This window comes from Protopterus annectens, chromosome 9.part0 (assembly GCF_019279795.1).
Source record: "Protopterus annectens isolate FY-2018-M chromosome 9.part0, PAN1.0, whole genome shotgun sequence".
NCBI lineage: Eukaryota > Metazoa > Chordata > Ceratodontiformes > Protopteridae > Protopterus > Protopterus annectens.
The window spans coordinates 618896961-618969049 of record NC_056743.1 but is presented as its reverse complement, the minus strand read 5'-3'; positions in this window follow the sequence as shown (position 1 = coordinate 618969049).

Sequence of the window (72089 nt, the reverse complement as noted above, 5' to 3'; positions counted from 1 at the left end):
ATGAACATGCTTCATGCGCCTTCTGTAGAGTCACAGTTTTGGCACAGGTTCCCATGCACAATCTGGTGTGTTTTGTTATATTTTCATAGGACAGATCATTGCTATGGTGACATGTGTAGATCTCAGGGCACAATGGCTGGCTAATGTTGGCACCTGTGCAAGGGCTGATGGTAGAAGTGGTGATGATGATGGTGCTACACAGACAGCCAAGTCACAGTCTGATGGCAAAATGGCACTGTCTGCCTCCATCATGGGTGAACATTTATCCTTCAATAAAGGCTAAAGTTGAGGCTTCGCCCACAGATGAACATGACACTGTACAGTATGAATGCTCATCTCTAGAGGAAGGGAGATTTGCTGTGGCTCAAATCATCAGCAATGCTTCCTCTGTGGCAGTGGTAACAGATTAGCACATCACATCTAAAGTGGGTAATACCCCCAATTTCACAGCCTTACAAGTGTGGCCAGTGTTGCCATATGTCACAGCTGGCTCCTGACATAAGTGCCACTTAAGCTTTATCAGCATATGTGCTGCAGTATCATCCAGTGCAGTATGGATCTCACTGCAGTGTTGCATGGCATGTAGCACATTAATGATTGCTCTTATAGGGTCTGTGGTGGTGCACACTGCTTCTGTGTCCAGCTCTCTGCAGATGATTGCCAGTGCGACCATCACCACTCACACCTGCAGTCTTGTCCATGTTCAGGAGGGAGTATATAGCAGGGTGGCCACTGAGGAGAGACATTGTTAGATACACAATACCCACCTGCATCTGAACATGTACAACAGTTTACCACCCCTTATGGTCTGTGGCCATGACACTTAGACTCCATTAGCAGGGCACCTAAGGAAAGAACAGATCCAGGTCACAGTCCAACAGTTGCACATCATCCTTGTGAGGGTGGACTCCAAGTTGTAGTGTAACAGGTTGCCATAGTGGCTGCAAATCTCTGTCATGCAATAGTACCATGACCACATTATAAGAGAAAATTGTCTAAGACACAGAGTACCCATCATCATATGACTCCAGTTTCTGCATTAGGCCACAGTCATGTAGTGAGACGTCCACCCCATCATAGGAGGAAATTGTCTATGGTTCGGTATTCATAACAACTTGAGACACCTGTCTTACAGTCGTCTGATATGTCCTCTCAGTGTGTTTGGACAGATACTCGTCATTGAGTTCATAGCCATGGGTACACACGATAATGGCTGTAACCTATATCACTGACCATGCACTGACCTGCATAGCCTGATACTAACACTGCATGCATCTGCATGACACTACTTTACCACTGAGTGCTTATCAAAGGCTATAGTTCTGATCTAGACTTTGCTGCTTCATCTGGGCTGCTGCATAAAGTGACTACTAAGGTGATGTTTGGGTGTCTGCCAGTTGGTACTGTTCCACAGCACTCTCTTTGGACAATGGTGTTGATGTGCCTTTCCTGACAGTCAAGTGTGTACAGTCTGACCAGCGTATGTAGTCATCACCATACTGTGGCACATTCAGTGTGCTAGAAACATCCTCCAAGCTGCGAAAAGGTCATAGTGCCCACCTGAGATATGTCAAGGCAGTGGAAGAGGGCTTTGAGCAAGCCAAAGACATGTTCTATGATGTTCTCAGTTTATTGTCCATGTGCAGCAGTGAGTTCTATGTGTATATCATAAGTAAAGGCTCTGTCAGGTATCCAGCACCATCTGCAATGCAGTATGAATGTGTGTGTGTGGGGGGGGGGTTGCTCATTTGGACACACTGTAAATGTAGTCATATACATTAACATTAGCCACAGTGTCTACAGTTGTCAGCCTGATTACTCTATGAAATTTAAAGGAAAAATCCACCTTAGAACTAAAAAAACATCTGTTTTTTTTTACTCTGTCTTTGTTTCCTGATCTATTATAACACCTCAAAATCACTCTAAATACTTTATTTGTAATTTTTGCCTGTTTTCCACAACATGGCTACCAATGGGGCTTGATGTATCAATGTGATTGTGTTCTTCCTCAACCCTTTCTCTTTCCCATAATGCTTTGTATAACTCATGCCATAAATAAGGAAGTAACTGAATTCCCATGCCATTGACATATAATAGGATTTGTGTAAGACACTGTCATCTTCTATACCTTCTGTAAAAGGACTGCTTCTTTTCTGTCCCTAATCACCCTTATTTATGTTTGGCTCAGAGCTTGTTTTACATTATACTTCAAAGTTATCCAGCTGCTGCCAGAAGAGTAGCTAAATTGCAGGCCTTTGTTCAGGGTTTCTTTTTGTAGTCCAAGAGGAATTGACAGTCCCCTCCCCCCACACTACTGCAGAGGTGTTAAAACTGTCACTGAACTGAGAGACCCTTGCAGAACCAAGTGCAATTAACAGCTCATAATGGAAAGGAACGGACTTCCAATATGAATCTGTTCCCCTCTGTCTGCAGTATGAAGATCAGCTTATTTAAATAGCTTCATTATTTTTTTCTTGGTGCAAGTAGCAGAAACTACTTGATTATGTTGGTTTGTTTTATTATTAGTAACAATTTAATTCTTACTGTATCCACAACACAATATTGCAATAGTGGAGGGGGGGGGGCTATCTATTTCTCTTGGACTACAAAAGAAAATCCTGAGCAAAGGCTGCAATTTAGCTACTTTTCTGGCTGTAGCTGGATAACTTTGAAGTATAATGTAAAACAAGCTCTGAGCCAAACATAAATGAGGATGATTAAAGACAGAAAATAAGCAGTCCTTTTTCAGAAGGTACAGAAGATGACAGCAACTCACACAAATCCCATTATATGTCAGTGGCATGGGAATTCAGTTACTTCCTTATATCTGGCATGAGTCATACAAAGCATTATGGGAAAGAGAAATGGTTGAGGATGAACAAGATCACATTGATACATCAAGCCCCATTGGTAACCATGTTGTGGAAAACATGCTTAGAGTGATTTTGAGGCATTAAAATAGGTCAGGAAACAAAGATAAAGTGAAAAAAAAGATTGTTTTAGTTCTAGGGTGTAGTTTTCCTTTAAGTATGCAAATAATGGTAATATAGTTGAGATGCATGTTTGATATGTTTATTGTGAATTAAACTACCTTGGTACTGTGAAGTCACATTGGTAATGATTAGATGCATGCCACTTGCTGCCTTTCAGTTATACAAGTGACACATGATAAAGGCCTCAGCCTTCAGATTTATTAGCATCGAAGGTAAGTGTGTTTCCTGTAAAGCCACTGCCACAGACTAATATCTACTGGAGAAAGCTAACTGGTTGAACTATACCTGACTGAGATACCTAACTAAATATAGACAGCAATGCAGGGTGAAGCCCGAGGAACATACTTTGTTTACACGGCACATATCCTGGACAGTTTAGTAAAGTAAGGTCTATTGACATAGTCTGTGTAGCATGTTTGTCAATAAAATATATAATTCACTCTAGAATACATATAAATGCTTGGTTTTGGCATGTGGATATACATATTGAATTCATGCACACAGGTGGAATATTTTGTCTGTAAATATGTACAAAAATGTAGAATGCAAATTTTAATATAATCAAGATTAACTTTGTCTGCCACCTTTCTTAGCTAATAAATATTCTGCAAAACCTGTTTCATCAAGACCTTACAACTTCTTAGGCTGTCTCTCCCTAACATTTCATTGTATCATCCCACTTTGCTCTTTACTATGTTCACAGGAGGAAAAATAACAAGGTGTCTGTACAAACTGACATTTCACAGTCAATGATACAAATTTTTGGAAGGTAATTAATGACTTAAAAAACAGAGAAAATGCAGGATGATCTGCAAATCATAGAGAACTGTTGGGAGCTTTTTCAGCTGGTATTCTACCCACATTAAAATGTTGTCTTCTCTGCACTCTAAGTAAAGTTTCCATTGTCATTAGAGTTGAATTTTCCCACAGGTTTTGAAGACATGACTTCTGTCCATATGGATCTACACTGCTCTGTTTAGAAAAATAATATCCTGCTGTTTTAGAATTATGCTGCACAGCCCCACGCACACCCTATCTACAGACTGACTCAGTTAATCTTGTATTTCACTTCTTTTACACTACATATGTTATGCTTCCCTTCTCTTTCCCATACTCATGGGCATGTAAAGTAAGTATTTTAAGTCTTTCTTCTTACATCTGTTGTGCAATATCCACCATTTCCTTACCATATGGGAGAAAGTCAGACGATTACTGCAATGTTCAGTGTCTATTGTTCTCAGTCCTTGCTTAATGAGTTGAAATTGACCTCTCTTCTTACAAATGCTACACCGTCCAACAAGAACAGTCTTCAAACCCCCAGGCTTATGATCCAAGCACACTGGTGAAGTTTCCTGGCTACCAAACAAGTGGAACATTGCTGCTTTGGCACAGAAGACAGCCGCGCCTCTCATGAGTCACTGGACATATTCTCTTTTGTGCCATTGCCCTGATTTAGAAGTTTCTATATAGCGTGGTTTAAAATGAGACATCATTTACATGCCAGAGTGAAACTCCATTCATTCTCAAACTAATGACCTATCTTCCCCTATTCAACAAGTTTATTTAGTTTTGTCTTAGGCCTGAGGTGGGCAAAGAAGTGAGTCTGTTACAGTTATTATGTACTACATTCATAAGGTTTTCTGACATGCAATTCTTGTACATTTTAAATAGTGTCTTAACACTTTCTCATAGTGTTGATTTGTTAAGCCTCTGACCTTTTCAGCTGGCTAATTTGCTGACTCATGGTAAAGATGTATAAGACCTTAAGAAAGACTAAAATACACCACAATGCTCTAGGATCTAGGTTCACCTGTACTTTAGTGACTAATGTGAAATATGCCAGCTACCTGACGTTCTGAACTTAAAAGGTGGCTTTGGCATTTTGAGGCATGGTAACATTCTATATGTAGCTATTAAGCTGCCTTTCAGTTTTTAATGCATTAATACTGTACTGTTTAATTTATTTCAGCCAGAACGCACACAAAAGTAAGTATTTTGACTACCATCAATAGACCATCTAGTATTGCAGTTTAGGTACAAACATTGCATTCAGTTGTTGTTATGGTCTTACATTGCTGAAGAATCTGTTTTGGTTCCAGGTTTATATTCTTGCCACAAGGTTAAATACAAACTCTGAATTGTATCAGCTTCATGTAATGCTAAAATATATGGTATGCCGTTTTAAATATACATATCTGAATACAGATGACTGATTACTATGTTTGACAATATTTTTCATGCTGTCTTCATTGTCACTTGAATTCACTCTCATCCCCTAGATCAACAAATGTACACTTGTCCCTTTCTAATTGCTGCTGAGAAAGCTCACTTGTGTAATTGTTCAAGCTAAAATATGGTTTTAATGTGGTGGATATTACCATATTTGTATTAAATTATTGGGTAATTTACACATGGCTTTTAAAGCAATAGCACATAGCCTTCAGCAGATGCCTTGAGGGGCCCACCTGCCCACAAATAGATCTTGTGCATCTTTAAAGAAAAGGTTTTTGTGCCCACATACCAGCTTTTTATATAAGATTTAGAGATGTTCTGCTGTGTTGACACAATAAGCAGTAGATGCAGTCAGTATTTTCTTTGAGTGACTTAAGAGCGATTTGCTTTCAGTAACATGAAATGACAAAGTATGCCATGTGTCTATGTCCACATTACTAACTGGTTTCACTATGCCTGGTTTGTTGCATCATCTGTTTGTAGCAAGATTGCTTGCATTCCTAGCAATGGAGTATACCCTGAAGCTTGCTCCTTTCAAAAACCTAATATATACTCAAATCATTATAAACAATAATGCATACTATACACCTGTTTTACTTAACAAAATCAATCCCACATACTCTCCATACTCCCCATTCTGTCCATCAGTGATGGCAGACACCCTGCATGTCTTTTGGAGCTGCAAAAATGTCTATAAACGGTGGTGTTCATTAAGAACCAAACTGGAGAAAATAGGATGCACTAAATCAACTCTTTCATGGGAAACTGCAATCCTTCATATGATTCCTGAGAACTTCACCTACTTGCATAAGCATATCTTAATTAGGATGTGCACATTTTTTAAATTTTACATTGCCAAAAACTGGTTCGACAGGTCTAAAGTTACATGGGGAAAGTTTTAAAAATATGGCTACTAAATAGATCTTATCACATAAATTAGTTACAAGAAATCAAAAGAAACTTTCATATTACCAAAAATATTGGAGGTCTCATCTGGATAGTATTACTTAAGAGATTATACAATACTCCAAAAACAAAACTGAAGGCCAAATCAAATAAAATAAAATAATAAAAAAAAAAATAATAATTTAAATGATATTTCTACTTTCTCTCCTCACTTTTACTTCTTCCCTTTCTACCATCTTAGTCAAATTAAACACTTAGGGTGACATCAAACTGTAAATATTGTAAATATTTTTGAGTACTTATTTTTGTTTTTGTAACTTTGATAGTTTGCTCCTTAAATGGGTGTATAATCTCCATAAATTTTATTGATACTATTTCAAACATAAATAATAATTGTTTACAGTGTTTGGCTTAAATGCTATTTTGCAACTGAATGTATACTCCAAACATGCTTAATTTCCATTGTAAGTACTGCTTTAACTGTTGTTCTGCAAACTTATGTTTTTTTTTTATTTCCCAAAAAGCGAATAAACATTATATTTGAGAAAAAGATTGCTTGCATACTAATTTACCCTAGCAAAATATAAAATGTCCGTCTAAATAATATGTTTCATTTATCTTCTGCTGTCAGGAGACACAAAAATTAACACAGGACCTCCATGCTACATTGTGGATAACCAGAAAATGGTAATGTTATTAATCCTAATAGTTTTATGTTCAGATTCAAAGAACTTAGGGCCTAGTGTTCCATTTATAAAGAAGATAAACTTGGCGTTCTTGAAATCCGGTGGAAGCCTACTGGCCAGTAGCAATTCATCTTTGTGACAGGTAGTGCTTTGATATTCTAGACTCTGAAAATGTGCTCCAGTCAGCAAAGATTTCTACAGGGGAAATGCACCTTTCCCCACAGTACAGCAATCTCAGAAATTATTATGGTGTGGAGGGTTTTACCTCAACAATTGTAAATGTATATTTCATATTCCAATGAGAAATATGGACTTCAAACATCTTATCACTTACTTTTATGTCAGAGAACCATGATGTTGCATCCTTACAATGAGCTAACTTTACAACATATTCCAAAAGGACAGACTCAGCAAGACTTTGAGAAGGTATGTTATTATCTATGTGCATCATTATATCATGCAAGTCAATAGCTGTGTCCCAGGCCTCACAGTTTCATCCTTAACAGTATGGTCTTGGAATCTTTCTTTTCAACCACTCATGCTAGTGCTCAGCTGACCATGATCTTCATCTCTTCCCAATATCTGATCTCCTTGTCACCTTAACTCTCCCAGACTAGAGGTCCCCAGCTTGCCCCAAAACTGTCTGACTGGATTATTATTTATTTATATTTATTATGGGTTGGAGGAGAGAAAGAGGAAATGGTGAAGGTCATATAATAAGTACCATCCTGCATAGGTGGAAGCTTTTCCCTTTAAGACACTAATGTGCTGGTTTGCATCAAGAGAGGGGGTGTGCAATGGCATCATAACGACAATCTTCTTACTTCCATGGTGATACTTTCCATAAATGCTTACCCACTACTTTGCAGAGCTGTTTTACTGGCATGGCAGTGTTATCACCACAGCTGCCTGTTTTTCACCATTTTGAGCTCAGCAGGCACTCACTCACACCTTCCCCCTGGTTGGGGGTCCTGTTATTTCTCTTATACCCACCCCAGCTCTTGCAGGTGCCCAAACCCCTAGTCAAACACAAATTACCTGAATCATAGTCAGGGTTTCCTCTGTCGATGCCAATGGATCTGATAATCTTATCTGTTAGAAATCTGAAAGAAAAGGTTTCATTTGCCCCATTCTTTCTTTAATTGTCATCCAGCCAGTCTCAAAAATTGTAATGCTAGTTTACATTGGAGTTAGATAAGTGTACATACAGTACACACTGTTGAAGTACTCTTCATTGCAAATTATTTCCTCACCAGACAAACAGAATCACTTCTGGGAGACATGATCTAATGAAATGGATGCATAATCTCCAGACCTTTGTTCCTACGAGAAGAACTTTACAGCCAATTCCCTGATGCCATTATCTTGTCTGCTCAAGTGCACCAAAATGTGAAGGTTACTATGATGTTTAGGCCTTTTATGTCAAACTTACAGCTTTCATTACCTATAAAGCTTTGCTCCCACAAAGTGACACGTTCTTGGTAACAATCAGTAGAATACTTCCCAGCCACAAATATGCCACGATAACAAAAGTATTTCTCTTGGTCTCAGAGTATGAGATCAAAGGCAGTGCTGTGGTTTGAGCCTGAAATGGCAAAGTGCATTAACAAGGCACAGATAAAGCATAGGCTGAAAACAGGAACACTTACAGTTTCACCATCTGCAACATATTTAAAAGTCTGAGAACTAAATGCAAAAAGGATGCTTTCTCTACTAAAGCATCCATTCTAAAAAAAGAAACAAAGAGCCTTCATGTGTAATGCTAAGGATATGTGGCATTAAATTCATAATGTCATAGGCACAGCTAAGCAGAACCATGCATTTTCTTTTGAATTAAATATGAAATAAATAAGGAATCCACATCTTCCCTTCAAGATTAGTAACTGTTTTTGCTAATATTTTTGAATGACAAAGTTCCCCTACTAAGACCATACTTCACAAGAATTTGGGTCCTCACATCATATTCATAAAGGGGTGTCTGCTAAGAATAGTAAACAATCTTCTGAACAAAATTCCAAACCACAAGAAATAAACCTTGCATCATAGTTCCCCCAGCATATTGTATGAATCCCTTATATGAACCAGGAAACTTCTGTGAATGATACAAGGTTGCTGCTACTTATCTATATAATCAGATCCAGCAAATTCAGTACATTATTGCAGATAAACTCTAGCCTACCACATCACTCTCAACATTGCTGGAGGAGTTAGTCACAAGTCTCTTAATAAACTGCTTGCAGCTTTATGACCTTCATGAAAGCAGAGGTCTGACTTTTAGAAGGAATGTAACACTATCCATGAACAACTTCCATTCTTTCTCTCTGTCACCAGCATAGAATATGTGAACTCATACAGTAGTATTTTTCTAGTAAAAAAAGCCAAAAAATAAAAAACTTTGACTCTTTCGCATGCAGTTTCTTATTTCAAGAGTTGAGTCAACCCCAAGGTGATGAAATAATGCAAAAACTATCCCACACATCATTGCTTTGTATACAGGCTCTGACTCCTGTAAGCCCCATGTCCCTACAGCAAGGGTGGTTAAGGGGTAGGTGGTCCACACATCTCCTACTTCCATGTGAGAGCAGAACATTCTCACTACTACTGTAGGGTGTATCTGATTCCACGTGAGAGCAGTTCATGCTAGTTACTCTTTTTTTTTTTTTTTTTTAATTTCTCCAAGTCTTGGGTTTCTAATGCCATGACTGGAATGGGCCCCATTCCTAAGTCAAAGTATGATTAAAGTTGATGAAATTAGTATTTTTTCAATCTTTGATGTCAACCAGTAGTGCTCTTCGCAGCACCTGCAATGTGCCCATTAATGACTCCTGCAATTCATATGGGGTTACATGTATTGGTACCATATCTAAATATGACTGTAAATTATTTTTTATAAGACCCGTTCCTCCTACTACTATTGGACCTCTTTAGGTATCTTTCTTCCACATTGCTCTCATTTCAATGATCAGTGCTACTTTTGTCTTCTTTAGTGGACCACTACATCCGGTTTTCTAGCATCTATCTTTTGAACTGTTGGTAATGGATGATCCCATGTGATGTAGACTTCTTCATTCTCTATGATGCTTTGTGGCTCATGTTTCCAGTGTTTTTCAGCCTCTTCAATACCATAATGTTTGCGCAATCCCCAGTGCAACAGTCTCGCCATATTATTATGTCTTTCAGTATACAGTCCTTTGCTATTAGTATGTCACAACCAGCAACGAGGTATGTAACTGTTTCCAATTCTGTTTTACAAAACCTACATTTGTCTAATTCTCCCACATGTTTAATGGACTTTATAAACCAACGTGTACACAGCCCACTGTCTTGGGCTGCCAATATTAACCTTTCATCTCTTGGTTTGAATCCGCCTCTCCTTAACCATTCCTGTGTTCGTTCCTGATCAACATGAGGTTCTTCCAGAAGTTTTCTATACTTGCAACTATATTTATGCTTTTTCCACATTTCTTGCCTTCTCATCTGATCCTTCACTATATATTCTTTCTTTGTTTTTTTTGGCACATTCAGTTGCTGCCTAATTTTTATCTACTTCTGGTTTGATTTCCATTCCTACTTGACACCATTAAGCCTCTGCTAGATTAAGCAGAGAAGTCATCTTAGATTTATTCTCCTCATGTTTCAAAACTTTCACTACGTTTGGGTCTTGTGAGGTCAGCAGATATGTGTGGAGTCCCACAATTGCAGATCTATACATATAATCAATTTCAAGGAGGCCCATCCCTCCTTCAGAACGTGGAATATATAATCTTGGTATGCACTGATTTTTATAAATCATTTGGTGAGCATGAAGTATCCTTCTTGTTTTCCTATCTAATCTATCCAACATGTTTTGGGGCCAGTCAATCACTCCAAAACTGTAAGTTAGGACAGGAAGAGCAAATTGGTTTATAGCTTGGATTTTGTTCCCAGATGTCAGTGCTGTTTTCAGGATTAATTTAAGTCTTCTAAAGTATTCCTTACTAAGTTTTATTCGCATATGTTCATGTTTTATTGTTGATCCTTTGTCAATTCCCAAGTATTTATACACTCCTTCTTGCTCAAGTTCTTTTATATCACATTCTTGTACCAAACTGCTTTCCTGGCATTGCAGTTTTCCTGCTTTAAAGGTTGCTTTTGCACATTTATCAGACCAAATGACATTCTTATATCATCTGAAAAAGTTTTGACAACTTGTAGTTGTGCTTTAAGTTCCTCATCTGATGAGCTATACAGTTTTAAATCATCGACAAAGAGAAAGTGAGAAGTCTTTACACTTTGTTGTTTTCTAAGAGCCAAATTATAGCCATGGCCTAAGCTGTTGAGTAAACAGCTTAATGGATTAAGGGCAAGGCAGAATAGTAACAGTGACAGAATGTCTCCCTGGAATATCCCACTTTGAATTTTTATCCCTGGGATAACAACTTGTCCTTTATCATAGCTTAATTGCAAAGTCGTTTGCCCCTGTTTCATGGTCACTGAAATATAATCAATCAGTGTGATTGTTGAAATGTGTGTGAAATGTATCTTATACATTTTTAAGCACTCTTTTCTCCATGAATGAGGGATGCTATCAAATGCTTTTTTATAGTCAATCCACGCCATACATAAATTCTTCCCTTTTTACAGTTCTCCACCATGACTTTATTTAACAACAAATGAGCCTTCGTTCCATATGACTTTCTTTTATCGCCCTTTTGTTCGACTGCCATAATTGAGTTTTCTTCTAAATGACTATAAACTCTGTCAGTATCAATTCCCATGTACAGTTTATACGTCATCGGAAGGCAACTTATTGGTCTATAATTTTTATGTTAGCTTGCAGGTTCACTCTTAAGTAGGAGCATTGTTTTTCCTGTTGTTAGTCAGGTTGGTGTCTGTTCTGGGTGTGCATATAAATAGTTCTTACTCATGGCTAAATCTTCGTGCAAAGATCTTAATACTTTTAACCAGAAGTTAAGTACTGCATCTGTGCCTGGCGTTTTCCAATTAGAGGCTTCTCTTAACTTTATTGCAATCTCTCTAGCTGCTACTTCATCCCATTACATATCCTGTACCTTATTCTTTCTTTTACTTCTTCTATCCATTTAGCATCTTTGTTCTACAGGATCTTCATAGATACTTCTCCAAAATGTGATTATTTCTTCTTTTTTTGGCGGTCTTAAAAATTCCTTTTATCTTTTTTTCCCAGTTCTCTATAAAACCTTCTTGGGTCCTCAATACATTGCTTATTTTGCACTTTTCCTTTATATTTATCTTCATATCTTCTAAGTTTTTCCACCTGTGCTGAAATTTTTAGTTTGTTATTTGCGATGCATGATAGATCCTGGTCTGTTCTAATATTCAGCATTGCTTTTATCACATCTATCTTTCTTAGTATTTTTCCTGATCTGTTCCCTCTTATATAGTCTTCTAATAGTAACACATCTTGTCTTAATTGCTTTATAATTTTCTCTTTTTGATAATTCCATGATGGTATTCACTTTATCCCCTTCCTTTCCCTCACTACCCTGTGTTCTTGCAGTAGAACTTTATCAGTTATTAGTTTAGCTGCACAGTAATATATTCTGTTTACTTCTGTTATATTGCATGGATCTCTATGAACAGTTGTAATTACTGTGTTCATTTGTTTTATCAGACTTTTGACTTTTGGGGTTTTATTAATCTTCTGCAGTCTATTTCTTTCATTGATCTTGATATATCTGTCCATGTCTATTAAATCAAGCAATTCTTCTCGTAGCTCATTTGCTTCCAAATTGAGGGCACATCCCTTGTTTTCCACTTGCTGCAGGCATGCTGTAGAAGGTTATACAGTTTTTTCCTGTGACACAGTCTCATCAATTTCATCCTGTGCCATCTGTTGCTCTATCATATGGGAACTCACTGGCCTATCGCTCCTCAACATTGACTGCATCACAATTTCCTGTTCCTTCCCTTGCTGTCTAGCTTCAAGTGAACAATTATACTGGTTTCCTGTGGAAGGCTCCAAATTATCTTCATATGGCACCTGACCAATTGCTTTCTATTCCACTGATTTCCTTTTAATTTGGATATCCATTGCTCTATCCTGCTGTGGTGTTTTTTGAATTAGATTTTCTACACTGAATCCTTCACTTCGTAGGTACTCCATAACCTCAGTTTCTATTACTTTAACTTCTCCATTACTAATCTCCTTTTCTACTTTTCCTCTTTGTCTTCTTATTTTTGGTATTGTAAAGTTTTCTGTGTCCGAATTCCTTTGTCTGTATTTCTCTTCAAATATATTTAGTGCTGCTCCTTTTGTATTGGTTAGTTCTGCTTTCTCCTTTGCATAGATATTACACCTTATTAAATCTCTTTTTCTTTCCCATGTCCATATGTCTTCTTCTGATGTCTCCTGATCTTCTTGTTTCACCTTACTTTGGGGACTCACTCCATCATGCTGTGATGTAACCTGTGTTAGACCTTCTACATCAAATCCTTCACTTCACAGTCACTCCATAACTTCAACTTCTATTTTTTTTTACTTCAACTTTACTAATCTTCTTTTCTACGTTCCATCTTTGTGACATTATTTTTTTATTGTGAAATTTTCCATATCTGGATGCCTTTGCTTGTATTTCTCTTCAAATATCTTTGGGGCTGCCTTCTTTACATTGTTTAATTTGACTTTCTCCTTTGCATAAATATTGCACTGTATCAAATCTCTCTTTCTTTCCTATGTCCATATTTCTTTGTATTTCTATTTTATTACTCCTGTAGGGTGTATCTGATTCCATGTGAGAGCAGTACATGCTTACTATTCCTGTAGGGTGTATCTGAATCCATGTAACAGCAGTACATGCTTGCTACTCCTGTAGGGTGTATCTGTGTTACATGGCAGTGGTTGATGATGTCCCAGTTACTGTGGTGATGGCATGTTAACTGCTGTTGAACCCATCTGCAACATTGCCAGTGATGATGAGTAATGTCATGGAAACTGGCTCTAATGGAAAGCACTAATACATGCTGTTTCATTAATGTTTATGCTGCTCCTGACATCAACACATATGTAGAGGAACTCACAAGTAACTTACCAAAACCTCAGAGGTCTCCCTCAGAAACCACATGCAAACAAAACCAAGTCAACACCAACTACTACACATAAAATTACACGTCACACTGTCTCCATAAGCAAGCCCCTAAGGAGAAACCCTACACATTCAAACATTGTATTTATTTATTTATTTATAGTTTGTTTGCCAGGATAGTCCATTGGGCCACGAGGAGCCCATTTTCAATAAAGTCCTGGGGAGAAAAGCTCCAGAAAATTACAAATTGCAGATTTAACATAAGATTAAGTTATTAGAGAAATGTAATGTGCACAAATGAAGTAAAATTAAACAAATAGAAAAACACATATCAGTAAAGTGCACATATTAGTGCAATGCAATAAGAGTAATATTTACAAACAGTAAGATTTTAACAGTTTAACATATTAGCACAATGCAATAACAGAAACAGTCTAACTTTTTTAACAGTTATGCTAATTCATGCAGTTAACTTCTAGGCTACTGAATTGTACCATTCTAGGAGTTATGCTAATTCCTAGAGTTTATTAGGGGTACAATACAATGGGAGGCTATTATGAATTATAGCTTATAGAGAGTAGCTATAGTGTAGGGAGATTATGTGGAGTGGGAGCAAGAGCATTCCCATAGTGAAGTTAGGTGTGTGTTAAATAAGTTTTTGAATGAAGAGAGGCTGCTGGTGGTGCGAATGAGAGGTGGGAAGGAATTCCAATGGCATGCTAGAGAGAAGGACATTAGATGTTTGCTTGGTGGACGGGCAGGTTTATGCAGTTCAATTAGATTTTGGGAATTTGATCTCAAAAGTCTATTTGGCTGATGCATTTTAAAGGTGGTGACAAGAGAGGGACAGAGGGGGGATGAAAATAAGTTTGTGTGCTTGGACAAGTTGAATATAGATGAGGTAATTGGACGGCTCAAGCCAATTCAGTTGGTGTAGGGCAGTGCAGTGATGGGAAATGGATCTATGGCCTGTTGCAAATTTTATTATTTTATTATAACAGGAGGAGAGTTTAGTCTTGAGGGAGGATTGCAGGTTAGTAAGGATAGAGGCACCATATAGGAGGGATGTGATAAGGTAAGTGTTGGCGATGGTGATCCTAGTGTAGGAAGAGATGTAATGGTTGTGGCGGTAAAGCATGCCTATTTTATGTGTTTTTTTTATATTTACTTGTAGATGATTATCAAACTTTAGCTGGTCATCGATCAGGACTCCTAGTAGTTTAGCATTAGAGACTATTTCGAGAGGAGTATTATTTTGACTGGTGACTGAGAATGAGGTTTTATCTAGGGTGGTGGTTTTGGAAGCAGTAAATATGAGTTTAGTTTTAATAGCATTGAGTGCTAGATGGTTGTCCATCATCATTGCTCAGTGGAGGAGAAGGCATCTTGGGTTAATTTAACTAGGGTGGATATAGAAGAGGCAGAGCAGATTATTGTTGAATCATCGGCATATTGGACAAGGTTGGCATTTGGGATGGCTTGGTAGAAATCGTTTATGAATATATTGAATAGAAGGGGCCCTAAAATTGAACCCTGGGGGACACCTGTGGGAGTATTGAGAAAAGGGGAGGTGGCTTTTTTCCATCTGACTGCTTGTTGCCTGTTTGAGAGGTAACTGGTAAACCAGTTAATAGAGGAATGGAATAGATTTAGTTTGGAGAGTTTAGTGAAAAGAAGGTTATGAGAGATAGTGTTGAATGCCTTAGAGAGGTCAAGGAGGAGAGTGGACATGATGTGGCCAGTGTCACGGGCCTTATTAACTGCTTCTAGGAAAGAGAGGAGAGCTGTGCTAGTGCTCTGGCCAGGTCTGAAACCATGTTGAGTAGGGGTTAGAAGTTGGTTGTTTATGAGGTAAGGTAAAAGTTGTAGATGGATGCATTTTTCGAGAAGTTTAGAAATGGGGAATAAGATAGCGATAGGTCGAAAGTCTGTGATATTATAGTTATTACCACCTTTATGGAGTGGAATAATAAAGGCCTTTTTCCAGAGCTGGGGAACTTGACATTCAGCAATAGATCAATTTATAAAAATGCAGATGGGAAGAGCTATGCCTTCTGTGGCAACTTTTAAGAAATATGAGGGTATATCATTAGGGGCATTGGAGCCAGGTTTCAATGTTAGTAGAAGCTTTTTTTTTTATAGTGGCTGTAGGGATGGGGTTGAAGGAGAAAGGAGGAGGTTGGGAGCAGGAGATGCTAAGGGAGGGAGGGATAGGTGGAAATAAGGGTGGGGAATCCGAATGGGAGGTGAAGGATGATGTAAGTTTACTTATGGAATCGACAAAGAAAGTGTTAAATTGGGTGTCTAAGTCAAAGTCAGAGGCATCTGGATCAGGGCATGGGTTTTCTTTTTTGCCAGGGTTGAAAAGGGAGGAGATTCCATGCCAGAAATTTTTTGGGTTGGTGTTATGGTTGGTTTGGTGTGTAGATAAGTAGGCTTTGCGGTCTGAGATAATATTTTTTTTTTACTTTGTTACGAACTGTTTTAAATTAATTAAAGCTAGTGATAGTTTTATTTTTGGAGTAGCGTTTCCAGGCTTTATCCTGGAATTGCATGGCTAGTATGGTATTTTTGGTTACCCGAGGTACAGGATTGCTTCTTATGTGTTTTGTTTTCAGAGAGGCAAAGGAGTCAAGCAAGTTGAGGAAAGTTGAGTTAAAGTAGGGAACAGTATTTTCTAAGGGAAGGGTTTTTAGTGGGTTCCAGTTCATTTTTTTATTGCATTTGAGAATGTGCTAGGATTAAAGTTTTTTAGACAGCGAGTGAAGGTGTAGGTATGAGTTAGTTGTATGGAGGAGGGAAGACAGTGGGCAAAAGTGGGGAAGTGGTCACCTAATGGATCGGGCAGAGTGCCACTATCAGAGATGTAATGTGGATAAGAAACTCAAATCCAGTCCAGGGTGCTTCCAGTAAGGAAGTTCTTGGAAGGCATAGTTGTTGAGTTAATAAGGTGAGTGAAGTTGTACAAGTTTATATTAAGTGAGTTTGTAGGAGACTGAATTGTTGACCAGTTAATATTAACATCACCTAGGATTATAGTTTCATTAGTGATGTTGTTAGAGAAACAGGAGAGAATATCTTCAAGGGTTAAGATATTGTCTCCAGGAGGGATATAAAGGTTGACTATGCATATAAGTTTATGTTTGTTTATATGAAGTAGGGCTGGAATTAGTTCTGCCTTGCCAAATTTGGGAATAGGTTTGGTATAGGGGTAACTGAGTGGGATGATGAGTAGAGGAGAGTGACTCCCCCTCCTTTTTTATATGTTCTATCTTTCCTAATTATGGAGTAGTTGGGTGGTGTTAGTTCAGAGTCTTTTATATAGGGTTTGAGCCAGGTTTCTGAGATGGCTAGAATATTGGGTTGGTTATGGAGAAGCCAGGCATGGAGGTTAGGAATTTTGTTGCATATGCTCTGAGCATTTAGAGCTGAGAAACGGAGGGGTTTACCAGTTGTGGGAGGAGGATGGGATTGGGAGGTTGAGATGTGTGGGGGAGAAGGACCAGGGTTTGGGTGAATGTCACCGGAGAGAAGGCTAGAGATGAAGTGGCAGAAGAGGTATTTGAGTTGCTTGGTATGTAATCAATGGGGTGTAAGTTTTATGGGGATGTGGCTGATATAGATGTGAGTAGAGTTTTTGGGGTTAGGTAAGAGTTTGTAGGTGAAGATCATACTATTATTGAAGGGGTAGAGACTGGGTGATATGCAGGTTGAGGGATATGTGTGCATCATGGAGACTGGGTTAGTTGTATGAAATGGGGGTGGGTGATTTGCACTGAGAGGTTGGGTGAGATAGGTTAGGAAAGATATAGTAATAAGTAGTAGTATTTTAGTTAGAAGTGAAATAGGTTTGGTAGACATGATGACTATTCAGGATATAATGGGGAGTGAGTTTGGGATTACGTAGATATTAATAAAAATTTAAAGTATGGGTTTTGGTTACCTGAGAAGGTAATACAGATAGTTTGTGTTAATGTGGTAGGAAGTTTTGGCGTAGGAGGGGTGGATTATCATGCACATATTCAGTGTTAGAAGTTATGTATGAGATGCTTGGGGTGTTTACTGGGTATATTTCTATTGGGCAGTTGCTACTATGTGTGAGTGAAAATGTATTGTAGATAGGTAGTAATTTGTAATGGGAGGGGTCGGTTATAATTACTTAAGCAGATTTGATGGTTTGAACTCTGGTGGGTGTTGCTTGGTCAAGTTTAAATTACAGGTATTGGCATGCGGGAGGGGAGTGGAGTGAGCCCGACCATAGTGAGGGGGAACGAAGCGGAATGAGCCAAGATCCAAGCAAAGGCAAGTTTGTGTTTACTGCATACAGGAAAATATGTCTTGAATCAACTACTAGTATATGCAGATACTGAGTCATTGAATAAACACATCAGTGAGAAGGGACCTCAGCTGACAGGTATGCAGTCACAGATAAAAATATAGTGAGTAGCACTCTGTCCTGGGTCTCTAATGTGATTCTATCCACCACTAACACCACAATTATATAGAAATAATTAGACACCAGCATGAGCTGTCTATGCACAACACATATACAAGAATAATATTAGGTAACAAGGTGCAACTATGGAGATAGTGCATACTATTATACTGAAAAAAACTTGGTGCAAACACAATGCTAGCGTGCCATAGTAACCTCCAGTAATAAAGCATAAATCATATTAGATGTCTGTGTAACACAATTCAACATAAATAAGCATATACAGTTGTAAAACACTTACTGGAGAGACACTGAGCATCTTGTATCATAAGCAACATCTTGGTCATAAGAGACTCCACTGTGAGACTCATGGATCTTCCCCTCACCAGGCTGGATAAAGAGAGGGTTACAGTCAGTTGCCTATCAGGGGCCAGGATTCACCAGATTACGCAGGCACTCAGGTCACTCAACCATGAGTACCAGTATGACTCAATCATAGTTCATGTGGGTGTGAATGACCTGAGACATTCCTCCTTGGACTATATGAAGAGAGACATGATAGACATCTCTGAATACTTGTTGGAGGTGGGTATGAACCTCGCACTGAGCAGCATTCTACCCTCACCAAGAAAGACACCATAATACAAACAGAAAACGATTGACTTCAATAATTGGATTAGCTACTGGTGTCATTCCAAGGGGATGCAGTATTTATCTGCCTGGGATGACATGATCAACTGATCATGCTGCTTTGCCTAAGATGGTCTGACATGGTCTCTGCTAGACTTTCAAATACTGGTCAAGGCATTAGCCACCTCCATAGTGACATTTTAGGCATTGTCAAACCAATAGACTTACCAACGTAACAAAGTCTTCCAGTGCCAAGCTGAAGATACTACTGCTCAATGGTAGCAGTTTTAGGAAACTGCACTCCTTGGAAGCTCTCCTTACCCTGAAGAATGTTGAAATCTGTGCAGTTACAGAGACATGATTCAAGGCTGTGAAAAGCAGTGCAAGGCTACAATGCCTATCACATATTCAGACCACCTTCTGAAAAGGAAAAACAATTAAAGGTGTGGGTGTTTCCATTTACATAAAAAAAAAAATATCTCAAGATTGGACATGCAGGATGATTCGGTTGAGCTACTCTACATCCAGCTGACCATAGGCAAAATTCACTACCATATCATCACTAGGTACTGGTCCCCAGTCATTAACATGAAACCCACTCTGCATACCTGAAGTTACTAGAATCACAAACCATTCAGCTCAATGCACTACTCGTGTGATTTTAACTATCCCTCCATCAACAGGAAAACATACATGACCACTAACATGCAGGCTCAGAGATTCTTAGACTTTGTCAGTGCAAATGCTCTGGATCAGCTGGTTTGCAGTCCCACTAGGGGTTCGAATATCCTTGACATAGTACTCACAGACATGGTGGCAGTGTTGCACCCCCCACACACACACACACAGAGTAATATCTTCATTGGTAAGATCAGATAATAAATCAGTCTCCTTTGAGATAAATGTAATGGTGGATCTCCCATCAAACCCTAAAACCCTAAAGAATTTTTCCAAGGAAAATTACCTTCTATTAAATTATAGCACGGGTAATTTTAATGCTCCCCCAACCTGAAAACATGGAGACCAATGCAGATGTATATACGAATGTTCCATACAATTACTTATAGAACTGCACAGAAATTGCAGTACCTGAACAAACTAAACCCAGGTCAAGCTGGATAAACAATTCACCCTGGTGGACCCCTGGCATAAACAGACTATACAACAAAAGGAAGAAATTCCTTTGTAAAAGTAAGAAGGGGGGTGCACAACAGAGAAAGAAATCCCTCATTAGTCTCAACAGTCAATCAAACAACTAGTCAAGCCTTCAAAAGCTAAATATAAGACTAAAATAGCCTCCCACACAAAGGATAACCACAAAGCATTTTTAGTTATCTCCAAAATCATAAGGAAAAAACACTTAACAATGTGCTGAGTTGACTGTAAATGGAACTACCGATATTCAGCCAGAAGAAATAGCAAACCTGCTGGCTGATAAATTCAGCTCAAATTTCACCCCCCTCATCACCTCTGATGACTCCCCATGAAATACTCACTACCATTCCTTCACCTGTTGTCACAAAGGAACAGGTGTTACTGCGCTCTCCAAAGCTAGAAACATGGTATCAGTGGGCTTTGAATCCCAAGGTGCGTATTAAATAGCTTAAAACATGACCTAGCAGAACCACTTGGATCAACTATTTAACCACAGTCTCAAGACAGGCTTTGTCCCAGTAAAGCAGAGGACAGAAACAGTCATCTCTTTGCACAAGGGGGGACGATCAGTGAACCCAGGAAACTACCAACCCATATGTCTGACTAGCCTCATATGCAAGGATAATCATGAACCTGATTAACAATGACATAGATAATTTCCAGACTCTAGAACCAACCCAGTTTGGCTTTGTCAAGAGCAGGTCCTGCCTGCTGAGTTTGGTGGACTTCATTGAGAAGGACACCAAGGCCATGGATGAGGGTAAGTCATTGCATACTACCTACTTTCACCTGGCCAAGGTATTTGACACAATACACCATTCAAGTGTTATAGATAAACTCACAAAATTGGGTATAAACCTCTATATCACCAGAAGAATAGTCAAGTGGCTCACAGATAGGACATTTTATTAGAGTGGGGGAATCAATTTCCAGAAAGTGGCCAGCCACGGGTGAAGTACCACGGGACTTAGTGCTGGGCCCCCTCCTGTTTGGGATATACTTCTCAGATGTCAAAACAAATGTAGATGGCCTTTGACTTACCAAGTTTGCTAATGACTGCAAGCTAGGTGCAATTTTTGACTCCCCAGATGATGTTGATATCCTACAGAAAGAACTGATGTAGACTAATGACTGGTGTCAGAGCCATGGCCTCAAACTAAATGCAAAGAAGCACATAATAATACCCTTCGGGAAATTGAATAGCCCAGCAAATTACAACATTGATAGCACCCCCCCCCAAGAGTGGTGAGAGATCTGGGTAGTCAGATAGATAGTAATATGAACTTTGACCACCATGTGTCCACAGTGTTGAGGAAATCTTTATATGTGGCTCAGCTTATAAGTAAGGGTATGGCATCCAAATCTAAGGATAACATAGTATCACTGTACTTGGCCCTCATCAAACCAATAATCGAATACAATGCACCCTCTGGCATGTACTTCAAATTGCACTTGCAACAGTTAGAGCATTCTCAGAGGTTTCTCAACAAAGAGATACAGGGTATAACCAACATGTCCTATGTGGACTGATTAACAGCCCTATGACTCTATTCAGTTTCCTAGCAATTACTGAGGGGTGATCTATGCCTGACCTACAAGTCAGTCTCTGGCTCAGCCCTGATGAAAATGTTGCAAATTTGCAAAACTAACTGCATACGGTTTACCTGCTCCAAGGCTCTAAACTTGATTCCTGACATAAATAGATCATGCCGGAGAGACAGATATGTATCCCAGAGATTGTTCTTCCTCAGGAATAGGTTTTCTATTCACGTGAAGCAGTGCCCTTCCCTGATGATCTTCAAGCACAATCTGGAACAATGGATGGAAAATTACAAATTCACTCCTGAGATGGTGCCCATGTTCCTTATGGACAGATGCAGTCTGTAAAAATTGTCAAAACCCTGCTTGCTGACCCTTGTTAGATTTCCATTAGGGATAGAAATTGAGTAAAATCTGGGTAAAACTGGCCAAGCTTGTAGGGGCTCTAGAGCTGTTAGCCTAGTAATCTCATATGAACCTATACTGTGCCTATGAGTGACGTTCCTGTATACCAGAAAATCCTGGTGTATATATACATATATGCATATATATATATATATATATATATATATATATATATATATATATATATATTTCTGAATTGCTCCGCCATGTTTGACTTCTACATTTGCAAACGCAATAGCTCTCATTAGCATGTTGACACTCATTTGCCTCCCATTATGCTATCATTAGCCTGAAATTCATATTGTGTTACCTGGTACAACATTATGCTATTTCCCTATCTGAATCACCCCTCCCTGCTCATTGCTGCTCACCACACTGACTTACTTAACATTATACACTATTTATTGTAAAATACCCACAATGCTTTTCTCCCCAATTATTGCATTTATAATTGAAAATTGATAAGCTGCATTTGCATGTATATTGTAGCAGAAGAAGGGAGGTTGCATGAATTCATTCATTTATTTTCTGTACCTGCTTATCCAGCTCATATATTTATTTTTAAACTCTAGCCAGGAGTTAGCTTACCCTAAGTCTCAAGCTGTATCAAGTGTAACTCAAGGCAAACTATCCATAATTTGTAATGCCCGCTTATCCAATTGAAGATAATGGAAAGCCCGAGCCTAACCGTGCAAACAGCTGACATGAGAAAGGAAGCATTTCTGGAGGGCATACTAGGTCATCAAAGTACATTAACAGGAAATGGCAATTTCAACACACTATGCTGTCTGTACATTTTTGTGGCTGTGAATTGTCTGACACAAAAAAATCACAGAAACACGAAGAGGATATATAAACTTCACAGGAGTGGTAGCCTCTCACACATAAAATCAACCAGAAAACCAAACATGGTCTTAAGGCACAGCTAGAAAGGCCTATTTTCTACTTAAAATGTAAGTGTTGTCCCCCACCCAACTCAACTGATATTTAAAAAAATACATTAATTTTTCAAATGTTGCTCCTAATGACATAAAAATATTTCCATTTTCAGATGTTTCCCCTAAAATAAAATAAAAAAAAAATACACACACCACACACACACACACACACACACACATATATATATATATATATATATATATATATATATATATATATGTATATATATATATATATATATATATATATATATATGGGTCCCCTTGACTTCATCGACATGTCAAAACACCGACGCTAAGAAGACCGACATGAGAAGACCGACGAGACAGATGATCGACAATGTGAAATCTCGACAGCCGAAACACCGACATGGGCAACGTGTGAGCGCGAGTCGGTAAGTGAGCGATAGTGAGGGATTTAGCGTTAGGGAGCGGACAGGTAAGTGTGTGCTAGTGAGGGATTTAGTGTTAGGTAGCGGACAGGTAAGTGTGTGCTAGTGAGGGATTTAGCGTTAGGGAGCGGACAGGTAAGTGTGCGATAGTGAGGGATTTAGCATTAGGGAGCGGACAGGTAAGTGTGAGATAGTCTGGGATTTAGGGTTAGGGTGCGGGAAAGGTGAGTGTGCAGTAGTGACAGACTTTAGGTGTAGTGGCGGGTTAAGTGAGTTAGGGTTAGGGTGCGGGTAGGGTAAGTGTGCGATAGTGACGGAATGTAGGTTTAGTGGCGGGTTAAGTGAGTTAGGGTTAGGGTGCGGGTAGGGTAAGTGTGCGGTAGTGTCGGACCTTAGGGTTAGGGTTTGGGTTAGGGCTAGTGCATGTATAGTTGTGTGTTATGTGTAGTTTACATTTTGTGTGTCGGTGTTTTGGGTGTAGGTGTTATGGTGTTCGGTTTTGTGCGTTTTCGGTGTTTTGGTGTCGTTGTTTTGAGTGTCGGGTTTGTGACGTGTCGGTGTTGTGATAGGGATCTATATATATATATATATATATACGGGTCTACTTTCATAGACCGAAGCGCCACTTTACCGACACCCGGAAGACCGAGACGGAACGACCGAACAGGTAGGTTACCGAAAACGCAATATCCCGACGGCTGAGAGACCGACAACGGCAGCGTGTGAGCGCGATACGGTAAGTGTGCGAAAGTGACAGATGTAGTATTGGGGAGCGGACAGGTAAGTGTACGATACTGAGGGATTTTAGGATAGTGTGTGGAAAATGTGAGTGTGCGGTGGTGTCGGACTAAGGGTTCCGGTGAGGTAAGTGTGTGGAAGTGACGTAGAGCTGTGTAGGGTAGTGTTAAGTGTGTTAGGGTTAGAATGCGGGTGGAGTGAGTGTGCGATAGTGATGGGCTGAATGTTTTAGGGTGTGTTAAGTGAGTTAGGGTTAGGGTGCAGGTAGGGTGAGTGTGCGATAGTGATGGTGTTGGGGTTTAGGGGTGTGTTAAGTGAGTTAGGGTTAGGGTGCAGGTAGGGTGAGTGTGCGATAGTGACGGTGTTGAGATTTAGGTTGTGTTAAGTGAGTTAGGGTTAGGGTGCGGGTTGGGTAAGTGTGCGGTAGTGTCGGACGTTAGGGTTAGGGTTTAGGTTAAGGTTAGTGGATATGTTGTTGTGTGCAATGTGTATTTGGCGTTTTTTGTGTCGGTGTTTTGGTGTTCGGTATGTTGAGTTGTCGGTGTGGTGTGTTGTCGGTTGTTTGGGGTGGGGAAAATGTGTGTCGGTGATTCGTACGTTCGGTCTATGAAAGTAGACCCATATATACATATTTCTAGAGAAGTATTATACTTTTAAATGAGTTTATAGCACTTAATCAAAATGCACTTAGTCCAAATGTTCTTCCTTAACAAAGATATCAAAGAAGGAATAACTGAATTAAGAGCATTCAGACATAACAAGTGTTTCCTGTGGGGGGAGCCACACCCTCCTGGCACCCCCATATATCACCACTAACTTAAATATACTAAGTCTGAGATAATACAACAATGGGGGAAAAGTGGAACAGTTCCTTCACCAAGTATTCGTCACCCTCACAAACACACTGCAACAACCACTCACCCAATTCAAAATGCATTTTTCCATCACCTTACTTTAACTAAAATACGTTCAAATATAATGAACTTCAACTACCTATATGGGTCCACTTTCAATATACCTCCAAAAGATTTGCATAGTCACAGCTGCAGGCATTTGTTTGTGCAGTTTTAGATGCTCTGTGTTCTTTGATCCAGAATAGCAGACAGATACAAAGAAAAAAATCTGCTGCAGATGAATAAATGGGGTTAAAATTATATGGTTATCACTCATCCATCTTTTTACAGGATAGTGTCCTGTAGAAAAAGAGTATTAAAAATGGGAAACATCCTAATATTTTAGGGGGGAAATATTTTCCAACTTTCCTATAAACATTGAAGAATGCTATTTACCATAGCTGAAACATATTAATATGACATACAATGGAAGCAACTGAAATTCAACAAGTACTTATTTAATTAATTGAGCTAAAGTTTTTTTGCACTTGGCTTAGAATTGTGTCTGTCACACAACATCTCATGTTTCAGAAGAAAAAATTGCCCTGCTTTATCCAACTTAATCATGACTGTGACTTCCTAAACCTCTGCTCAGAGTCAGCCAGGTAGCTGAGAATCCATTACTCAGTGTTGTTTATTGCTGCTTGCTTTCAAAGTACAGTCTGCTTTGCAATTCCTTGCATGGACCAAACAGGCAATGACCCTTGCACATTAAGCCTAATAGTGACTAAATACCCTCTATCTTACCAAACAGTCTTTCACTGATTGGAGTCACATGCAATTGACTGGAGTCTTCAGTCTATGTCCATCTAACCTACTACTGGCCAAAGTTTTGAACATGTACTCACACCCAGTCTATCAATAATCAAAGTCCCTCCTAGGTCCCACATCAAGCCTTGTGGCATTTAAGGTCTCTCTCAGAGTCTATGCCCACTATTGGCAAACCTGCCTTCACTATCATATGTTGGAGCAAAATCTCAACAGATGCCATTGCTGGGCCAATGATTGACTTATTTCAGGAGAAAAGTCTATTTCATACTGTAGCAGCCTGCCTAGTATTTCATGGTTGAAGTGGCCTCTCCTGCCTTGATCCATGTGCTCCTCTGCCCACCTCTTGCACAACAGAAAAGGAAAGCCTGATGAACTGATCTTGTCATATAGTCTAATTCAAAGTATATGTTGATCATGGACAAAAATGACTCTTTTAAAAAACTGCACTTTGGCATTGTTGTATCGGGCACCCAGTTTGGTGGACTGGGCTGACCATGCCATGCAATCCTGCCCCAGATGGGCTCTAACCTCATCTGATGATCTATTGAAATTTTAGAAAGCCTTTGCACAATGTGCCATAATTGTAACAGCCCAGAAACCAGAATTCCAGCTATAATTTGACTTTTCAAAAGTCTCACAGATATGAATTATTGTAATATAAAATACTCACTTTCTGTTACAAGATATCCTAAACATATGCAACATTAAATTCATAATGTATTACCTAAAAACATAATGTATAATATAAACCACTACAATATTACATCATTCTGTCAGGTTAATCGAGAGGTAAACAGCATTTATTACAAGTCCAAAATATCATTAATAACTAGATGCAAATACCTTTAAATTAAACCTTACTTTTCCCTGCATGCTGTAATATGGACATATCATTACTGCATATATAGTCAACAAATATTACCATTTTGGTTAGATATACAGTGGATAATTATCAATACCTCCTTCTCCTAGAATTGCTTTTAGCAATTTACAGTGCCTTAAACCTGAACATGCTAATTACTTTTCCTGAATATTTATATTTAATAAAGGAATTATTATTATTATTTGTTTTGATGAAATGAAAAGTACTCAGAATTGTGATTGTTAAATTTGCATTCTGATTTGCTGTGATTGATCCACACCAATAAATTCCCACCAAATTAATTTGTAATTTTTTGAAATAGTTTAAGAAACAGATAAAAATAGATTACAAATTATCAACTGTAGCTTACTTTTTGCAGCAACACAGGTTATACAAGGAAGGAAAACTGCTTTCACAAGTCAAGTCTGTGACTTATTAAAATAAAACTTGCTGCTCTTTTCAGAAATTAGACTGAGCTGTAATCACATTCCCCCGGATTTTCAAAAGCTTGCATGGAGTGCAAGATCGGTGCAGGAGCTCAAGCAGGCAATATGTCAGCCGTGTGATCCAGGAACAGCCTGCAAGGGCATGCACTAGTGCTCCTGCACTAATCCTGCACAGACTAAACCCTGGTATGCAAATCACCCCATTTGCAGGTGAAAGCCATGCAAATGAGGTGATTTTACAATCCAGTAAGCTTGCAACAGTCCGTGCAAGACTAGTGCAATCTGCAGAAATGTACTCGGTTAGTAATCAAGTACATTTCTGCAAAATCCAAAACGGAGCTATGACACTTCCAAATAACTGCTGCATATCATGTAATAAGCATGCCAATGGCCAAGTATAAGGCCATAGGCATTGCAAACAGTTTAAAAAATAAAAAAATCAACTTTTATTTTTTTTAGCCGATCTCGGCCATTTAAGCATAGTGCAGGGCGCGCAAACGGGATCGGGGGGGGGGGGGATAAAATAAACCTAAAATAAGCATTACAACTAAAATCGGTATTCTGCCATGCAAGTCAATGGCAGGCAGAAGACAATCTGGCCAGTGAGTAGTGGTTGCTAAGGGGGGAGGCTCAGTGTGAGACATGTAACTATGCATTAGCAGGCAATCCTATGCAAATGAGGGGAAGGATAGTGAATCCCAGTTTTCCCCAGCATGTGAGTCAGGTCCCAACAGTGTAAAAGTAGGAATAGCCTGGTGCAAGCCTAGGAGTTAGGTGAGATCATGGCGGGGGGTGTCAAGCATACTGTAAGCAGATTGGAGCCCTGTGGCTCGTGTTTGCTCCTAGTTTAGCATAGCTAAGCTAGGGGGTGTGTCTAAACCTGCTTAGCATTCTTCACAAAGCCTAAGTGGGTGCGTGTGCTGCACACCGGGCTTTACAGGAAGAAAAAATAGGTTAAACCTGGAAATAGCAGCAGTGTGCACATTTGAGCACTCTGTTTGGGTGACGCGCACATGGGCTTAAACAGGAGGGCAATGGGAAGGGAAAACAGCAGTAGGAAGTTAATCAAGGAGAACTAGCACAGCTGGCAGGTGAAATGTATCAGAATCAGACAATTACACAGGCAGCAGACCAGCCCAGCCCAGAACACTACTATAAACTAATCACCACCTTCCCCTCTGGTTTTTCCCACACTCTAGACCACTGATGTAAACAAGTGGGGAGTTTTTAATACTCACAACAGCAAAATGTTAGGGGCTGCACTAGCTATCATACAACTTGTGGAAGAGGCTGAGGATGGTGAGGATGTGAATGCTGCCAAGTAACCTACAGTGAAGAGATGGAGAAGAGTGTACAGACCCAGGGTAACCTACCAAGGGCTACATGAGCTGGAGATAGTGGAGTGCAATAGGGTGACAGGGACCTCCTACAGCAAATTGTTGAGCTGTGCCGGCCACGCCTGACACACAGAACTAACAGAGGAGAACCCATCCCAGTGGATACCAAAGTATGTGTAGGCCTAAGAATACTAGCTACAGGTACTGTCAAAAGGCCAGCTGGGGATATGATGGGGATTTCACAGGCATCAGCATCCTGGGCACTCCACCAGTTCCTGGATGCCATGTCGGTGAGCACGTATATTTCCCCAACACCCGTGAGGCATTGGCCAGCAATATGCATCTCTTTCACCAAATAGCAGAATACCCTGATGTAGTGGGTGCAATAGACTGCATGCACATATGCATCAAAGCACCACCCGGTGAGTGGGATAGGGTCTACATCAACCACAAGGGCTTCCCCTCCATCAACTGCCAGGTCATGTGCGATGCCCAGGGCATAATAATGAATGTGTGTACTCGCTGCCCTGGAAGCTATCATGATTCCCACATCTGGCATCTGACGCAGCTGTATCAGAGATTTGCCAGTGGGGACATCCCACACAGTCATCTAGTGGGGATGCCGGATATGCACTGGAGCCATGGCTGATGACACCCATCAGAAATGCACACATACCTGAACAAGAACTCCATAATGAGGCACATGCACAAACAAGAATCATAATAGAGTGTGTGTTTGGGATGCTCAAGTCACAGTTCCAGTGCCTGGACACATCCAGTGGAGCCTTGCAGTACTCATCAGTTACATGTACCCAAATTGTCCTTGTATGTGCCATGCTACACAATATGATCCTGCGGAAACAGCTGCAGCAGGAACAGCACGGGGCAGGGCCACACAGACCCCACCATTGCCAATGCCTGCACAGGCACAGAGTGACTCGGAGGAGGAACAACCTGAGCCTGCCCCAGTAGGCAGAAGGAGGCATGCTCAGTATGCCCTGCCCTTGGCAAAGAGGCAACACATAGGACATACACTGACCCGGGAGGGACCCAGGGAATAACACCTCTCTCCGACTCTCACATACAGTAAAAGGTATGCCAAACATTACACTACCTGTGCCTAACCATGTGTAGGGAGTGTACTATGTGCATCCAACATAGGCAGCCCTGCAACAGCACCCTCAATACTGGGACACCCACAAGGTAAGTGACTCACACATGCCAATCGGGGGGGAGGGGTCACATACCCAACAACAGTCGCAGCCAGCAGGACAGGTGTAGACAAACACAAACAAATGCTGTGCTATGGCCTCTGAATGAGGCCTATGGGTAACCTCCCCACCAGGCCTACACAGATAGACTACAGCAGGTCTGGCAGTGGGATGTCAGTTCTGAAGGCTAGGAAGTCAGAAACTAATATGTAGGTAATTAAAACCTAAGATCTGTAGTACACTGGTATGCCTCTAGCCAGCACAATAGGTAAGACTACAGACTGAAATGGAGTACACCACATACCAATACAGTCCTAACAAATGTATACAAGTGTCAGGTGTGCCCCGCCATCCTACGTAGAAATATAGTAACAGTCAGGTGTGCCCCACCAATCCTGTGTAGAAATGTAAAAATAGTCAGGTGTGCCCCCCCATCCGACTTAGAAATATAGTAACAGTCACGTGTGCCCCCAAAATCCTGTGTAGAAATAGTCAGGTGCCCCCCCCCAATCCTGTGTAGAAATGTAGAAATAGTCAGGTGTGCCCCCCCAACCGACATAGAAATATACTAACAGTCAGGTGTGCCCCCCAATCCTGTGTAGAAATGTAGAAATAGTCAGGTGTGCCCCCCTCATTCTACGTAAAAATATAGTAACAGTCAGGTGTGTCCCACCCCAATCCTGAGTAGAAATGTAGAAATAGTCAGGTGTGGTCCCCCCATCCTACATAAAAATATATAACAGTCAGGTGTGCCATCCCCCAAACCTGTGTAGAAATGCAGAAGCAGCCAGGTGTGCCCCCCCCCCACTATGCAGAAATGTAGTAACAGTCAATGCCAAATGTTCGCTGGATACCCTGCAGAGACAGCATGCTACCTGTCAGTGTACAACACAAAGGTCAACACTGTAGTACAAACTACCTGCACTTGATCCATACATGCATTACAGATGGCCACAATGGGCATGCTCACACACTTAGAGAAATGAAGGCAATGTCAGTCAACAACATACTGAAAGGTCATACTGGGCATGCTCACTCACTTAAACACATGAAGGTCATGTCTGTAAACACCAGTGGACCAGACATATCTGGCAGTTGCAGTTGTTAGTGCAGACACTCATCAGTATGCACCACTCATGCCTTGCACACACAGTGGATAGGAATACAGACATATATGTAAGGACAACACACTATAATAAGCCAAAGGTAGATGGACATAGATGTGTGGAAGAGGGTGACTGCGACAAGGAGACATACAGGCCTGTCCCTCCCAGCACACAGCCAAAGGGCCCCAAACACATGAGGTGCAGATGTCACTCACTGCAGATACTAGCCACCAGTATCTGTCAGCTTTACAGACTATGTGGCGCCCGTGCCAGCTGTGCAACATGACTGTACAAGGAAGTAGTTATCTAGCAGCTGTAAACATGTACCTGTGAAATATGACCCTTTGTGTGCCCGCATGTGGCATGTCAACCCCTAGATGAATGGGTTATGGCCCATGCACACACACTGCCCTCCCCATAGCCCTACCATGACAAGTCTGCTGAGGTCATCCAATGTGAAATACACCTTTGAGAGAGTTGTATCCCAGTAATCTTTGTGGTGCGTCCCATAACTGCGTACTGCTGTAGTCTGATAAACTAGTTAGATAAGAGTTCTAATCCCAGACTTGGCAAGTGTGTGTGTGTGTGTGTGTGTGTGTGTGTGTGTGTGTGTGTGTGTGTGTGTGTGTGTCTGTGTGTGCATGTCTGTCTGTCTGTGTAGAGAGCAACGCTTTTTAGGGTAGTCACACTCCCAACAATTCAAATGCTCAACTTTGGCAAGGCTGCTGATGTCATCCACCTAGAAATACACCTCTGGGAAGATTGTAGCCCAGTAATCTCTATAGCGCGTCCTGTAACTGCGTACTGCTGTAGTGTGATAAAGTAGTTAGTAGGTGTTCTAATCCCAGAGTGTGTGTGTGTGTGTGTGTGTGTGTGTGTGTGTGTGTGTGTGTGTGTGTGTGTGTGTGTGTGTGTGTGTGTCTGACTGTGTAGAGAGCAATGCTTTTTAGGGTACTCACACTGCCTACAGGTCATATACTAAACTTTGGCAAGGCTGCTGATGTCATCCACCTCAAAATATACCTCTGGGAAGGTTGCAGCCCAGTAATCTCTGTAGCGTGTCTTGTAACTGCATACTGCTGTAGTGTGATAAAGTAGTTAGGTAGGTGTTCTAATCGCAGACATAGCAAGTGCATGTGTGTGTATCTGTTTGACTCTGTCTGTGTAGAGCGCAATGCTTTTTAGGGTACTCACACTCCCTACAATTCATATGCTCAACTTTGGCAAGGCTGCTAATGTCACCCACCTAGACATACACCTCTGGGAAGGGTGTAGCCCAGTAATGTCCATAGCGTGTGCCATAACTGCGTACTACTGTAGTGTGATTTAGAACTGTGGTAGGGTTTCATCCCCTCCCATGGCAGTTCTGGATGTTTTGTGTGTGTTACAATGTCTGTGTATGGAGCAATGCATTATAGGCTATTCACACTCAGTATATTTCAAATGGCCTACTTTTGCAATCCTACTGATGTCATTCATTGTGGAATACACCTTTGGGGAAGGAGTTTTCCAGTAATCCCCGTGGTGTGTCCTATAACAGCTCCATGCTGTAATACAATATAGACCTCTGTTAGGGGTTTTATACCCACACATGTCGGTTGTGGATGTTTAGTGTGTGTGTCACTGTCTTTGTAGGGAGCAATGCCTTTTAGGCTAGTCACACGCAGTACATTTCAAATGCCCTACTTTGGCAATCCTGCTGATGTCATTCATTGTGAAATACACCTTTGGGGAAGGGGTTTTCCACTAATCCCCGTGGGGTGTCCTATAACAGCTCCATGCTGTAGGGTGATATAGACCTCTGTTAGGGGTTCTATACCCAAACATGTCGGTTGTGGATGTTTTGTGTGTGTGTCACTGTGCAGAGAACAATGCATTTTAGGCTAGTCACACTCACTACAATCCGAATGTCCTGCTTTGGCAATCCTACTGATGTCATCCAATGTGATATATACCTTTGGGGAAGGAGTACTCCCGTAGTCTATGTGGCAGATACTATAACTGCGTAGTGCTGAAGTGTAATAAACTAGTTAGGTAGGGGTACTACTCCTGACATGACAGGTGTGTGTGTGTGTGTGTGTGTGTGTGTGTGTGTGTGTGTGTGTGTGTGTGTGTGTGTGTGTGTGTGTGTGTTTGTAACTCATATCCTGTATGGAGGTGGTTGTGAGTGTGTGACACCTGTGGCCAATATGGAGCAGGTTTTCCATATTTCTTATATAGTGGCCCTACTATATATCACAATGTCCACCGTATAGGGATAACATATGTGAAATAGCTGAGAGGCTGGGGTGCAAAGCCCTACCCATACATGTGACATAAAGGCCAGGCAATCACAGTTAGCAACCCCAGTATTATCCAGAGCACACTCTCAATCCATGTCTCATACACACACACATGCCTAGGCAACAGCCAATATGTGGGTAGTACACAGCATATTGGTCACTGATAGTAACTATGGAGTGATAGCAGTGGGCTACAGTGGGCATGGCACCCTGTCCATCTGTCGAATATGCACATACACGTAGAACAGTGCACCTCTCCCATGTTCCCCAATGGACACCTGCAACACCTGTGGTGCCATCACATGTGACCCACAAAGGACATACCATGCCTGACAACATGCCCTGTATGGACAAATGCCACTGACACCAGGGAATGCTGTTAGCATGTTATCAATGTAGTTGCAGGGTAAACCTGCTGCCCATTACCAGTTCCCGCAACTGGTGAGCAAGACTGGCACATCTGATGATAATCTGTGTTCACAACATGGGCCAGACACCCCAGATACAGTTCCACATGTCACTGTACATGCATGTGGGAGGTGTGCACATCCCAGACACCGTCCATGTCATGGACTAAGGAACACATACATGGCAAGCAATGCACAGCATTGGCCACACACAATACTAACCCAGGTGACTGGATGGGGGATACAATACCCACCTGTGTGAGCAAATGCAGAAACTACATCCCTGAGCCACAATGCAGACCATTGTCGTGTGGTCTGATGCCAAGGTATACCCACCGCCTAGCCTTGTATAGTTGTCTGGCACAGTCGACCACCACACACCAGTGCAGACATGCATCCATGCATGTCAGTACTGGCACTGTGTGTGTGTGTGTGTGTGTGTGTGTGTGTGTGTGTGTGTGTGTGTGTGTGTGTGTTGTATGGTGTGTATGTTCACATCCACACTCACTATAGCCCCCATTGTCATACTGATGTCAGACACCTCTCCATACCCTTTGCCCATACAACCTCCATATGACCCATGTGGTGCATGTGATACCTGCACAGTGATGTGTTGTGGCAATCCCACTACTTATGATTTGTAATCCTGGCCCTACCAGGTGTGTCAATGTGTGTGCATCCCTGTGAGAGTGTGACTGTGTTGATGCTGGCACCTGTTCATGTGGCTCCATAACAGGTAACCCATGTGGCGCATCCAATAACTGCATAGAACTGTGATAGCACAACATAGTCATCAAGGGTTTGATACTCTGTGCTGGTAGGTGTGTGACACAGACATATTTAGGTTTTACTCTCTCACCGCTTCCTGACTTGTCTTTGCCTCTGTCTGCCTGTCCCACTCCCTCTCTGGTGGATGTGTAGACCTATACCTGCTTTGCTTAGGCAGCAGCATGTGTATTTTTTAAGGGATGCTCATGATCAGCTGATGGCCTCTGCATGAATTGCAGCCCTCCCCTAGCTGATTGCATGTGGAACAGCTGTGGTAACATTCCCATAGCCAATTGCATGGAAACACACTCCAATATCTAGGAACATCATGTTGGTGTTGGCCCTTTTCATTCACTGTGAGCAGGAACTAGATCTGTTGTTTGGCAAACAGCATCTCAGATGAATTAGGGATTTACCTCTAACAACATACACTGTGGAAACAGGGCAACACACAGGAGGTGGATGTGCCTAACCTGACTACAGACTGTAAGTGCTGCTATACTGCATTTGGAGTAATGTTGGTTTAACAGTGTGTGTGTGGATATGACTGTCCTACATGTCTCAATACCTGCCACGTCAGTTCTATGTTTATGAGGAATCCCCATCTGCAGGGTCAACTGCAACAAACCTTGTTTCAACAGTAAATGTATAAGGTCATCACAGCAACATGTCAATATTGGCCCTGTGTATGTGCTTCCAGTCACAACTCTGTCAACCTTTGTACATATGTCATGCATGAAGAGGTGCGTATGTGCTGTACACCATAATTAGTGTCATCATATTATAACGAGCCAGTGAGATATCAGACTGCTACACATGTTATGTACAGTAGGGGTTATATTTGATGACATAACCTGGACATACTGTGGTTGTTTGTACAGTATTGTGTACTTATGGTGAATGTTGACAGTGTGTGTATTGTTAATATGTAGCTTGGCCTGTGTACAGACTGTGGTAGTTGTCATCATTCTACTTCCCATCCTATCTGATGTTACATGCTGCTCCACTGTATGTTACCGTATTGGCTTACGTTTGTAGGGCCATACACACACATGTCCCATACCACAGTCAGCCATCAGACCAAACTGTGTAGTGGCCCAGTATATGTAGAGTTAGTGTGTGAGTGGCACATATGAGGATGGTGTTGAACAGATAGTCCATATACTGTAATATTATGCTAGCTTGCCATATGTGGCTGTGGCTGTGTTCTCATTGGTTGTGGTTATGCACTTTCACACAGGTGTATCTTACCCTGCGCTGTGACATGCCTGTACATCCTGCTATATATGCAGGTACATGTGCATTCCCCCATAGGAGATGTAGGCTAGTGTTGAGCCACTCTGCCTGTAGCCTGCACAGTGCATTGTTACATGCCTAGCAGCTTAGTGTACTTACTCAGTGAGATGTCATGTGCAGATACTTGCCAGATGTACTGCTGCCAGGCCTCCCTTAGCAGTCATGTATATCAGACAGAGCAGTGGGATGCTGTACAGATGTATGTCAATATCTAGTGGGTAGTATGTGGCCATGGCATCCCTGTACCAGCGGTTATTACGTGTCAGGAAAGACAGGGGTGTGCGAATGCATAACCTATGATGTCATATGTATACCAGTTGTTATGTGTTATACCCATCTACATGGCTGTTAACATCCATATTATCAGGCATGGTACACATGTTTTGCACTAAGGGGTTCTGTGTATACCTCTGGACTGTACAGAGTGTGTCAGAATGTCCACACATATTGGCCAATATCTCTGCTGCAGTCGACAGGGGCAGTATGTGCTAGCAGTGGTACTTTACTATGATGTCCTTAGTATGTCTGTCAGTAGCCAATGACACACATGTGGAAAGCAGATGTGACCTCCCACACACACCATGTCTGTGAAGACAATCCCACTTACAGTGGCAATAGTATATAGAACTGTAATAGTACACAAATAAAAATTTTCCATTCCTGCAAACCTGAGTGTGGTGTTTTTTCCTATGACCTCTTTGTGGGTATATGTTGCAGGCAATGATTGTCATTTGTATGGGTGGCCCATACAGTGTCCAGTTGTTCAGGTATGAACTGTAGGCATAGTGGCAGTTCCATATTTTGTGCACCTTCTACATATGTATCTTACTCTACATATCCCTGCGTGTATATGTGTAGTCACATGTATATCTATATATATATGTAATTATATATATTGGTATATCTGTATCTGCAGATATGTGTCTGTGTATATGTATCCAGGGGATATTGATAGCTTCCACATTTTAAAATTCCTATGGGAATTCCTATGAGAATATTAAATAAGGAGGGGTGTGGGGGGCATAGGCCCCCACATTATGCCAATAGTTTTTACTAAAGATATATATATATATATATATATATATATATATATATATATATATATATATCAATGCATTTCCAATGGATATACCTTCTTATAATAGTGAATACATTAAAATTATGTGGGGGGCTATGCCCACCCCCCCATTGTGGGGGGCTGTGCCCCCACACCCCCACTTTATTTAATATTTTCACTCAAGGGTTGCACTGCAGTGGGGCAGGGGCTATATTCCATTTTCAACCAAATGAACTTCAACCAAGTGAGCTTTCAGTCAAGTGAGCTTTCAGTAAAGTGCAATGCCTGGTATCATTTTTGATTAAGTGTATGTTGGTGTCCATGCCAAGGCCTTCAGGTAGTACAACAGGAAAGACAGACTGGGCCACAGGATAACAATCAATCAACAGTATATAATGCAGATGTATAGCCCAGTGGCCTCTAAATACACTCTGCACACAATCACTAGGGGGAAAAGACCTAGGCTGACACAATGGCCAGTATCTGTTACCTAACAATGCATAACAGAAATCATCGCAATCGCACTGATGGCAGTAAGCAGTAGGCCAGCAATGTTCACAAGATGAAATGTATGATAATGTACATCCGTATACCTTAAGGCAGATTACTACTGGTAGTCCTCACATGCTGGAACACCCTAGGATACCTATGGTGCATAACCCCCCATACACTGACTTACAGGGGCATAGCATACTGTTACATACACTGACATCTAGACTGCAGAGGTGCACACATGTGTTATGCAGATGAAGCCCACATATATATGGTGCATGTGTTCTGTACACCATTATTTATTGACATCATACCTGATAGCAAGCCAGTCAGATAACAGGCTGCTGACATGTTGTGTGTAGTAGGGGTTGTTTTTGAGGACATTACTTGGACATTCCATGTTTGTGTGTACAGTACTGTGGTCTATGTATGTAGGGTAGGGGTCTGCAACCTTCACTATCCAAAGAGCCAGTCCTGACCCCTCACCTTCCAAACTAAATTCATCGGGAGGTACAACAGCTATCTGACTCCGAAAATGGAGACAGCAGAGCATATACGGTTTCATATATAGTTATACTAGATATAAAATAACTAAGTGTATAAGAACAATACCTAGCATATGTCCATAATTGAGTTCCTGTGTTGGGATTGCTTGATCACTATGTGTGTGTGTGTGTGTGTGTGTGTGTGTGTGTGTGTGTGTGTGTGTGTGTGTGTGTGTGCATGTGTGCTTGTGAGTGTGTGTGTTGTGCGGTAGAGTGTCCATTAATCCTCAGAGGTACAGGGAGCCACTACAGCAGGGTGGAAGAGACACATGTGGCTCCAGAGTCGCAGGTTGCAGACCCCTGAGTTAGGATGATTGACGACAATATGTGTATTGCACTTACGAACCTTGGGCTCTGTACAGACTGTGGTAGACGCCATTGTTCTCGGTCCTGTTCTATCTGATGTTACATGCTGCTCCAGTATATGGTACCCCATTGGCTCACAAGTCTGTAGGGCCAGACACACACGTGTCCCATACCACAGACAGCCATCCGACCACACTGTGCCATGACCAGTGTATGTAGGGTTAGTGTGTGAGTGGCACATATGAGGATGGTGTTTATCAGACAGTGGTTACAGTGTCATTTTAAGCTTGTGTATCATACGTGGCTGTGGCTGCATTGACATTGGATGTGGGTATGCATTTTCTCGCAGGTGTCTGCTACACTGTGCTGTGACCTGCGTGTCGAGCCCGCTATAATTGCAGGTACATGTGTATTCCCCCATACAATATGTAGTCCAGTGTTGTGGCAGTCTGCCTGTAGTTTGCCCAGTGCTTTGTGACATGCCTAGCAGCCTACTGCAATTACCCAGTGTGCTGTTATGTCCAGTTATTTGTAAGACATACTGCTGCAAGGCCAGCATAACTGTTGTGTATTTCTGACAAAGCAGTGGTATGCTATACAGATGTATGTCACTATCTACTGTTTAGTATGTGGCCATGTGAACTCAGCACCACCAGGTATTATGTGCCTGGACAGACTGGCGTGTGTGCGTGCATACACTGTGTGGGCATATGTACTCCAGTATTGTTGTGATATACCCATGTACATGGCTAGTAACATCCACATTGGGAGGCGTGGTCCACATGTCTCACATGAAGGGGACATGTGTACACTTCTGGACTGACCACAGAGTGCTAGACTGTCCACATATACTGGTCATATCCCTGCAGTAGTTCACAGGATCATTACTGTGCTAGCAGTGGTACTGTACTATGATGCCCTTAGGATGTCTGTCCATAGGCAATGGTGCACATGTCTACAGCAGATGTGACCTCCCACACCCAACATGTCTGTTAAGACACCCCTATGATAGTAGCAACAGTCTACATATATACCTGCAATACATCCATGACATCCCATTGCACTACGGGGTTGGGACTATTGGTGCTGAGGTAGGACCCCACTCCATGTTCTGGACTTATGGTAAACATGTATGTGTACACAGGGTCTATGTTAAATGTTTGAACATCCAAAATATCAAACATTACATGGTCAAGACCAAATGTTCGACATTTGGATGTTTGAACATAAAAAAATAAAAAGAAAACACAGAAAGAAACACTTTAACAGTGTAGGGAGGGGGCAAGCTCCCCTGCACCCTGCACACCCCCCTACTTAAATATATCAACTCCGAGACCACACTTCAGTGCAGAAAAGGGAAATTCTCCCTATCTGCACTGTACGGTGCCGTTGAATGTCTATCTTCGAGCACTCAAAATTTCGAACGTTTGGTCTCGACCATATAACGTTCGAAATTTTGAGCATTCAAAGATTTGACAGGTACCCTGTACACATATATCCACATATCTGTATAAATATATACACATATACATATCCACATACATATATGGACATATACATATCCACATACATATATGGAGATATATATGTACACACATAGATATATATATATATATATACACACACACATATATATACACAGCAATGACTTCAATAAAGTGGCTAAGTGTCTGATGTTATTCAAAGGGGATCCAGTATCTGTCTGCCTGGGATGACATGATTTACAAACCACGATGCTTTGCCAGAGATGGTCTGCACCTGTTGCCCCTGGGATTCAGGTTACTGGCTACAACTCTTGGCACCCCCATAGTGCCTTATCTAGACAAGGTTCAAAGGACAAAACCACCACTGTAACAGATACAAGCATGCAAAACTGAAGGTAATGCGACTCAATGCTAGAAGTCTAAACCTAAAAAGGCACACTCTTGAGGCACACCTACAAATGGGGAACATTGATATCTGTGCAGTAACTGGGACCTGGTTCAACATTCCAGAGAATACACCTGTAATACCTGGCTACAACTCTTATCACACATTTCGGGCAACAAACCAAGACCTCAACACTACAGGTGGAGGAGTGTCCATATTCACCAAGGTTATTCACACCTCCAGCCTAGTTCCCAACACAATGCATCTGAGACTCTCCAGATGCAACTAACACTAGGTAAGACTGCAATCCAAATTGTAGCTTGCTACACATCCCCACCACACCCCAAGATTCTCATTACACCGTTATAAACATACTGGACAATATTAAGATACAACCAAACACCATAATACTGGGTGATTTCAACCACCCTGCCATTAACTGGGAAAACTACTTGGGCACCAACACCTTTTACCAACGGTTCCTGGAATTCATACATTCCAACCCCCTGGATCAACTAATCTATTGTCCAACCAGGGTCTCCAATATCCTAGATCTGGTCATTACCAACATGACAGAAAGATGCTCCACACCAGTGGTCACCCCCTCATTGGTCAGGTCTGACCATAAGGTAATCACCGTTGACATCCACATCCCACCCCCACCCCCCAGTAAGGAAACCTCCATAAAAACCCTCTCCAAAGCCAACGCCATGCTACTCAAGTCAGAAGTGACAAACTTCATGACACCCATGGAGACGGGAGCTGAAAGTGAAATTGGTGAATCCTACACTAAGGCACTGTATGAGTACATCCACTCGTGCATGAATTGTGCCATCCCAAATAGAACCAAGACACTGTCCTCCAAAAAAGGAAGCCAATATGGTACTCTACTGCCATAAACAAACTATACAACAGAAGGACTAAACTGTTGAAGAAAAAAGTATAATCCCAAAATGCAAATTGTTCATTTACCAGCCTCAATAAGAAGCTGATATCCCTTAAAATCCACCAAAGCTTGTTACATAAATATAATTGCCAAAGATTCCAAAGACAACTACAAGGCATTCTATAGTTATGTCCAGGATCTAAACGGCAATGCTCAGAACTGCTCTGAGCTACAACAGAATGGCATTAAATATACTCATTCCAAGGAGATTGCCAATATCCAGGCAGATCAATTTAGTGCCACATTCACCCTCCTCTCACTCCCTAAAGGGCCCATCTCAATACCAAAAGATTGCCAAATTCCAGTAATCACAGCCACACAGGTGGAAACCACACTATCCATAGCTAGGAATACAGCATCCATGGGACCAGATGACATCCCAGGCTGTGTACTACATGAACTACAAAATAAGCCTGCACCTCACCTAAGTGCCATGTTTAATCATAGCCTCACCTCAAGCTTCGATCCCACTGAGTGGCACACAGCTACAGTTATCACACTCCACAAGGAGGAATCCACCTTGGATCCCAGGAACTACCGTCCCATCAGTCTGACAAGCCTAATCTGCAAGGGCATGGAATGCATTATCATGCAACTTATAAACAAAGACATTGGCAACCAGCAAACACTGGACTGCACCAGGTTGGGCTCGTGAAGGGCTGATCTTGTCTCCTGAACCTGATTGACTACTTTGAATCAGTCTCTGGAGCTGTGGAAGAGGGTAAGGCAGTCCACACAGCCTATCTGGACTTGGCCAAGGCCTTTGACACCATGTCCCACACTGGAGACACAGTTAAACTTACGAAGCTGGCCATAAACTCCTGTGTCACTTGATGGGTTGCCAACTGACTTACTGACGGAATCCAGACTGTAAAAGTAGCCAAGTCCAATCCCAGTTCCAGACAAGTAACAAGTGGAGTACCTCAGGTTCAGTCCTGGGACAGCTCTTATTTGGCATCTACTTCCCTGAAGTACAGGCCAACACTATGGAACTCTGACTAACAAAGTTCACAGACGACTGCAAACTGGGAGCCATTATTGCATCCCCAAATTATGTGGATATTCTACATCATGGCCTTACAGAAACAGATGCTTGGTGCCAGAGCCATGGGCTCAAGCTTAATGCCAAGAAATTTATAGTTATCCCCTTGGAAATACCATGTACCCATGAATTACCACATAGGTGGCAGTACACTAAACACTGAAAGTGTACTGACAGACATAGGGACACAGGTGGACAGTGGTCTCACCTTCATTAACCACATTGCCACAACAGTAAGGAAATCCTTCTATGTGGCACACCTCATCACTGAGGGCTTTACATCCAGAAAAAAGGAGGTAATTGTCCCACTGTACTCATCCCTCATTACACCCGATATAGAGTATGTACCTCACAAGACATCTGCAACAGCTGGGAAGGCAGTGGAAATACTTCACCATAAGAATCACAGGCCTAAAGCAGATGGCCTATGCCGACCATCGAGAAAACCTTCAGCTATACTCTGTGGCATATAGTCTACACAGAGGCTATCTCTGTGTAACATACAAGGCTATGTCAAACCCTGGGAAATTACATCTGTAACAAGTGTATGTACTGCCATGTACAGTCCATGCATCTATGTGCTGCCATTACAGTAGCAAAGGGTTCTGAGTGTCATGTCTGGGACACACAAGTATATGAGACCTGCACAGCACTGTTATCCACGTGAATGCGTTACATACAGGGGTAGCAACCCAGGGTATGTGCTGTCACACTGGCATGTAGTGTAACATGGCATTGCTACTTTTGACAGTGCTGTCCCAGACAAGGGTAGAGTGCTAACATTACTACTGACAACAAGCACACCTGTGGGTATAGCTGCACTCTGAGGCCTCACTGTCGTGTTCCTGGTGTGTGGGCTGTGTCACCGTATATATCCCCTACTGGATAATAATCAGACATGTGGAATGTAACTGTAGAGTACCGTCTGTACAGCACATGTTAGTGAGGACTTACAACATGTAGTAATGGCATACATATTGTTGTCAAACATCCATCTATTGACACATTCATCCTACAGCATAGCTACTTGCCAAACTGGTGTCTGTCAGTCTCTCTACAGATGTGCAGATGGCAGGTATCCAGCTGGGATACGTACAGACAACCTATGCTTGATTGACACTGACATCTCTGGCCAACTGTGTACTACCTGTCACATATAGGAGACAACACCCTGCATGGGCCACATGCCATGGGTACCTACACTACACTACCACAGTCAACTGAACATGCTTGGGTACAGGTCTCCATCACAAACACTAACCATGTGTTGTAATACATGTTGCATACATGTCAACTGGATCACCTCAATGGCCATGTGCAGAAAGCACCCAGAGGATTGGCTGATGCATGTCACTATCACCCTGACGGTCACTAACATGGTGTCTGTCGATAGATTGCCTGCTGGCACATTGCAGGTGGCATGATACCAATGTACACACACCCCCTACACATCCAATCTCTCCATGGACAATAGCCAGATACACAGCTATGGCCACCTGCAGCAATGCACCACAGTACTGACACGTGTACATGTGCATTACTGAGGATAGCAGTATTTGTGTGTTAGTACACCTGTAGTTGGGAATTCCATGACAGCTTTCACAACCACCTCAACTCCCAATGCCATAGTCAGATGTGGCCGCTGCTGTATTGGACATGACATGTACCCTGTTACACTCCTGTCCCTAACAGCTACATGTGCCTTGCAGTACCAGCACAACAGTGTTGTGAAAATGGGTCGCTAGGCATGGGAAACCCATTGAAGTCTGTAAAGTGTGTGTATGTGTGCATGTCTGCATATCTGTAGGGTACACCATTCCGAGGCCACATACTCCTATTACACTACACAGTGCCACACAGTAGTACAGATAGTGTTGTCGCTGCCCATAGGTGAGGCATCACAATGTAACACCCTACTATGCCTGTGGCATGTGCATTAGATGCATATCCCTGTAGTACCACTGTTGTAATATACAATGGGTTGTATTGCCATCGTGGGCAATGTGTGATAGTGGGCCGAGTGTCATAATGGGTTCCAGTGCATACAATATCCATTGGGGGATGTGGGTGCTGTGTACACTGTCATTACACCATGGTACACCCTGGTATATGTCCCACATACCACTTTCTGGAGACCACTGTCACCATCAACCATACAGGTAACTAATACCAAAATACAGCCCAGTTACGCATATGCTGTGTGCAGCCTACCTGTAACACATTGGATACATGGACTAGTTAACACCAATAAGCCCAGGTCTCTAAGATATGTGTCTGCCTGTTATGTGTCTGTCAATGTGTATATGATGGTATGACACACTATGCATTCTCCGTATACAACCATTAAATCCCCCATTACCATATTGTACATGTCTGTGGATGTTCTGCATGTAACACATAACCTGGTACACACCTCACCCTAAATGTTGTGTGATGTTTGCAATGAAAGCCACACAGTTCAGTAGCACAACATACCTAGGTAGGGGTCTAGACACAGTGTTGTCAAGTAAGGATGTGCGTATATGTGGATGGGTTGACATAAGGTTGCAGATTATACATGTCCCAGCGGTTCACCTGTCAATGTGGTACAGGCAATAACTGTTATACAAACCTGTGACATGTGTGCAACTGTACACCGAATATGTCACGGCCATGGTGTCACCACAGTGCCATAACCCTTGTGGAATATGACTGCAGACCATCCTCCTGCTGACACATGTACACCTACAACACAAATGGATAACATTATGGAGATCACAATCAATCAGTGTTACTAACAGCTGAAATGCATCACAGCTGGATGGCTACACTACCTGACATGTATGCATTACACATTACCCCTGACAACATCTTACACTGCAGTACATTGCAGCACTCTATTACAGTCACCATGTACATCAGAACCATATTAGCCTGTCCCTGCATCGATGTTATGGATTACAGGGATGTGGCACAGGTATCAGTTCTGCCATGTGGCTGCACTATACAGGTGTTTTTGGACAGCTGCAGACCATACCTGGCAGGGTGTGCAGTTCACCACCTTCGGCCATGGACACACTGACTGTGCCTGTCAGGGGTTCCATGGGCACGTGCAGGTACAGACCTTGATGTGCTACTCTCCCCTGCTGATGACAGATGTCCACTGGAACCATGTCCCACCTGGGACTGGCCAGGGCCATGTGCATGAAGCCTGCTGTGGTGTGGTGTGGACAGCACCCCCAGTGATGTGCTGGGACTGGTACTGCCACTACAGGAGTGGCTTGGTTTCCTAGCACATCCACATCAACTGGCAGCTGCTGGTGTTTCTGGCCTACGTCCACACGGCCATCACACCATTCCAACCAAGTTTTCAAGCATGGATATACCACGGTCAAGGAGGCCTACCATCTCACCCCACCGTCTATCCATGATCTCGTTCTTTTCATGGAGGGAAGCACCAAGTTCATGGATGTTGTCACTTACAGATGAGAAAACAGCCCTCTGCAGCCTCAGGCCCTGTTTGGTGTGCATTTCCATACGTGCTTGTGTCTCCATGACAGCCTGAAACATGCTCCTGGTGGTCTCCATACTAAGAAAGAAACAACCAAAGGCAAAAGAATAACCGAACAAATGGACTCCAGGAAGCAACCAGAAAAATGAATTTATCAAGAAGCACGAGTTTACCTAGGTTTCGTCTTTAATCCAACTTCATCAGAACACAACTGATACAAAAAACAGCAAACTTTATATACACACCTAAAAATGACATCATCAACTATCAATTTACCAATTAAATAGTTATATGATAGTATTTATAACTTCAAAAGTAGGCCAGCATACAAATTAAAACACAACATCACTAAAAACATAATTATAAACCTGAATAAAAACCTTAATACTAAATAAACAGTATTAAATCAAAAACTGCTATTGTTAAAGAAATTTCATCAGGTACTGCTATTATTCAAGTAATTAAAATACACTCAAAACAATACCTGTGAACAATAAAAAACAATAGTAAGAAAATAATATAATAATGGAAAATTAAATGTAAAAAATAACAATAAAACAGGGTGAATATTATTCATCCCAAAATGTTTTTCAATTTTAAAATAGGCATGATACTAATGCAGTCGTTAATGCCTGGATGTTCCAAAGCATTAAGAATCAACTGCCATTTCATTTCAGCTATATCTAAATACACATCCAGTGTCCCTCCATACCTATCTACCATAATCTGCTGAATTACACTAAACTTAAAATAATGGCCATTGTTGGTGTCTATATGCCTATAGAGTGCATTTGTCTTCTTTTTTGCTCCTGGTGGTACCAGTTTTGGAGCTTCTGACAGGGGCATGATGACCAGCAGCCCTCCCACGAGCACCATGGTACATCTGCCTATGTGGTGCCCTGCTGGACATTCAGCTATGCTGACTGTGACTCGACACAGTCGGCATGGAAATCACACTCTCCTGGGCACTAGCACCAACTGCCAACTCTCCCTCTGCTATGGCCACTGGTGATGGGGTGTTTATGGGCACTGTAACTGTGTGCAGGCTTAGGATGGCTAGGAGGGTGATGACAAATGATGGCGCAGTGTCAGCGTCTAACAATCCCACCTGTGCCTCTACAATACCATCATCATCAGTGTCTATATGATCACCAACCTCAGATTCCATGCAGGAGGGACTCTGACCCACCTCGCCACCTATGGGGGAAACAAATACGCACTTTAAAACCTGTACAACATTGCATAACAGTACACACATTTACACACACACTACACACACACACACACACACACACACACACACACACACACACACACACACACAGACACACACTGACAGTCCATCTTACTACCTCCCTGTCCCTGGGTTTACAGACAGTCCCACATTCAGTTACATATGTTCTCCATCCTGCATGGCACTTCCTAACATACACTCATTAATACTACCCACTACCATATCATTCCTCTTTATGCCTAAACTTGTGATCACAACACATGATCTGTTACTCTATTACCTCCCTGACTTGAATGGAGTAGGTTGCACATGGCCTCACTGCTGTCATCCAGTGTTATCCCTGTGTATGTCCAGTCATGGTGTACATGGCCCCTATATGGTTGGGGCTACTACATTCACTACATATTTCACACACCGGAGTCTCATACTACAGTCTGTCTCAGTCCATGCCACATCTGCTGCACAATCATCCTATCATGTGGACAACAGTAATATCTGGATACACTCACTGGTGTGCTCTGGTAATTCCCCATTGCATTAGTAGTGCTGCATATGTGGGTAGTCGGTTATTTGTTGATGGCAATATGATGTGTATACCTGGTGTGTACTTTCTCTCCCAATTCATGTTCCATGCTACAGACCTTGTTATGCTATCAGTTGTCCTGTGTTCACATATCAGACAAGTTGTCCTGGTGTCTCATGTGTCACTCCATGTCCATGCATGGCACAATCCCAAGGAGAAGTACTGCCATGTGCTCAACCCCACAATCGCCTGTGCATACATGGACACCCACACAAACAGATACACAAGTACACACACATCTGACATGTATCGACCACACTCCACTCCACCAGATTGCACTTACAGACACAATCAACACACAGCCACCCCCCACACACACACATACACACCTACATGTGAGGTTGCACAACTTTGTACATACTGTCCTTACCCTTCTGTCAGCATGCATTACATATGGTACTCAACAGCATGCAGTGCAACTATAGTGACTTCATGCTAGCGCCAGTATACATGTGTGTGATGCATGGGCTGTGTTGGTAGGTGATGGCCCTTCCCCTTGATAACATTGCACCCATGTACAAAGTGTTACTGTGGACCTGTTTTGCACCCTGCCTTGTACTGTGCACCATACCTCACAGGTGTACAAACCATTGCTGCATGTGTAGTACTGTGTCAGTTATGTCAGCTCCAATTCTCACAGCACCTATGTGTTTGAGCCACTCATACCTGGGATGATATGTGAACAGATGTCATTTGTGAATGCTTGATGTCTGGTTTACAGATCACAACATCAGCGGTGCATGTATGACCAATACAAGACTATTACACTGACAACCACCAGACCTTACCATGGCTATGGGGGGTGCCCTACACATGTCCCACAACTCTGCATGATTGCAAGGTCTACTCATGTGCACATCCCTTGGAGTACACACACTGCTGTCACTATTGCTGTAGAGTCAGGGTTATGTCTGCCACAGTTACTGAACCTGATTGTGTGCAGAAACAACCATTCTTAGCATATGTAGGATCCCTGCTGCAGTGCACTGCTGTGTCATGATGACACACCCTCCCCACCTCCAGCCTTTTTGCAGATGCTTGACAGCTATGGCCTACACATGTCAGTTTGCAGTGTCCCAAGAATGGGACACTGTGCAACAGCCTACTGCCAGCTAATCATGTGGACCACAGTACTATGTTATGACATAGAGTCAATCTGTAATGGTTGCTATTGTAATACAGATATATTTACTATTGTAGCACCATATGAGGGTGTTGTTTCACACATGTCCCTACTGTAAGCTGTGTGTCCCACCATTCTTCTCATCGCTGTGGACACATTTCACAATGACAGGATGTTAGTTATCTTGCATGTGTCTGATGTACCCTTCTGATACCCCATCATGGTCTTCACTGTGATGCAGTGCATTTCACAGCAATGAAACGTGAACATGTACAACATGCAGTATGGGTAGGTGTGTTAGATGTGTGCATGGAATATACCATAGCTATTACATGCCCGGTGTATTGGCAAGCATGAACATGAACCATACTCACCGGCTACAGGTTGCTGCCTTGGTGGTATCCTGGAGGGACCTACATAAGAGTGTGAGAGAGTTGATGTCAGTGACCACAGCTGTGGCGTTCATAAAGGGTGAGTGCAACATTACGGTACATCAAGAGTAGAAGTCCACAATACTACAGCTTACACACAACTGTTTATTACTACTACACAGCAGCAGACTATGAATATGACATCTCAGATATGCATGTTCTACCTGTATAGATGCGGATGCATACACAAGAGTGGTCTAATGATGTGCCCTGGGGCCTTACTAGCACACTCCTCAGACGGTGTGTTGGTGGCACTCACCTCCACAATGCTCACTGCCAGTTGTTGGTTCTGCGGGTGGGCAGGTGCCACAAGGCTGCTGAGAAGCTCCCCCATATGAGTCATGGGTGGATGGATGGCATCCCCCCCTGTTGTGAGATGGTGCCCCCATTAGGCAGCTGCACACCGACGTACATGGTGAAGCAGGTCAGTACAATGATGCCAGACCTGCTCATAACTGCGGTTCTGCAGGCCGACATCATTGACCCTGTGGACTAGATCGTTCCACAGGGCAGTCCTCTCCTGCTGATCATGGGCTGTCCTGCCAAAAAGTAGAGAGTAGTGTTGTATCAGGTGTGTCATGATTACCTCAGTTTCTACAGCACTGAACACTGGTAATCTTGCATGAGCCATCTTCCCTGGAAGACATAAAGATGGAAACAGGTCTGAGCAACACATACAGCAGGGATACCATAGTTCTTAATATACATCTCTGTCTCCCCCCACCATATCAGCTACAACAAACCATTCACACAGTGCAATTGGTATGTCGTTAGCTTACCTACCATTGGGACATATGTTGTATTGAACCACGCGTTGTGCTATGTGTTTGTACCACGCTTTGTGCTGTGTGTTTGTAGCCATGTTCTCTGTGGGGGCACTATCTTTGCTGCCCTGTTACAGACTATTTCACCTGCATGCCATTGTCAGTGCCACTATGGTTCCACATGTGCATGTGGTATGCATGCTATGTGATTGCTGCACATCTGCCATTCTGTGTTATTGGGATATCTATGCATGCTGCTGGACATATTCCAGGATTGTGTGGACTATTACAGCCCACATATGTTCCATAACAGTGACACATTAGCATGTGTAGGGGTTAGTTGCCAGCAGAGCCACATCTTACACCTTATCTGGCCATATTACCAGGCCACATCACATCTGGGACCCACCATGGGACCTTATCATCTACTGGTCCTGCACTACCTTCAGGTGGAACCACCTTAGCAGATGGTGTCCCACCCCCACGAGCACACACAGACACAACCCTGTCACCCAAAGTCAGGTCCAAGGTCTGGTGCATAGAGAGCTCCACAGAGACATGGGGGACTTGCTACATCACCTGGAGCCCTGCAGTGCACATACACAGGGTGGACATGCTTGCTAATCCTGCACAGCCCACAGCCCAAGCACCTTTATGACCCTGTAGATGTTGTCATGACTGTCTATGGGTGGGGACCTTGGTCTCATTGCTTCCATATGGGGGCTCAATGGCATACACCTTCTAAACAACACTCCCCATCTACAGTGTTTACACACCACATGTGTCATATACCAGCCCTGCATGGTGTCTTTTCTGTCTGCAGACCCAACCTACATACCACAATTTGCCTACTAGCCTTCACTAACATACAAATCCTACCTTCACAAACAAATGCGATGTGTTCTCAACATGGGTTACACACCACATGTCAAAATCTATTTTGCACCCATGTACTGCTGTATATATATATATATATATATATATATATATATATATATATATGTTGTGTATTGATATGTGTGATGTTCTCTCACACGTATCATGGAAGGGGACATGTATTTACATATATGTATATGTATATAAATATATATATATATATAAATATGTAGAAAAAATATATGTGTGTGTGTGTGTGTGTGTGTGTGTGTGTGTGTGTGTGTGTGCGTTGTATATATATATATATATATATATATATATATATATATATATATATATATATATATGTACATATATGTGTAGATATATATTGTGGGTTGTTTATATACCTATATCTATGTGAGCGCCTGTATATCTGTAGACATATATGTCTAATTATATATCACACATATATTTATCTATATGTGGGGTGTATACAGACATCTGGTCCACACTCTGTAACACTCTTTCCTTCACAGCTGCACTGTTCCGCCTTGCTGCAACACAGACAGGTGTCACATGTGAACACAGACTAACATTAGAGTGGTATATATGGTGACAGATTGCAGATAAGCCGATTATACACCTATTGCATTTGTGCATGCTACATTATACATTAACATAACTGTCCTGCAAGTGGTATGCTCTGACACCCATGTGTCTATCATGACGGCAGTACTTCCACCACCAGCTATTGCCCACACTAACATACCAAACACAGATATTATGGCTTACATTTTTATCATTCATTGCTGATCTGCACAGTTGACAGGTATGTCCCACCACCTACAGGGACAGACAGTATTGACCAGAGCAGTTGTTCAGCAGAACATCATTATAGGAATAACTACAGATGGCACATATAAATCATTCCACATCATATATCCTATTATTCTGTACCACATACTACATTCAATTAAATACGTACATACCTGTTAATGTTTTTTTGACAGCTGTGACAGCTTTTTGTTGTTTATGTTTTTTTTTTTTGTCTCTCTCTGTCTCACTCTCTCTCTCTCCACTAGAGGGATTGAGCTGGTTTGAATAGATTGCAGCATGGCTTTTGTAGGTGATGCACATGATCAGGTGATGGACTCTGCACCAGTCAGTGTGCACCAGTTGCTAACTGCATGCAGCCTAATGTGTAGTACTTCGGATAGGTTCATAGGTTCATAGGTTGGTACTAGGCTACCGGCCCTAGGGCCTATACAAGCCTAGCCATAACAATTCCCTGGCTATTTCTTCCCACACTATTTACTTCCCTGGATCCCTGTCTAGCAGGGTGACTGACGTGATCCGCGGGGTGAATTTCCTTTCTCCCATCCAATCATCAAGGTTCCTTTTGAAGAGGGCCAAAGAGGTGCTCTGCTTGACATGTATGGGCAGTCTATTCCAGAGTCTGGGGAGTCTCTGGGTCAGGAACCTATCCCTCCATCATGTTTTGTTTATTGTGATGACAAGGTTTAGATCCCTGGAGCGTGTGGCTCTGAAGGATTGGGATTTCTTTAAGTGTAGCATGTCCAGCAGCTCTGGGTTTGACATGGCCTTGTATGTTAAGCAGAGATCGCCTTGGAGTAGACGATATGTGGCAGAGTATAGCTGGAGTTTTTTAAGGTGGTCAGCATAGGGCATCTGCTTTAGGCTTGTGATTCTTTTAGTGAGGTATTTCTGCGGCCTTTCCAGTTGTTGCAGATGTCTTGAGAGGAACATAACAAATGGGGCATTGTATTCTATAATGGGTCTAATGAGGGATGAGTACAGTGGGACAATGACCTCCTTTTTTCTGGATGAAAATCCCTTAGTGATGAGGTGTGCCACATAGAAGGATTTCCTGACTGTTGTGGCGATCTGGTTATTGAAGGTGAGACCACTGTCCACCTGTGTCCCTAAGTCTCTTATCACACTTTCGGTGTTTAGTGTACTGCATCCTATGTGGTAATTCACGGGTACATGTTTTTTCCAAAAGGGGATAACTATACATTTCTTGGCATTGAGCTTGAGCCCATGGCTCTGGCACCAAGCATCTGTTTCTGTAAGGCCCTTTTGTAGAGTATCCACATCATTTGGGAATTCAATAATGGCTCCCAGTTTGCAGTCATCTGCAAACTTTGTTAGTCAGAGTCCCTTAGTGCTGGCCTGTACTTCAGAGAAGTAGATGCCAAACAAGAGTGGTCCCAGGACTGAACCCTGAGGTACTCCACTTGTCACTTGTCTGTAGCTGGATTTGGAGTCAGCTACTTTTACAGTGTGAGTTCTATCAGTAAGCCAGTTGGTAACCCATCGAGTGATGTAGGGATTAATGCCCAGCTTAGTAAGTTTATCTATGATTCCAGAGTGGGGGATGGTGTCAAAGGCCTTGGCGAGGTCCAGATAGGCTGTGTGGACTGCCTTACCATCGTACACGGCTCTGGAGACTGATTCAAAGAAGTCAATCAGGTACAGGAGACAAGATCGGCCCTTCACGAACCCAAACTGGGTGGGGTCCAGTGTTTAAGGTTGCCAATGTCTTTGTTTATAAGTTCTATGATAATACATTCCATGGCCTTGCAGATCAGGCTCGTCAGACTGATGGGGTGGTAGTTCCCAGGATCCAAGGTGGATCACCCCTTGTGGAGTGGGATAACTGTAGCTGTGCGCCACTCAGTGGGCACGAAGCCTGGCTGAGGGTATGATTAAACATGACACCTAGGTGAGGTGCCAGTTCATTTTGTAGTTCCTGTAGTACACAGCCCACCCTGGATGTCATCTATTCCCATGGTTGCTGTATTCTTAGCTTTGGAGAATGATTTTTTTTTTATCTGTGTGCGTTATTACCAGAATTTGGCAGTCTTCTAGTATTGAGATGGGCCATTTAGGGGGTGAGAGGGGGTGAAGTTGGCACTGAATCGATCTGCCAGGATATTGGCAATATCCTTGGGATCAGTATATTTAATGCCATTCTGTTGTAGCTCAGAGCAGATCTGAGTATTGCCATTTAGATTCTTGACAAAGTTATAGAATGCCTTGTGATTGTCTTTGGAATCTTTGGCAATTTTATTTTCGTAACTAGCTTTGGAGGATTTTATGAGGGATCTCAGCTTCTTACTGAGGCTGGTAAGGGAGTTTTTTGCATCCTGGGATTTTCCTCTTTTCTGCAACAGTTTCTTCCTTTTGTTGTAAAGTTTATGTCAGGGGACCACCAGATTGGCTTCCTTTTTTTGGAGGAGAGCATCTTGGTTCTATTTGGGATGGCACGATTCATGCATGAGTGGATGTGCTCGTGCAGTGCCTTAGTGTAGGACTCAGCAGTTGAACTTTCAGTTCCCATATGCATGGGTGTGGCAATCCAGTACTATAAAATACTGGCTCATGTGGGCATTGTCCCTTAACCTTTCCAGTATGGAGGACATCCTTGCTGTATGTGGGCAGCAGTGTTACAGACAGCAGGTAGCAATACCTCTTACAGCAGGACTTGCAGACACAGGCCAACTACACATTTGTATAAGGTTCCAGACCTACAGACAGAGTGAGTAGTGTTTTTATGTTCATTGCATATTGCTGGTCTTACAGTGTTTGTGTGTACATAGTAGTTTAGGATGGAATGCAGTCTGTCTGCATAGCTTTCAACTGTGGGCCTATCCACATAATGGCCAGTGGATTGTCTGTTAGGTTTTGTCTGTGCACCACACAGGTCTTGTCCTAGATATATCACTGGCAATCTGTCTGTTGCATGCTATCAGTACATGGCTACATCTATTTGTGTTTCTGATGTCTTATTCCTGCGTATGTTGCAACAAATCCTGTAACACCAGCAATTTCCAGGGTATGTAACAGCAATATTGCAAATATGGCCCTGTGTTCCTGCCTCTGTCCTCCACATATATGACAGGCTTTGCCCTGCTGTGATACAGTTAGGGGTTGTTAGGTAATGGCCTATCATTATTTACTGCTAGCATTCCTGCTCTCATCGGGCCATGGTATGGCCATGGCAGTTAGCATTGTTGCCTCACAGCAAGAGGTTCTCCTGTTCGATTCTTGGCTGGAGCGCCTTCTGTGTGGAGTCTGCATGTCCTCCCTGCCATTGATTGATGCTAAAGACATGCAAGTAGGTGTGAGCGTGAATGGGTGTGCCTTCTTCGAAGGCTGGGTGTCAGGCTGGCAACTCGGCACTGTAAAAATCCACCGCTAACCATTAGTAGACCGGAGTTCTACTGTGTCGACCCCTAACCGGGAAAAGCTGAAAGACATTACTTTACTATTCCTGCTATCATCCCAGTCATATCGTGGACTCCCACAAAATATGTTGGCCAGGGTCCATACATATGCAGGCAACTGTTGGACAACATATGTGTGCCCTTGTACATTCCAGAGGTCAGTGTGTGGTACACAGTGTTCTTTGCCCTTGTACAACCTATTATGGGGGAGGGGTATTCAATGCTTTCAACCTAGGCTGTGACAACATGTCATGGATATCAGTGTTAAGACACATTGAGGTATGTGACTGTACACTTTCATACGTTTTTCCATGGGAACAGTGGTGGGCTACAGCTTACAGTGTTACACACAGTTCATTTAGTCAGTGTGATTGTGAGATGTTAAGTTGAGCAATGTTATGTGACAGATACATTGACATTACCACAACTAATACATTTCCCCCTAGGGCTTGACTACAGGGTGTAATTGGAGGCTGCTGAATTACATCTGTAATTGTTGATTGTTACTTATCTTGAAGGCAAATCCTTTGTCTTCTGTTGTACTAATTGAAGGCCTTGGTCTGGACAGCATAGTATGTTATATATCCACATTGCGTGCATCTACTGTTTTGTGTGGGCTTTGCATTCATCACTGATTACATATTTCAAAATCTATGTGCTGTAATTAATGGAATACATTATTGTATAGTACACAAATTAAAGGTTTTCTGTGTATGCATACCTTTATTTTATTTTTATTTTACATTTGTTGATCGGGCTAGTCTAACTGGATACATGTCCATTTTCAGTAGAGGCCCTGTGTGTGGTGTCATGTCCTTTGAATTGTGATTGGGTATATGTTTAATGTAAGTATTCTCATTTGTTAGAATGGTTGCCACACTACACATTTCACAGGTGCCAGTTGCAGGGCTTGTGGCTGAGGGATACTGTTAAAGCATTGTAGCTGTGTTGTGGAGGGTCCTGAAGTCAAGAACTGCATGTGCTGGATATTCGATTGCACAGCATATCATTTAGGGCTGTGGAGGGAGGTAACATAGCACTATTTACCAGGTAGCCCTCATTTGAGCACCCACCCCCATTAACAGTGCATATGGTCTGTTATGTTGTAGTGAGTGGTTCAGGATTTTGTTCCCATGTGGAAATGCTATTCACATTTCTATCTGTGTATATATATATATATATATATATATATATATATATGTATATCTACAAAATTATATATGTAAAACCCATATATATATATATATATATATATATATATATATATATATATACATATGAACATACTTATTTATCTATATACAATTGATGTTATGTGATTATTTGTGAGTCATACATGTATGTATATATATATATATATATATATATATATATATATATTTATATATATATATATATATATATATATATATATACATACATACAGCTGTCTATCTGTCTACATTTACAGATATATATTTGTCCATATGTCCATGCATGTTTGGCTCATAATTTTGGCCTGTACCTCATTCTCTTGGCAACTGACATGGATGATCTCAGGATTTAAGTCAGTAACTAATGACGACACCTTTGTGTTTCAGACTTCAACTCCTTCAAAATATGTGTTTTAATACATATAACTGTTTAACTAGCAATGTTTTAAGTGTATAAGAGCAATATTTGACATATATCCCTATTTGTACCCACATTTTGGCACACTTTCTCCAGAATTCTTGCATTAAGAGGTTGTGTGTTATGATATTACTACATTTCCTGTACTATTGAATGATTGTGCTGGATGATATAAAACATCAGGATTATGTATATCTGCCATAGCTTAGTGGTAAATCACTTTCTGTATGGTGTGCAGGGTCCTGGATTCGAGCCTTGTAGAGGTTGTTTATTTTGCTGCTGGGCAGAACACAGGCCGTTGGCTACAGAGTGATTAAGGCACTTTAAAGCAGTTGTAAGCGCATTTGCGTGGGTTTGTGCGACGGTAAGCATTGCTAACTTCTGGTCACAGTTTCTTACACTCAGGTTCTAAATTGCTTAATCTGTGTAGGCACTGCTTACCCCCGTGCAGACGCACTTAAACATGCTTACTAGTGCTTTTATATGCTTACTACTTTTTATTTGTGCTACAACCTGCTTACTAGTGCCTTATTCATTATGACACTGATATTTCACATGTGCATTTCCTGCAGTACTATAGTTCATAAATATGTGTTATTTAGTGGGTTTTGCAACAAAAAAAAAAATGGTTATAACATGCTTTGCCATGTAAAATAGATTGTGCTGCAGTGGGACTTGAACCGGAATTGCCTGCTCATTAGGCGGATGCTCTGCCCACTGCACTATTGATGTGCTGCTTCATTTGCACATATCTTCCTTGTTATCCTCTTCAGCCTTTTAAGCTGCTTTTGCTGTAGCTAAGCAATGGGCTGTACTCAGATTTTTAATAAAAAAAAAGAGGGTTTCTTCATTTCATTTTTATGTACTGTTGCTATTGTATGCATGGGGGACTGTTGGTGGGGATATGCGGACACCTATGAGCGATCTCGCTCATTTCTTAACACTTTCTGCCTGAGGTGCATTCCTCGGCCTGGACTGTCTTAATCCTTCCAGTTCACCCTCCCAGCACCGCGTGTGAGTTCACTCTTTCTTTCACGTTATTTTGGTTTCTCTTCCGACCACCCTCACACATACATCCACGAGGCAGTCTGATTTGAACCGGTCCATCCAACCCCGACACGCATCGATCCATAAGTCCATAATGTCATACCCATGGTTGCTTCCCCTCCCGAGCTCCATGTGCACAGCAACCATCCATTCTCTGGTTGCTTGCCCAGCCATACCACACCTCCACACATTGCCCTCTCTCCATGTCTTGGTACTCATCCAGTATACTGTCTCAACCCAAGCTTCTTCAGGCTGTTCATCCGTTTAGTCCACGTATGTACGAGCCTTGCCTTGTTCATCTTTTGAGACACGTGTAAACATCAGATTGACTCATGAGTTTTGGTTCATCCTGCCAGGGATGAACCTGTTTTTGTGTCAAGATTAGACTTAGCTGGTCTACACTGTTTCTCCCACTGGTAGCATCCTGCCAGGGGGTTGAGAAGCAGCAGTTTGCTCACACACCTGCCCAGCCTCATCTCCCAGTTCCACTGAACCGACATCACAGGTTTGACATTCTGAGTATGAAGCATGCCCACACGCCTCCTCGACGTGCATCGTTTTTTATTATTTTCTTAAGTTTTTTGCAAGACTACTGTTCTCACATCATGATTGGACAGGAACTGTTTTGTTAATTTACATAAACTGCTCGAAATACTGCATTTGAGCAATGTACAAATGGTTGCTCATATTAATGTAACATGTCTGTCTGAAGGGGTCTTGATATTACATAAGACGACAGCGCTAAATAATACAGGGGTTGCTGATGTTCTCCTTTTCATTTATTTTTAATGCTTTGTTGTCACGAAGTTCGTTCTTTACATATATATATATATATATATATATTTATATATATATATATATATATATATATATATATATACACACACATATGCACACACACATACATCTACATAATTAAATACATTTCCTATACTGTTGAATGACTGTGCTGGATGATATGTTTGTGATAACATCAGATGTATGTGTATCTGCCATGGCTTAGTGGTAAATCACTTTTCCTATAGTGTGCAGCATTCAGGGTTTGCAACTTGAGTGCTGATTATTTTGTTTTTGGGCAGGACAAGTGCAGTTGGATACAGAGTGACTAAGGCACTTTTAAGCAATTATAAGCAGGTTTGCGCTGGTTTGCGCGAGGGTAAGCAATGCTAACCTCTGGTTACATATGCTTACAGAGTTAGCTTCCATCTTGCGTAACCTGTGTGCGCATTGCTTATCCCCATGCAAATCGGCTTAAACCCACTTACTAGTGCTTAAATATGCTTATTACCACTTACTACTGCTTACTAGTGCTACATTTAAGCAGTAATAGAGTAATGGTTCTTCGGGAGGTGGGTGATTTGGAAAATGTATGGAGTTATCATTCATTACACAGTTTACCTTCCATTTTTATCTGTGATACTGCATGGGGCACATGTGATTATCTGTGGAGTTTGGAACATTATGACACTGACACCTTACATCTGCATTAAATGCAGTACTGCAATTCACAAATGCATGTTATTTATTAGGTTATGCCACAAAAAATATTTATCATGGAGTGATTTGAAGGGAAAACGGAATGTACTCCAGTGGGATTTGAGCCGGGAATGACTGCTTGTAAGGCAAATGCTCTGCCCACTACACTATTGCTGTACTGCTTCATTTGCATATATTTTGCTTTTTATCCTCTTTCTGCTATTTAAGCTGCATTAACCATAGCTAAGCAATGGGCACACCCGCGCACCTACGGTTAGCTTTTCTCGGATTTTTAATAAAAAAATAAGAGGGTTTCTTCATTTAATTTATATGTACTGTTGCTGTTGCACACATGGGGGACTTTTGGTGGGGATATGCGGGCACCTATGAGCAATCTCGCTCATTTCTTAACACTTTCTGCTGTTCTACATTGCAGGGACATGTTTATTCTGAGAGCTTTGCTCTCAGACACGCCCCCTGCACTCGTACACGCTCAGTGTAAGCCTGGGAGCTTGGGCAGCCTACCTTCATTAATATGCATGGCAAGCTGTCGTCCTGCTCCTAATGGGCATGGAAGATTAGTGAATCCAGGGGATTGTTTTAGCACAGTAGCTTGTGTGATGACATGATTTCCTTGAAACTCACTCAAAAAAGACTAAAGCAGTGAAGCAGATTTATACTTTGAATTTTTTTTATTAAAAACAAAAGAAGAGCAAGTAGTTTTAATACATACTGCATGACTCGACTGTATTTAGAACATTGGCTGCTCTCTTTAAATCATGTTAAAGAGATTCAGTTTTGAACAATCAGAATCACTGGTAAAATTATTACTTAACATATTTTTCTCTGTGGTGTTCAGTTTCCTTTGTGTGCTGATTTCATAATCAGTGTGTGAACAGACATGGGCACAGCTGAGAAGAAGTACTACTGGATATGGGAGGCTATGGTAATATCTTCTGTTAGTGTTGGTGGAGTATACCTGCTGTTGGTGCCAATTAGGTACAGCAGTGGGCAACAGGTGTGATTAGCTATGGCAGCACATCAATCAGATATGGCAGTGAGCATTGGATGTGATTGGTTCTACTTCTGTAAAGTTTAGAGGTGGACTTCAGATATAGGAGGCTATTGCCTGATGAGTGGCCGGTCTGAGTAGCTATGGTAATAGTTTCTATTAGCTATGGTGGCAGATGGCAGCTGTATGTGTATGTTTATCATAATGCCCCAATTAGATATGGCAGTGAGCACTGGGTATGAGTGGTCATACTTCTATAAAGTATAGAGGTAGACTTCAGGTACAGGGGGCTATTGCCTGATGTGTCCTGGCTCTATGTAGATATGATAACATTTTTATTAGGTAAGGCAGCAGACACCAGCTGTGTGTTTATCATAATGCCCCCATTAGAAATGGCAATATGGACTGGTTATGGACTGGTATACTAAAATATTCAAATAGGGATACCAATGAGCACCAGGTGTGATGGCAGTGGTAATCCCCCTTGTTAGGCATGGCTGTGGTCACCTAGCATAGAAGGCTATGGTTATGTCTCTGTTACATATAACACCAAGTTCCAGCTATGGTCAGTTATAGTAATATCTTCATTAGTGATATGGCTGGCATTGATTACAGGTTCTGTGATCATGCTGGCATTGAGTGCAGGTGGCTATGGTAAATACACCATTTGATATAGTGGTAGTCACTGAGGGGCTGTGGTGCTGTGGGTTGGCAGACACTAGGCATTGTGTGAGCATGGCTCTGGGCACTAGGTTTGGTTGGCTTGATTAATAAGCCCCAATTGGAATGGCAGTGAGCACTGACAGTGGATAGCTATGGTAATGTTCTGTGGTAGATATGATGACAGCCAGTATGTGTGAGTAGTTACTGACAGGTGCCAGGTGCAAGCAGCTATCATAATACCCCTTAATTAGTATGGCAGCAATTGTCAGCTGTGGGCTGGTATGGTAATACCCCCACTAGGTACTGAAGCAGATGCTGGGTACGTGTAGCCACAGAACATGCCCATAAGGTATTTTGTCAGGCAACTGATAGGGTGTTTTTTTTAATACCCTTAGAGAAGGCGCTGGTAATCAGGTTTGTATGGCTATCAGCTGATGGGCACCCGATTCAGGTGGCCAGGATATTAACCCTTGTAAGGTTTGGAGGCAGGCTCTGGATGTGGTTAGCCATGAAAAAAAAACATCCCTGTTTACCCCATTACAAATAGCAGAGGGCAGGAGCTGCAGGTGGATAAAGTGGCAATTGCTGTTTGTGGATGGTTATCTACTGTAAGGCACTGAGTGCAACAGGCTGTGATAATACCCTGTATTATGCATGGAAATGGGTGCCAACTTTGGGTGGGTATGATAATATGCACATTAAATATAGAGATGGATTCTTGCTGCAGGAGGTGAAGAAGTGATAAATTGTGGGTATGTCTAGCTTTGGTAATGCCACCATTGAGTATGGTAGTGGGCAGTGGGTGTGAATGGCTCTAAGCTAGAGGCACAGGATGCAGGTGGTTATGGTAATGCCTTGTCAAGTATATCAGCAAGCACTGGGTGTGGGCGAATATTTAAAAACACCATTATTTAGGCAGTGGGCAATGGGGTTGAATTGGCCATGGTAATATGCTCCATGAGATGCGGCATTGGTCAGCAAGTATGGGTGGCTATCAGATGGTAAGGGTTATGCAAAGGATGGTTATCAGCTGGCAGTCAGTAACAGGCATCAGATTTGGGTGGTTATGACAGCAAGTACTGAATGAAGGTGACAATTGTAATAGCCCCATTATGTTAAGCAGTAGTTGTCAGGTGTAGGTGGCTATGGCCACACCCTCATTATGTCCAGTGGAGTATACTTGCTGTGGCTGTCTAACATATGTCAGGTGGTAACTCTAAAGCCAGCATTAGATACGGCATTGGGCAACAGGTGTGGAACCTATGGTTATACTCCACTTGGCATTTGTAGTGGACGCTGGATGTTGGTGACTATGGTAATACATCTGAAAGGTATTGAGATGACTTCTGGGTACAGCAGCTTTTTAGTTGATGAGTACTGGGTGTGACTGACCATGGCAATATCTTCCATGGGTGAGGGCTGCTATAGTAATGCCCCACTGGAACACTGGTAAGCATCAGATATGGATTATTATAGTAATACAGTTAATTTGGTGTGGCAGAGACCACCAACTATCGTTAGTAATGGTAATACACTTTCATTAAGCATGGTTGGGGAGACCTGGCACATATTTTTATGCTTATAGTCCTTGTTATGAATATGACAGACATTGGCTATTAGTGGCTGTGGTATTGTCCTCATTAGTCTTGAGGCTGGCATTGGATGTAAAAGGTAAAATCCCCCACTGATTAAAGTAGTGGACACCAGAAGAGATATCAGCTGCCGGCAGGATCTGAATGTAGGTGGTCATGGTAATATTTCCTCTTAGGAAGGATGATGAGTACTGGGTGGGTGTGACAGTGATACTGAACTCTTTTAGGCATGGAAGCAGGCACCAGGTATCCATGTCTATAGTAGTACTTTCCACTGTTTTGGGTAACTGGCACCAGATGTTGGTAGTTATGTAATTCCCCATTAGGTATGGCATCATGCACTGGGAGTGGATTGCTAAGGTAGTACTAGGGATAGCGGTGGGAAGTATGTGTGGGTGGCTGTAATAATTCTTTTTTAAGAATGGAAATGATCACCAGATGCTTGTGACTATGTTAATACCACTAACTAAGATACCTAGAGACACTGGGTGCAGGTTACTATGTTAATGACCCCATTAGGTATAGCAACAGACACAGAGGAAACAGGATGAGGTTACCCATGATAATACCCTAAGAGGTATAAGAGGGCAGCAGGAGTGAGTTGTTGTGATAATATCTCCCATTCAGTATGGTGATGGGCATGAAGGAAAGCAGTACTTGGTGTATGTCAACTGGCTGTCACTAGATGCAAGTGGCAGTGATATTAACCCCATAAGTTTGGAGGCTAATATCAAATGTGAATGTGCTGTGGCAAAATCCCTGTTAGGAATGGTGGTGGACAGCAGGTGGGTGTGGCTGTGGTAGTACCCGTTTAAGTATGGTGCTGGATAGAGGATGTAGATGGTTATTTTAATATACACAACTGGATATGGCAGAAGGCAAGCAAGTGCCATCTGTGTGTGTGTGTGTGTGTGTGTGTGTGTGTGTGTGTGTGTGTGTGTGTGTGTGTGTGTGTGAGAGAGAGAGAGAGAGAGAGACAGACAGACAGACAGAGACTATGTTAATCCCTCTATTTTAAGTAAACAGTGAACAATGGGTGTGTATAGCTATTAATGGGTGTGAATGGCTATGATAATAACTCCTATTAAGTCTGGTGACCGACATTGGGTAATGCTAGCTATAGTGATATCCCTCATTTAAGTATAGCACAAGGCATTAGGTGATGCTAGATATTGCATGACAGTGCTGTGCCTGATGAATACCATACATCTTAACCTCTAAGTGAAACAAACTTGGACAAAGCCAAAATAATAGGGGTACAAAGGTCCAAAATTATGGGCACATTTTAAATATTACTCTTATAAACTTAGAATGTTTCTAAAACCACATGTTTTGCATTAACATGTATTTTCTGTAGGATATGAAATCAGAAACTCAAATGTATGCCATTTTTAGTGACTTCAGTCGTCAATGAATTGCCAGAAAACCACAATTTTATGAGGAAAAAAACAAATATGAGACAAAAAGCTGAACATTCTGTACAAATCTGCACAGTTGAGAGGTTTGGTGACTATCTTTATACTGCCTATTAGATATGGTGGAGGCAATGAGTGTGGTTGGTTCTGGAAACACTGCCATACAGAATGATAGCAGTCATCAAGTATGGGTGGATATTGCCTGGGTACCAGTTGCTGGTACTTATTTTAATACCCCTGCTAGGTATGACAATGTGCATTGAATGTGGGTGTCTACTGGTTGGTAGGGGCTAGTGTAGATGATATGATAATACCCCCATTAATTATGGCAGTGAGCACCAGGTACTGGTGACTGTGGTAAAATCAGCCTGAGGTATGGCAGTGGGAATCAGGTGGAGGTATCAGCTGACATATGCTGTGTGCTGGTGGTATTGGTAATATCCCCCATTAGATATAGAAGCAGGCACAAGTTATTGATGGCTGTGTTAATAATCCCTACTAAGAATGGTGGCAGGTACCCACCATAGGTGGCCATAATAATGCCACCTTACTAGCTATGGCAGCAGGTATTCTGTCTGAGTAGCTATTGGCTGTTCATCAATGGATGGTAATGATTATTGTAAAAATTCATTAAGGAGACACTTGGTGTGGGTGGAAATGGTAATACCCACTCTAAGTTTAACTGTGGGCACTGGGCATACATGACTACTGGCTGTAGGGAGGCAGGTTTAAGTGGTTATACAATATTCTCCATAAGGTATTGTGGGGAAACTGGGTATATGTGATGGTCATCTAACAGCCATTAGGACTGGATGGCTATGGCAATACCTCTGCTAGGTATAGTGGAAGGTTTCTGGTCAGAGGGCTGTTGGCCACCTGGGCCATATGCATGTGGATCTCAGGTAATACTACCAATGGTGACCAGGACAGGATAAGTGTATGGATTGTAATACCCAAATTTGGTATGATAGAGGACTACAGGTCTAGGTTGCTATACGGTGGTCATGACAAGAGGGCTCCCTATTGAAATGTTGGCACCTAAAGTGATAGGTGCTGAAAAGCCAAAAAAGAAGACTGAAAATACAGGAGAAGAGTGAATCTCGAGAATTTCTCTTCTCCTCAAAACTTCGTTTTGAGAGGGGGCAAGCCCCCCTGCACCACCCTCATGTGGGGGGAAAGCCCCCCCACCCCCAAACATATATACCAACTATGAGATCATCATATCTCAGAGAAATGGGGATATTTTGAGAAATGGCATCTTGGACTTAGAATATGTAAGTCCATTCTTTCAACCATTCAGTCTGTGGGACTCGCTGTAGCAGGTCCTGACATTTGAAATGGTTACCTGACAAGAGTTGGTAGAAATAGTAATACACCCATTAGGTATGGCAGTAACTCCCTGGTGTGGGTAACTATCAGTAAAGGGCCAAAATGTAGTTGGCTGTGGTAATACACACACATAAGGTTTAGCAGTGGTCACAGGGTGTGGGTATCTAAGGTAGTTACCCCCTTAAGGATGGCACTAAGAACCAAGTTCCCCCATTAGGAATGCCACTGAGAACAAAGTGTAAGAACTGTCACTTGACAGGCACTACACATGGGTGGATATGTTACTCTCTCCATCAAATGCTCTAGCAGGAACTAGATGTTTGTGGTAATGGTAATACTACATTTAGGCATGAAGGGGGCAGTGACCATGGGTTGTAATAGTATTATCCTCAGAAGGTATGGCGGTAGACATGGGGTGAAGGCATCTACCAACTTGTGTTTACCAGGTATGCCTGGCTATAGTAATAATCTCCATTGGATAAGGTGTGGAAGCATATCATCTGGTGAGCACCACATGTAGTGTCTGTAAGTATTTGTCCTTTAGCTATGGTAGTAAGCAGCAGGCAAATCAGGCTGAGGTACGTCTCACTTTAGCTATGGCAGCAGGCACTAGATGTAGCTGGCTATGTTCCAGTCCCTATTTAGTATGCCAGTGGGTACAGGGGGTGGATAAATATCCGCTGCTGGGTGCCAGGTGTGGGTGGCTATGGTAATACAACATTAGGAAAATAAGTGGAAACCTATTGCATATAGCTATATTTATGCCTCCATTAAACAACACTGCAGACAAGTGGTACAATTGGCTATCTACTGGCAGGCTTCAGATGACAGTTACTCTGGTAGCACAACCATCTTCTGTCAGGCTCCAGAAGAGAGTTATTATGGTAACACCCCCAGTAGTTATGCTGGCTACCCTAATCTCCTTTATTTTTAGGTTTGACTGTAGGCACCGAGTGTAATAGGTATCAGCTGGAAGGCACCAGGACAAGGCAAATACTCCTTTACACATGACAGTGTACACCAAGAGTATGTGACTATGCTAATACCCTCATTAGAAATAGCAATGGGCACTGGATGTGGATGACTATGATTCTACCCCATTATGTATGGCTTTGGGCACTGGGTGAGACTGCCTATCTACTAGAGGATGCATGGTGTGGGTGACTATAATAAAACCTATATAAGGTTTGTCAGCTTTCACTGGCTGATGCTGACTATAGCAATACTCCAGTTAAGCATGACAGTGGGCAATGGTTGTGGACAGTTATGGTAATACCCCTTCAGGCAACAATGGAACCTTGTATAGAAGCCTAAATGCACCATTTGGTACAGTGGTAAGCATAAGTTATGGGCTGTTGTCAGTAGGTGGATGCCAGGTTCAGGTGTGTATGGCAATACCTCCTATTTGGTGGCAAACACTAGAGGACAAAATGTCACAGTAATACTCCCCTTAGGTATGGCAGGAAGCACCAGGTCTGGGCAGATAATGTAGCAGACACTAGGTGAGGCTACCAGGGAAATATCCTCTCATTAGTTATAGTAACAAGCTCCAGTAGTGTGCGGCTATGGTAATACACCCCATTAGATATGGCTGAGGGCATGTGTATAAGTGGCAGTGATTATAGTCCTATTAGCTATGGCATCAGGCAAAGGATGAAAGTCATTATTGTCCTACAGGCAGAGGGTGTAGCTGAGTATGTTAATACCTCCATTGACTATATTTGATGGTATCAGTTATGGTTGTCTCTCTGCTGGTGGACACTGGATGCAGTTGCTTACGGCAATATGCCCATTAGGCATGCCAGCAATCACCTGGTGTCTCAGGCTGTGATAATATTCCTCATTTGATATGACAGCAGGCACCGTATGCAGAAAGCTATAGTAATAGTCCCAAAGTGAAGCAGAAAGTGAGGCAGTAAGCACACAATGTAGGTGACCATGTCAATACTCCCTTTTAAAAATGCAGTGGCTATCAGGTATGAATGGTTATTCTAATACCCCATTAGGTATGGCACTGGACACCTGATGTGAATGGCAATGGTAATGCCCTGGTAGTTATGGCAGTATGTACTAAATGAGGGTGGCTATCAGCTGGGAGCTGCTTCCTGTGCTTGGCTGTAGTAATATCGCTATTAGGTATAGTGGTGAACAACCAGTGCAAGTGATTAGAGTAATATCTTCATATTAATTATAATGATGAGCACAGCACTGGTGTGGGTGGCTATAGTGATACCCCATTAGATGTGGTAGCAGGCACCTAATGCAGGTGGCTATGGTAATGCTTCCATTAGTTATGGTGGTGGGAACTGGATATGGGTCATTATCAGATGGTGTATGCTAGGTGCACGAACATATGTTAATACTTTCCTGTATTTATTATGATAGACCCTGAATTGGATGTCCACTCAAATAACCCCAAGAAACTATGACAGCAGAAGTGGCTGGCTATAATCTTGCAAGTTTCAAGTGTGGGAGGCTATGGTAAAACCCTCTATTCGGTAGGGTGGTGGATAATAGTTGTATAGCAGTTGACTATTAGATTCAGGGTGCAAATGACTTTGGCAACACCCCCTTTAGGTCTGTCAGAGAGCTATGGCTGTGGGGTGGATATTGTAGTACTACACCTATTAAGTATCCCTTGTGGGTGCCTGTGTAATTATCCCCATTAAGTAAAATGGTGGACAACAGGTGTGGGAGGCTGTGCTTAAAACCCCATTGGGTATGGTGGCAGGCACTAGGTGAGGTGCAGCTGGTTATGGTAGCATGCATATTAAGAATGGTGGTGGGCACTTACTGTGAGTGGCAATGGTAATACCACCCACTAAGTATGATGGTGAACGTTGGGCGAGGGGGTTATTCACTGGCAGGTACCAAGTGTTTAAGCACTATTAGGTATGACAGCCAGGACTGAGTGCATGTGACTATGGTAATTCCCCCCAATTAGGGATGGTAGCTAGTACCAAGTGTGGTTAAGTGTGGTAATAGTCCTATTTAAGTATGGTGGATGCATAATACTCCCATCAAGTATGGTACTGGGCAGCAGGTGTTTGACTATGGCAATACCCCATTAGGTACAGCCATAGACATATGCTGTGGGTGGTTTGGGCTAGAAGGTGTTTATTTGGGATGGGTACTGCAATGTTCCCATTAGGAATGGAGGAGAGGAGTGGAGTGGGAACCGGTGTCTAGTAAACATCATTAAGTATGGCAGTGGGCAGTTGGTGTAGGTGGCAATCAGATGGTGAATGCAGGGTATGGGATCCTTTTACCCCATTATGTGTGGGAAATATGCACTAATTACCAATGGCTATGGTTATGGGCTTATTCAGGTATGGCACCAGGTATCAGCTGTAGGTAGCTATAATAATGCCACCCATTATGTATAGTGCAGTGGCCAAATCCAAGAGAGTGTAGTAATACCCCCAGTGGAGACATCAGTGGTAGTTGAGTGCAGATAGCTGTTAATTCCCCTCATTTGGTATAGTGGCAGGCACTAGTTGTAAATAATTATGGTAACATACCAGTAAATGTAGCACCAAGCAGTGGTCCTTATGGCTATGCCCATCACTAACTATGTTAGAGGGCACTGGGTATGGGTGACTATGGTAACACTCCAATTAGATGTAGGGCAGGCACTCATAGTGGTTGGAAATGGTAACAGATTAGATAGTGTGGCAGGCATTGGGTATCAGGGGCTATTGTAATACCTCCTAGTAAGCATTTCAGCATCTACTGGGTGTAAATTGCTGTAGTAATACCAACCGTCAGTTAAATGGTGGGCACCAGGTTTGGATCACTATTGTTATACTACTTTAATAGGGGTGGCAGCAACCACTGGCTGTGAGTGGCCATGAGAACACCCCAGTTAGTTACACGGTCATTGGGTTTGGTGGGTATGGTTACTTCACATATTAAGTACGGCAGCAGGTATTGGATGAGAGTGGCTATACACTGGCAGGTGCCAAGTGTTGGTGTCTACACTAATTTCCTCATTAGTTATGCTGGGGGAGCACAAGATCTGGGTGACTATGGTAATAGCTACCCATTAGGTATACTGCGGGCAATGAGTATGGCTCATTACGTTATTATACCACTATTAAGTATAGAGGCAGGGAACATCTGTGGGTGGCTAACAGAGTTCTTCCCATTAGTTATAGTATTAGGCATGGGGTGCAGGTCTATATGGTTTAAGCACCAATTAAGTATTGCAGCTGGGGGTGGCTATTAGGTGGCAGGTGCTGAGTGCAGGTAGCTGTGGTAATTCCCTCCATTAGTTATGATATCACGCACAACATGCAGGTTACATGGTAATAGACCCTTTTAGATATATTTGCAGACAGTGGGTGTGGGTGGCCCTCTGATGACAGATGCTTAGTGTGGTTGGATAGGATAATACTCCTTCATTCAGTGTAAAGGCCAACACTAGATGTTTATGCCTAGGGTAATGATGACTACTGCCTGGACAGTGGTGGACACAGGAGAGTATGTTAACACCTCCATGTCGGGAATAATGATGGACAACACATACAGGGACCATGGTAATGCTAAACCTGAGCAAAGGTGGGGCAGAAGGAGCAGCTTATCCCAATGTCAACTTACAGCATCACTTTTAATGACAGTATGTAAACTGTCAAAAGGTTATTTTCAGTCAAAGGTATTAGATTACTGCCTTACAACAGCGTGATAGTCTAGAAGCTGTCATTGCTAACAGGTGGCAGAGGGAACCAAGTGGGAATATTTCCTGGGGTGCCAACCTCCAATGCTACAGTGCTTCATAATACCCCTATTAGGTATGGTCACAGGCATTAGGTAAGGATGGCTATAAGATGGGGTGCTGGGTGTGTATGTCTAATCCAGTGTCTCTTATTAGGAATGGTGGCAGACACCTGGTGCTAGTGACTACGGTAATACCCCACGAAGCTTGAAATTTTGTGTTAGATATGGCTGGCTATCAATTGTTGGATGACAGGTGTAGGTGACTACGGTAATGTTCACAGTCTATAAGCCCTATAGTTATACTCAGTGAGCTCTGGGCTATTGTGAGCAAACCTTATAAATGTTTATAAGGCCAATAATGATGATGCATTTATAGAAGACAATCTTAATCAGATTGTCTTAAGTTACATCCTGAATACCTAAGACAACACATTGGTGCTTTATGTGTAGTTCCAGCAATTGGTTGAAAACAGACCACTTTATGTAACATCAGCTAAGATATGGAATTCACTATCCATGTTGATTCAATGAACTACCTTCCTTGCCATATTTCAGAACAAATTAGATGAGTATTATGAGAGGTTGAAATACACTTTATTAACAATTGGATACAGACTCTCTACTGGCCACTTTGGTCTGTGAATCCATGTATGACTTTATGATCATGTGACCTTAATACCTCATTAGATGTGGTAGCAGTCCCCTTGTTCAGATGCCTATGAAATGTCACACTATTACTTATGGCAGTGGGCACCATATGCTGGGGGCTATTGTAATACCCCTTCAGTAGGCATGGCAGCAGCCACTGAGTGTAGACTGGTATACTAATATCCCCATAAAGTATGGTGGCAAGCAGACAATGTGGATGGATATCGATTGACAGGTGGTGGATGCATGTGGTTATGGTAATACCCTCATTAGGCATGGATATAGACACCAGGTGCAAGTAGCTATGATAATTAACCCCTGTTCAGTATGACAGCAGACACCAGGTGTGGCTGTTTATGAAGGTGGTAGTTGGTGCCGGTGGCTATCTGCTGGCAGGCAATGGGTACGCCTGACTATAGTAAATCCCCATTAGGCATGATGACTGGCAGTGAGTCTGAGTGACCATAGTAATAATCGCATTAGACGTGATGTGAGCAGCAGGTCGAAGGAGCTATTGTCTATCAGGTGCCATTTGCTAGTGGTTATGGTAACACCCCAATTAGGTATAGCAGGGGGTACCCAATATGGCTGAGTACAGTAATACACCATCATTTGGTAATACCAACCATTAGTTACTGGTGGTTGGAACTGGTGTGCATTGCTATGGTATAGTGATGTGGACTGTGTTCAGCTGACAATGAAGTATGGCCATGGGCACTGGCTGTGGTTAGCAATGGTAATACCTGTTATTACATAGGATGGCAGGTACCATTTGTAGGTTGCTGTATTAATGCCCATATTATAGATGCAGTGGAAGGAGTGTGCAAGTGACAACAGCAATTCCTCATTAGGAATGTCAGACTGTAGTTGTCTACTGCAAAACCCATCATTAGGTATGGTGGCTGGCATTATGTGCAGGTGGCAATAATAACATCCCCAATTAGGTATGACTGTGGGAATCAGGTGTGGGTAGTGACGTAATAACCCACATTAAGTATGACAACTGGCAGCAAGTACAGTTGGCAATAGTAATATTCTAAATTAAATTTGATGCTGAGTACGGGGTGTGGATGGCTACGTTAATACTCCATTAGGTATGGTTATGGGTATCAATAGCAGGTGATTATGATAATTCCTCTATTAGAAGAGCAGTAGCCACCATCTGCAACATATGAATAGGCATGGTAATACCTACTAATGGGTATGCCAGAGCTTCTGGATGCAAATTCCTATGATATTATTGCAATTAGTTAAGACAGTAGATGCCAGGTGCAGACAGCCAGTGTAATGACCTTCATAAGATATGAGGCCATGTGTCATGTTTGGGTTGCTATGGCAATATCCCCCATTAGAAGGGCAATATACATCATCTAAAACTAGATATGGTAATTCCTCCATCAAGTACAATGGCATGTGCTGGGTGCAGGTAACCATTTAGTTACTCCATGTATGTCCAGTAGATGTTGTCAGGTATGAGAGCAGCTGCCTTGTTCTGGTGGCTATAGTAATACCCTCCACATGATATTAGGAATCAGTCCTGGGTGTCAGTATTAGGTATGACATCACATGCCAACTGCAGCTGGCTATGATGATACACCAGTAGGTATGAAAACATAGAAAAACTCACTAAGCTAGGCATCAACCCCTATATCACTAGGTGGGTTGCAAACTAGCTCACAGATAGAACCCACAGTGTGAAAGTAGCTGACTCCAAGTCAGACTGCTGACCAGTCACGAGTGGAGTTCCACAGGGTTCGGTCCTGGGTGCTCTCCTGTGTGGTATCTACTTCTCTGAAGTCCAGGCCAACATGAAGGAACTCTGGCTGACAATGTTTGCAGACGATTGCAAGTTGGGAGCTATTATTAACTCCCCAAGTGATGTTGACATCCTACAGAAAGGCCTCACTGAGACCAAGGACTGGTGTCAGAACCATGGCCTTAAGCTTAAAGCCAAAAAATGTGTCGTCATCCCCTTTGGGAAAAATCCAGTTCCCATGAATTACCACATCGATGGTAGTCCACTGAACACAGAAGGTGTTATAAGAGATCTGGGAATACAGGTTGACAGCAATCTCTCTTTTGACCACCACATTGCCACTGTAGTCAGAAGGTCCTTCTA